The sequence below is a fragment of the Lolium perenne genome, chromosome 1 (genome assembly GCF_019359855.2).
Source record: "Lolium perenne isolate Kyuss_39 chromosome 1, Kyuss_2.0, whole genome shotgun sequence".
Lineage (NCBI taxonomy): Eukaryota > Viridiplantae > Streptophyta > Magnoliopsida > Poales > Poaceae > Lolium > Lolium perenne.
In genome coordinates, this window is record NC_067244.2 from 232,056,277 (window position 1) to 232,124,982 (window position 68,706).

General features: G+C 48.0%; 9 protein-coding genes across 14 annotated transcripts; 4 read left to right on the top strand and 5 right to left on the bottom strand.

The window, feature by feature from the left end:
* Positions 1-8,369: 8,369 nt before the first annotated feature.
* Positions 8,370-8,978, top strand: LOC127337882 (uncharacterized). Its single transcript, XM_051364268.2, has 3 exons — positions 8,370-8,498; positions 8,597-8,800; positions 8,886-8,978. The coding sequence occupies exons 1-3, from the start codon at positions 8,370-8,372 to the stop codon at positions 8,976-8,978; spliced, it is 426 nt and encodes a 141-aa protein (XP_051220228.2).
* Positions 8,979-9,033: 55 nt separating this feature from the next.
* Positions 9,034-14,087, top strand: LOC139834492 (uncharacterized). The gene is made up of 3 exons (XM_071824842.1): positions 9,034-9,057; positions 9,132-9,494; positions 13,947-14,087. The coding sequence occupies exons 2-3, from the start codon at positions 9,162-9,164 to the stop codon at positions 14,085-14,087; spliced, it is 474 nt and encodes a 157-aa protein (XP_071680943.1). The 5' UTR covers positions 9,034-9,057; positions 9,132-9,161.
* Positions 13,423-24,585, bottom strand: LOC127326269 (enoyl-CoA delta isomerase 2, peroxisomal). Of its 4 annotated transcripts, XM_051353133.2 has the most exons (3): positions 23,620-23,763; positions 14,821-17,348; positions 14,221-14,748 (listed from the first exon to the last, which is right to left on the bottom strand). In XM_051353133.2, the coding sequence occupies exons 1-3, from the start codon at positions 23,624-23,626 to the stop codon at positions 14,533-14,535; spliced, it is 2,751 nt and encodes a 916-aa protein (XP_051209093.1). In that variant the 5' UTR covers positions 23,627-23,763; the 3' UTR covers positions 14,221-14,532. The 4 variants fall into 4 exon arrangements, with proteins under 4 accessions (XP_071681014.1, XP_051209093.1, XP_051209087.1 ...); XM_071824913.1 differs by lacking the exons at positions 14,221-14,748; positions 14,821-17,348 and adding an exon at positions 13,423-13,645 and having other exon boundaries at positions 23,620-24,570; XM_051353127.2 differs by having other exon boundaries at positions 14,221-17,348.
* A 1,069-nt stretch (positions 24,586-25,654) lies between these two features.
* Positions 25,655-28,841, bottom strand: LOC127326241 (ER lumen protein-retaining receptor A). The gene is made up of 6 exons (XM_051353103.2): positions 28,591-28,841; positions 28,232-28,497; positions 27,312-27,427; positions 26,335-26,408; positions 26,152-26,215; positions 25,655-26,070 (listed from the first exon to the last, which is right to left on the bottom strand). Exons 1-6 carry the CDS (start codon positions 28,679-28,681, stop codon positions 26,034-26,036), a joined length of 648 nt encoding a protein of 215 aa, XP_051209063.1. The 5' UTR covers positions 28,682-28,841; the 3' UTR covers positions 25,655-26,033.
* Positions 28,842-29,021: 180 nt separating this feature from the next.
* Positions 29,022-31,835, top strand: LOC127326253 (uncharacterized). The gene is made up of 4 exons (XM_051353110.2): positions 29,022-29,224; positions 30,738-30,860; positions 31,330-31,452; positions 31,568-31,835. Exons 1-4 carry the CDS (start codon positions 29,191-29,193, stop codon positions 31,630-31,632), a joined length of 345 nt encoding a protein of 114 aa, XP_051209070.1. The 5' UTR covers positions 29,022-29,190; the 3' UTR covers positions 31,633-31,835.
* Positions 31,739-36,677, bottom strand: LOC127326234 (F-box protein At5g49610). Of its 2 annotated transcripts, none has more exons than XR_011750659.1 (2): positions 36,403-36,538; positions 31,739-31,985 (listed from the first exon to the last, which is right to left on the bottom strand). XR_011750659.1 is itself a non-coding variant. In XM_051353098.2 (2 exons), the coding sequence occupies exons 1-2, from the start codon at positions 36,550-36,552 to the stop codon at positions 34,861-34,863; spliced, it is 1,266 nt and encodes a 421-aa protein (XP_051209058.1). In that variant the 5' UTR covers positions 36,553-36,677; the 3' UTR covers positions 34,458-34,860. The 2 variants fall into 2 exon arrangements, 1 of the variants encoding a protein (XP_051209058.1); XM_051353098.2 differs by lacking the exon at positions 31,739-31,985 and adding an exon at positions 34,458-35,976 and having other exon boundaries at positions 36,403-36,677.
* A 491-nt stretch (positions 36,678-37,168) lies between these two features.
* Positions 37,169-42,163, bottom strand: LOC127326261 (large ribosomal subunit protein mL54). The gene is made up of 3 exons (XM_051353115.2): positions 42,072-42,163; positions 41,869-41,936; positions 37,169-37,820 (listed from the first exon to the last, which is right to left on the bottom strand). The coding sequence occupies exon 3, from the start codon at positions 37,795-37,797 to the stop codon at positions 37,405-37,407; it is 393 nt and encodes a 130-aa protein (XP_051209075.1). The 5' UTR covers positions 37,798-37,820; positions 41,869-41,936; positions 42,072-42,163; the 3' UTR covers positions 37,169-37,404.
* LOC139834508 (uncharacterized) lies at positions 39,499-41,477 on the bottom strand. Its single transcript, XM_071824843.1, has 2 exons — positions 40,732-41,477; positions 39,499-40,615 (listed from the first exon to the last, which is right to left on the bottom strand). The coding sequence occupies exons 1-2, from the start codon at positions 41,475-41,477 to the stop codon at positions 39,499-39,501; spliced, it is 1,863 nt and encodes a 620-aa protein (XP_071680944.1).
* A 20,624-nt stretch (positions 42,164-62,787) lies between the features above and the next one.
* LOC127326219 (protein STICHEL-like 4) lies at positions 62,788-68,593 on the top strand. 2 transcript variants are annotated; one of them, XM_051353086.2, is made up of 6 exons: positions 62,788-64,618; positions 64,969-65,188; positions 65,359-65,820; positions 66,409-67,057; positions 67,226-67,286; positions 68,273-68,593. In XM_051353086.2, exons 1-6 carry the CDS (start codon positions 62,906-62,908, stop codon positions 68,363-68,365), a joined length of 3,198 nt encoding a protein of 1,065 aa, XP_051209046.1. In that variant the 5' UTR covers positions 62,788-62,905; the 3' UTR covers positions 68,366-68,593. The 2 variants fall into 2 exon arrangements, with proteins under 2 accessions (XP_051209046.1, XP_051209052.1); XM_051353092.1 differs by lacking the exon at positions 68,273-68,593 and adding an exon at positions 67,480-67,728.
* Positions 68,594-68,706: the final 113 nt, after the last annotated feature.

A 68,706-nucleotide genomic window follows, 5' to 3' on the forward strand; every position in this document is an offset into this window, starting at 1 on the left:
CCCCAAAAGTTGTGTGTGTCCACATGGCATGCACAAAAGTGATTTAAGATGGTTCTATATCCAATGCTACCCCCGGGTGTGCCCGCTTCTCGGAGATGGGGTTCCTACACTTAGGCAGATTCTGCATGTATAGGGGGGAACTCCCTCGGAGGTGAACCGGAGAGAACCTTGGGATCATAGGGGATGGTACTTGTTTCCACATGTACCTATGACCTAACCAAGCTCAAACGTAGGCATACGCCCACCGGGGGACCCCCGATGGGATGCAGTCAAAGGGGTAGACGTCGCGGTGACCTTATGTAGGGTTTCGTCAGAAATCGAGCATCGGACCTAGGGAATGGCCCCAAAAGTTGTGTGTGTCCACATGGCATGCACAAAAGTGATTTGAGATGGTTCTATATCCAATGCTACCCCCTCCGGGTGTGCCCGGCTTCTCGGAGATGTGGTTCCTACACTTAGCCACATTCAGCATGTATAGGGGGGAACTCCCTCGGAGGTGAACCGGAGAGAACCTTGGGATCATAGGGGATGGTACTTGTTTCCACATGTACCTATGACCTAACCAAGCTCAAACGTAGGCATACGCCCACCGGGGGACCCCCGATGGGATGCAGTCAAAGGGGTAGACGACGCGGTCAACAGAACTAGGGTTTCGTCAGAAATCGAGCATCAGACCTAGGGAATGGCCCCAAAAGTTGTGTGTGTCCACATGGCATGCACAAAAGTGATTTAAGATGGTTCTATATCCAATGCTACCCCCCCGGGTGTGCCCGGCTTCTCGGACATGGGGTTCCTACACTTAGGCAGATTCTGCATGTATAGGGGGGAACTCCCTCGGAGGTGAACCGGAGAGAACCTTGGGATCATAGGGGATGGTACTTGTTTCCACATGTACCTATGACCTAAGCAAGCTCAAACGTAGGCATACGCCCACCGGGGGACCCCCGATGGGATGCAGTCAAAGGGGTAGACGGCGCGGTCAACAGAACTAGGGTTTCGTCAGAAATCGAGCATCGGACCTAGGGAATGGCCCCAAAAGTTGTGTGTGTCCACATGGCATGCACAAAAGTGATTTGAGATGGTTCTATATCCAATGCTACCAACACCGGTAGTGCCCGGCTTCTCGGACATGGGGTTCCTACACATAGGCAGATTCTGCATGTATAGGGGGGAACTCCCTCGGAGGTGAACCGGAGAGAACCTTGGGATCATAGGGGATGGTACTTGTTTCCACATGTACCTATGACCTAACCAAGCTTAAACGTAGGCATACGCCCACCGGGGACCCCGATGGGATGCGATCAAAGGGGTAGACGACGCGGTCAACTTAACTAGGGTTTCGTCAGAAATCGAGCATCGGACCTAGGGAATGGCCCCAAAAGTTGTGTGTGTCCACATGGCATGCACAAAAGTGATTTGAGATGGTTCTATATCCAATGCTACCCCCTCCGGGTGTGCCCGGCTTCTCGGAGATGGGGTTCCTACACTTAGGCAGATTCTCGCATGTATAGGGGGAACTCCTCGGAGGTGAACCGGAGAGAACCTTGGGATCATAGGGGATGGTACTTGTTTCCACATGTACCTATGACCTAACCAGCCTAAAACTAGGCCATACGCCCACCGGGGGACCCCGATGGGATGCGATCAAAGGGGTAGACGACGCGGTCAACGTAACTAGGGTTTCGTCGTAAATCGAGCATCGGACCTAGGGAATGGCCCCAAAAGTTGTGTGTGTCCACATGGCATGCACAAAAGTGATTTGAGATGGTTCTATATCCAATGCTACCCCTCCGGGTGTGCCCGGCTTCTCGGACATGGGGTTCCTACACTTAGGCGGTCTGCATGTATAGGGGGAACTCCCTCGGAGGTGAACCGGAGAGAACCTTGGGATCATAGGGGATGGTACTTGTTTCCACATGTACCTATGACCTAACCAAGCTCAAACGTAGGCATACGCCCACCGGGGGACCCCCGATGGGATGCGATCAAAGGGGTAGACGACGCGGTCAACGTAACTAGGGTTTCGTCGTAAATCGAGCATCGGACCTAGGGAATGGCCCCAAAAGTTGTGTGTGTCCACATGGCATGCACAAAAGTGATTTGAGATGGTTCTATATCCAATGCTACCCCCTCCGGGTGTGCCCGCTTCGAACTAAGTAACCTGTAGTAAAAAACAGCTGTGCCGACGGCCGTCAGACAAAGATCATGCCAACTAAGTAACCTAGTAGAACAAGTGCTTACTCCTATTCTATTCTTATTTTTTGTAGTAAATAGTGACAATATTTATTTAAAAAATAAAAAAAAATAAAAATAAAATAAAAAATAAAAAAACAGCTGTGCCGACGGTCACCGTCGGCACAAACTCACCGTCGGCACAGGTGGGTGGACATAATCAGATCGGCGCGCGCGGCCCGACCACCTCATCCACACCCCCACCCCCGGCCCGCCCTCAGTCACGCCCCCACCCCCGCGCGCCGCCGTCTCCGGCCGCCACCCGCCGCCACGCCGGCCGCCCTCGCCTCCGCCACCACCCGCCGCCACGCCCGCCGCCTCGCCTCCGCCACCACACGCCGACGCCCGGCCACCCTCGCCGCCCTCTTCCTCCGCCACCACCCGCCGAGGCCCGGCCGCTCGCCTCCGCCGCGTCGGCAGCCGCCCCGCCGCGCTGCGGCCCCGCCCGACCCCTCGCCTCTCGCCACCACCCGCCGACGCCCGGCCGCTCTTCCTCCGCCACCACCCGCCGACGCCCGGCCGCCTCGCCTCCGCCGCGTCGGCAGCAGCCCCGCGCGCCGCAGCCGCCCCGCCCGACCCCCTCGCCTCCGCCGCGCTGCGGCGCCGCCTCGCTTCCCTCGCCTCCGCTGCCCTGCCCGCCTCGCCCCGGTAATTTTTCTTCTTTTTATTTTTATTTTTGTGTCTATTTGGTAGTTAGTTAGTTATTGAGTAGTTAATAGTTAGGGAAAATTGAAATGGAAAATGAAATTGAAAATGAAATTGAAATTGAAATGCTAGTTGAAAAAGATATTGAAATGCTAATTGAAAATAAAAATTGAAATGCTAAATGAAATTGAAATTGAAATGCTAATTGAAAATGAAAATCAAATTGAAATGCTAAATGAAAATAAAATTGAAATGCAAAATGAAATTGAAATTGAAATGCTAATTGAAATTGAAAATGAAATCTATTTAGCGATGAATTTGCATTGACAAATTTTTATTATTTGAACTAGGTCCCGTAGTGAGCACCCCGCGTGACGACCCGGATCTTGCGGCGCATCTCTACGGCCGTCGACATCGCCGGTTGTTCGACTACTTCCTCTACAGCCGAGGGTGAGCTGAATTGCCGACTCCCTTCGCATTTTTTATGTCACTAGATTTCATTTCTCCGTCAAGTCGCGTAACCTAGGTGTCAATTCCCGTCCGCAAGCGTTACGCGGATAAATATGCATTAGTGGTCAGCATATTTTGAACCGTAACGCTTGTGGCATTTACGGGACAGTCGCCGGACCCGTAGTTGGGTACGTTTTCCATGTTCTGCTCGGGTGCGAGACAGGATTTCGTCAGCGCCTCCCTGTTGTTCTCCGGATGCACATCCTCTCGGCTTTTTGCCGAGACGTGTATCGGGAGAGCAGCGGGGAGGTGCTGCCAAATTCTGTCTCGCACCCGAGCATAACGTGGAGAACGTACCCAACTACAGGTCCGGGGCTGCTAGGAGCCCACCTAGTAGAGATGTAGGTTGATGCACGCGTTTTCGCCGGTAGAAAAGTAAAAATATGATGCATTCAATTTCATGCTACTATTTGTTGTTTGTCACGCAATAAAGCAGGATGGCTGATAATGAGTGGATGTACAAGGCCGTGTTAGTTCGACTCAAGTGACGAGATGAATGGAAATGGAAGACCGATTTGTTAGTGAAGGAGTTAGCTCGTGGTTCGAAGGGGATTGTTCGTCCCCGTTGCCCTTGCAATGTCTGCAGGAGGCGTCATCCTAAGGATATTCTAGAGATGACTAAACACCTTTGGTGGAATGGGTATATGCGTGACTACGACCCGCCGGTCGACTTTTCTCGGCACGAACGTGATAGAGGTGAGGTGATGCGGCAGCGGATCGATGGCAATGAGAACGATGGCATCTTAAACTTGCTAGATGATCTTCGGGATGCTGACATGCTAGAGTTACCATGGGACGAACAGTCTGAACCGGAGGAACCGCCTGAACCGGAGGGACCGCCACAACCGGAGGAACTTCCAGAGGAGGAACCTGAGCCAACCGCGAGGGCCTTCATTGATATGATGGCCTCAGCTAGGAGGCCTCTATACCCGGGTGCAAAAATGTCTCAACTTGATGGCATCACGCAGTTGCTAGCCGACAAGTGCATGTTTGAGAGTACTCGAGCATCCTTTGAAAAGACTACGAGCACAGTAGGTAACATGTTGCCCGAAGGTCATTGCTTGCCCAAGACCATGTACGAAACGAAGAAAATCTTGAAAGCATTGAAAATGGATTATGTAACATATGATGTCTGTCCAAAACTTTGCCTTTTGTTTTGAAAAGACTATGCGGATGACAAATCTTGTGCCAAGTGTGGTCACTCTAGGTATCATGAGGTAGATGTAGGCAATGGTCAGAAGAGGCAGACAAAGGTAGCCATAAAGATTCTTCGTTATCTCCCATTCATCAAAAGAATCCAGCGGCTTTACATGTTCGAGGAGACTGCCAAGCAGATGATATGGCATAAGACCGGGATAAGATTGCAAGACGAGAAGAAACGGGTACCCATGGTACATCCATCTGATGGTCAATCATGGAAGCGCTTCGATCAAAAGCACCCAAATGAGGCAAGTGAGGCTCGGAATGTTAGAATTGCGATAGCAACCGATGGATTCAACCCATATGGTATGTCGATCGCCGCGTACAGCTGCTGGCCCGTGTTTGTTATTCCGCTCAATCTCCCTCCCGGAGTCGTAATGCAAAGGAAGAACATATTCTTGTCGATGATCCTTCCAGGGCCTGAATATCCAGGGAAGAAATTGAGTGTCTTAATGCAACCACTTGTGGATGATTTGCACCACTCGTGGCATCACGGTACATTGACATACGACCGAGCATCAAAGAGAAACTTCATCATGAAAGTTTGGTTCCACTATTCGATGCATGACCTACCCGGGTACGCCCTATTACTGTGGGCATAGTACAGCTGGTAAGTTTCCATGCCGGTGTGCGAGCACGAACTAGAATTCAGGCACCTAAAAGCTGGACACAAATATGTTGCCTTTGACAAACACCGCAAGTTCCTCGATCCAGGGCATCGGTTCAGATCCGACAAGAAAAACTTCACGAAAGGCGTAGTTGTGCTTGAACATAAAGAAATACCAAAGTTCAATGGTGCAACTGTTGATGCTGAGCTACGTGCTCTCCACCTAGTAAGGAACCCGGCCACCAATTTGAGGGATATGGTAAAACGCACAACTAGACTCACATAGCAGGCATAACAGAGCTCGAGTATTACAAGGACCTTGAACTTCCCCATAATATCGATATGATGCACACCGAAAAGAATTGTGGGGAGGCATTCCTTAACACCTGCTGCAACATACCAGGCAAGTCAAGGGATAATGTTTCAGCTAGAGTCGATATTGAGGAGATATGTGACAGGGTGGCTCTACACATGCAGCCTCCTGAGGGCAATCGAAAAGGTTGGTTAAAGCCGCATGCCAAGTACTGTCTTGATAGCGCCGACAAGAAGGAGGCATTTACGTGGCTCAAATATGACGTGATGTTCCCTGATGGTTATTGTTCGAATATGAGTAAGAGAGTCAATCTTGCTACAGGAAAAATAAACGGGCTCAAGAGTCACGACTATCATATATGGATTGAGCGGCTGATGCCGGTGATGCTTCGAGGGTATCTCCCCGATCATGTCTGGCGAGTGCTTGCGGAGGTGAGCCATTTTTTCCGCACGGTCTGTGCTAAGCAGATATGTACCGAGGTGATTGAGAAGCTGCAGCAGCAAGTGCCGGACATGCTATGCAAGTTAGAGATGATATTCCCCCCAGGCTTCTTCACTCCGATGTTACATCTCATCGTGCATCTCGCCAACGAGGCACTCTTGGGGGGACCGGTGCGATATCGTTGGCGCTTTTGTATTGAGAGGGAGTTCAAATATATTCGGTACAAATGTGGAAACAAAAATAAGATTGAAGCATGCATAGCTGAGGCAACTCTCCTCCATGAGATGGCGGACGCCACGACAATGTACTATGCCAATGATGTGCCCACTAAGCATAACCCGGTCGCTCGGTACAATTCCGATGAGCCCAACCGTGACCCAAAGCTCTTGCTCTTCAAATATCCCGGTGGCAAGGCCGGTGCCTCAAAAGTGGAGAACATTTCGCCAGAAGAGAAGGATTGCATAATGCTTTACGTGCTTATGAACATGGAGGAAGTGGTCGATTTCATGAGGTAAAATGATGAACCAATTACTTTGGAACCAGTAACTTGGTTTTGGTCTAATACGTATTTTCTCCTTTCAGCCAATTCCATGATGAAATGTGGTCAGGAAGAAATGGTCCCACTCCCACGCAGTGGTACACTCTTATGAAAGAGGGTGCCCCGCCCTTAAATAAAAGCTTCGTGAACTGGTTCCATGAAAAAGTAATTTCTCAAATGTTCCTCTTACTTTGCAATCCGTGACTTGTCTTATTACACGTAACTAATGCACAAAATAATCTGAACTGAACTTGTAGGGAGCTGATCCCAACGTTGAGATGACAGATGAGTTGAGATGCGTTTCCTGTGGTTTTAACCGTAGAGTCCATACGCATGAGAAGTATGATGTAAATGGGTATCGCTTCCATACGGAGTTTCACCAGAAGAACCGGCCTAATGCAAAAACAATAAATACGGGGTCTACACTGCGGAGCCGATGATCTTGATTACTATGGAAGGTTACAAAAGGTATACGAGTTGACGTTCAACAACGCAAACATAGAACTCAAGCTCTTTGTGTTCAAATGCCACTGGTTTGACCCACACGGTGGAATGAGAAGCACCCCTTCCATTGGTTTAGTTGAAGTTAGGCCTACAACCACCTACGAGCGGATCCGACGTCTATGTTGTGGCTCACCAAACCAAGCAAGTTTATTATTTGTCCTACCCATGTCGAATGAGGAACTCATGGGCTGGGAAGTCGTGTTCCTGTATCGCCACATGGTAAGCTACCCATCCCCTCCGAGGACGATTACAACAACATTGACCCGGTAACATATGAGGGAATTTTCTATCAAGAGGAAGAGCAGTTCGGGGCTCTTCAAATAGACATAGGTCTTCAGGATCTCCACAACGATGTACAAATGCGTGGTGAGACCGTGGTGGACCCGAAGGACATAGCTATGCTCACCAAGCGCCATGCGAGCAAAGACAACATTGTCGAGACTCAACCGGAACCCAATGCCGACCATGAATACTCATATGATACTGATTTTGATAGTGAGGCTGAGAACCCAATGCCTAGAGATGAGAGTGGTGATGAATGGTGAGGGTCTTTTATGCTTAGTACCTACATTATCATTATGCTTAATACATACATTTGTCATTATGCTTAGTACCTACATTATCATTATGCTTAATACATACATTTGTCATTATGCTTAATACCTACATTTTTCATTATGCTTAGTACCTATATTTGTCATTATGCTTATTAATTTTCAACATGCTTATTAATTATTTTCTCTTTTTCTTATGCAGGTAATTGCCCAATATGAGCGGACGGAAGGCATCATCGAGCTCCTTGCTTGATCAGATGCATCAGCGGAAGCCAGGGCCGGGTGCTTCCAGACGGAGTGCAAGACCCATTATTCCCACCCGGCGTTACGAAGACGCAGACGGAGGACGGGGAGGACGAGGGGGAGGACGAGCTGGAGGACGAGGGGGAGGACGAGCTGGAGGACGAGGGGGAGGACGAGCTGGAGGACGAGGGGGGACTGCTCCGCTCCTTCTAGCTGACATTCCCTCTGCTTCGGCTCGGTGGCTTCACGATCCGCTGGACGAGGAGGAGGACACTAGGGAGGAGGAGGAGGACACTAGGGAGGAGGAGGAGGAGTCTAGGGACGAGGAGGCTTCGACGGAGATGGCTCCGAAGAAGTTGCGGATTCGTGGGGAAGCGCAGGTTCCCGATGAGAGTAAGGAACCTGCTACGGAGGATGAGAAGTGGCTCCTTGTCCCAGGAAAGATAGAGTAAGTAGTAAGGTGATTTCATTTTCGTTATGACACTTAGCATTTTCTAATGTTTGATAATTGTGCAGGAATTTCACATACACGGGGAAGAATGTCCGCGTGCCAGGGAGTCTGATTGGAGCTGCTATTAGGAAATGCGGCCGGGGATGTACACTCCGGTCCTTGGGGGCGAGTCCAAGCTAGCCTACACTTGGGAAGACTATGAGATAGCGCCTTACCCTGGCTTTGCTTCCGCCGCCGACGCCGTGATCAAGAAGTTTTGGGTACGTAATGCATACTCTTTGGGTTTCGTTCATATGTAGTTGATAACCACACCGTGATAACTCATGCCTCTCACACTTTCTGTTATGCTTGATTGCAGCGCAACTACAGGGTGGCGACTGAGCATAAGGATAGGGCGGACGTGGTGCTCCGTAACATGTGTCGGAAGTTGACACGGCAGCAGTGGTACAACCAGAGGATCACGTGCATCGGCCACTTCTATGCTGAGCAGGGCGTAAGGTACACAAAGCCTGAGATTGTGCAGGGACTCGCCCCGGCTATGACGATAGATGACTTCATGTCGGTAAGTAATTGTCAATGCGATTCTATGTACCGCGGCTAACTTGCAACTATATTGTTTGTTCTTCAAATGAGTTTTGATTTTGCAGGTTGTACCACATTGGGCTGATAATAATAAGAGGGCCGCCTTCATGGAGTTGGTCAAGAATTGGGTCGGCGAAACCCCGATTTCAAGGCCGTGAGCGACCGGAACAAGGCCAACCGTGGTTCTCGGGAACACACACCGCGGGGAGCAGCACCGATCGCTATCGGGAGCGTCTGGTACATATAAAAATGGAACAAGCTACATTTTTTTGATTTTCAATGATATGCATAACATTTGTTTTGTGATGCAGGGGAAGAAGCTCGGGAGGGAACTTGGTGAGATGGAAGCGTGGACGCACATGAAGCTGGTGACGCCCGGTCCGAACGAGCCTCGGCCCGCGCCTGAGATGTACTACGGCAAGGCCAAAGAGAACAAGGAAAGATACTGCGAGGAGTACGCCAAGCTCCATCCAGAGGTGGAGGACCCTATGACCGAGCCGGTCGACGAGGTGGCGATGATGCTGGCGGGGTACGGCCAGCCGCATGGACGTCCTGCCTGCCTTGCTGGGGGTTTCAAGCCTCAGAGGAACTTCACGCAGATCAAGGCTACCCTCCCCTCCGGCAGCTACGCTACCTCCTCGCGGACTACATGCCGTTCTCGGGTAGAGGTTGATGTAAGTCATCCACACTTTCATCCTCTCGTTTTGACTCTTGTTCCCGAATGGCTATGTTGATGAGACGCATTATTTCTGAAATTGTAGACTCAGCTCGAGGAGGCCTATGCGCGAGCTTACGAGGAGTATCTCGAGAAGGTTAAGGAGCATGACCTTGTGAAAGATGCCTATGTCCAGTGGACGAGCAACCAGATGGCGGTAAGTTTCAATCTCTATGGTTGCAAAACATCATAAGTCCCCATGTTTGAATCTGAGCTATCTCTCCCGTTTCTTGCAGAGTTTCACTCGGTTCATGATGACTGGAGTGCGAGAGGAACCACTCCGCAGCCACCTCATCCGGGGCCGACGCCAGTGTTCCCGTCCAAGGAGGAGTTCTATATCATGTACAAGCGTCAGCGTCAGTTGACCCCGGTAAGTTGCTAACTTGGCTAAGTTGCTAACTTGGTGTGACATGGCTAAGTTGCTAACTCCCTCCAACATGTAGGGATTGGGAGAATCCGGGAACGACACTCCTTGTGGTACGCCGATGCACCCGGTCGCCATTCTCCTGGTGCTTCTGCCGAACCTCGGCATTTTTCTGGTTCCGGTGGCTCTCGTCGTGGTTCTACCTCCCCGAGCACCGTCGAGATACAGCGGCCTCACTTCACCCACTCGGAGCTAGATCGTCTGTAGCTAGATCGTCACTCGGGTGGTGCACCACCATAGTTTCTACATTGTACTAGCACATGATGACACGCTCCATCTTTGTAGTGGATCCGGTGTATGTACCATGGTCTTGTATGCTATATTTGTGCTATTTGTGAGATTTGATGCTATATTTGTGAGATTTGGTGCTATACGGTGATATCTGTGTGCTATATGGTGATATATATGTTACTGCATATTCAATCCTATAATATGTGCATTTTCTGCGATTTTTTGAGCAAACGAGGCCAAATTGGCAAAAATCGAAAAAAAGCTCTGGCTGTGCCGACGGTGTCACCGTCGGCACAGCCCGTAGCTGTGCCAAATGGCAGGGTATGTGCCGACGGTGACACCGTCGGCACAGCCAGCCCGATTTCGCGCGATTTTCCAGTTTGAACAGCCACCGTTTTGCCGCCATTCTGGGAAAAAAAAAAGAAAATTGTGCCGACGGTTACACCGTCGGCACAGCTGGGGACGTTGACGGCGCCGGCGTGACGGCTGGTTGGCTGTGCCGACGATGAGACGGCCGACGGCCACCGTCCAGCCGTCGGCGTACGGCTGTGCCGACGGTGAAGTTCTGTGCCGACGGTGCACGCGCAGACCCCGACGCCTGCTGTGCCGACGGGGAGACGCCGACGGTGACCGTCGGCAGAGACGGTGCCGACGGTGAACGTTGTTGTGCCGACGGTGCGGGGCCGTCGGTGTAGCTGGTCGTCCCCGTAGTGAGTCAGGGCCGTTCCCATGGAGGTCTTCCCGACGTGATGTTGCTGAGTATTGCCAAATATGGGGACTCACTCGTGGAACAAGTGATCTGCACGATCACGTGCAGGGTGAACCTTCACAGCAAGCGCTCTGCAAATTCTCAGACTTCATCTGAATCTTCATCACTACCATCGGGTAGCACCGACGGCAAAATCGTCGCCTGCCGTGGATCTCTACCACGTGCGCGCGCCGGGCTCCTACTCTCGGTCCCGTCAAGCAGCTCGCATCCAGGGCCAATGCCGGCCCTCCGTCGCCCTCTTGGTGCTCGACTACTGTTCCTCCCGTTGTCCCTAACCCGATCTGGTGAGGGTGGTCTGCCGGTCGCGGGTGGACGACGGCGCACCTGTCGAGGACGGCCTCGTGTTGTCTGTGAGTTTGCAACAAATCAGTGCTAGCAGGGTGCACTGTCACCTGCGATGCACAGGCCGTGCTGCCTTCTGCTGTACGCCTGCACCTACGACTGAATTCTGCAAGTATACTACAAACATCAGAGATCAGATTTTATTGGCGTGTGTTATGCCGTGGATACCTATATTTTATTGTGGCCAAGCTAAATATATCATGTGATGCGTCTCAGAGAGCCTGAATTCAGTTTGTTGTGGTTGATTGTCCGAGCGAATTTGTTGTGGCCCCATTGTTGCACCGCGGCTGGTCTTGGTTACTAGATCAGCATCGAAGGATTAGCCTGATGGTTTTGTTTTTAATTAAATACATGGTTGGTTTCTTCTACACTATAAATTATGGAGTATTTTTACATACTAATGATAAAATAGATGTATCTACTAATTGAATATTGTGGAGTGCATTATGTTTGATCGACACCTTTGAATGCAAATGTGTACAGTATGATTTTGGGACCTAAATACAGGGAAGGGCTTGATGAATTTTTCTTTCGATGAATTTTGTTCACCTCTTTGTTTATTTTCGACAAGTTTGAGTTGTCTACAAAATGTTTGCGTTATTTGTAGCACATAAAATATCTACTACTCTACTATTCGAGATGATTTGTACTTTTAATATGCATTATTATACCAGCAATAATTAACTTTGTTGGGTTATCTCTCCTCCCTCTTGCAAGGAACGAGAAAAAGCACTATGACTAGATGATAGCTACAGAAGCACTCGGATTGACCCGTAGCAACGCACGGGCATATTTACTAGTTTGTAGTAAAAAAATACAAGAGGATAACGTAATGAACCAAAGGCATGAATTTGACAAATCTTCATGCACTTGAATCACATAATTCACAACGATGTAGAGAGTATTAGTATAGTATAAATTAATAGCATGGATATTAATGTTTTGCTCGGGGATGGAAAAGGACATATGTAGTGCCGCCTTCATCTCTAATCGGAAGTATCAAAAACAATGACCGATGATAATTACAATGAACCATGTAGTTGTGTATTATGTTAACCTGATAGAACTGTTGGTTCATCCAAACCAGATAGATTATCAACATCAGCTCAGGTTGAGTAGTTATGATCTCAATCAGAGCTAGTATCAAGCATTACAACTGCCGCTTAAACTTAATGGATTCTTATTGGTATCATCCAAATTATAGGAATATTGCAAATAGTTGGCTTCAGTCCACCAGTAGCACAATACCCCCTGTAGCACAACAATGTCCCTTGTTCTGACAATTCAGCAAGCACCTAGGTCAACACATCAGAGATTGGGGATGCAAAGCTGCAAAGCGATATTGTAACATTTCATAATGCCCTAGCCACTATTTGGTACCATCAATCTATCTATCCATGGAAGCTAGTTCTCTTTATTCACTGTATCGGGGCAATTAAGGTAAATATTGACTCTACAAAAATTACACGAATTGAGTCAAGCCACACCTACTTGTGATCCACAGTGTGCATTTTGTCTCCCTACATATATCTCTGAAGGATAACATGCAACTAGTGGCCCATGAAGTGAAGCTAGCAAGTGAGAGTAGAAAAAATACATGCATTGAATCAAGCCACAACTGCTGCTTGTGATGCATAGTGAGCATTTTGTCTCCCTACATATACCTTTGAAGGATAATACGCAATGGGTGGCCCATGAAGTTCTTGCCCCATATTATGTTCTTGCCTTGTGTAGGATTTTTTTATCCCTTCAACTAAATTATATGTCGCTAAAAGAGAAACTTAAGAATGTAATCACACCCTCCGGTATGAGAGACATTGGGAAAACAATTTAACCATTCGCAGTTTCTTCAGCTGCAACATGTGCGCTTCTTAGACTGAGACTGAGAGTTTCTTTCGCTTGTAGTGTTTCCCTTCCCTGAGATTTGGTCTATATTCCTAATAAGCCCCATATACACAACAGTCCAACATGAACTGCACGCTTGTTGATCTTTTGTAGATTGCAACATTTCAATTTGGATGAAGAAGGTCACTTAAGCTATTCACAACCTCCTGTCAAACATGCTCTTATGGTTCCAATAGGCAATATCCTAGGGAAAAAAGTGTATTCAGGCACATCATATGTCAATTTGTAAATACGTTTCCCATTGTAGCACCAGCGAGATAATCAGTAGAACAGTCACACACACACACACACACACAAGCATGTTGTTATTTCACACTTTCAAAGCAAGAAAATTCCAAGGTCTACAGAAGTATATACTTCATGCTTCATACAAAGCATCAGCGGCTGATCAATGTACAAATGCAGAATACTAAGAGAGAATCCTGGCTCTTTAGAAACCCTGCAGAAAAAAAAGCCAGATTGCTTCAGAAGCTTGAAGAAGGATCGTATGTAAATTATAAATTAGCAGAGATCGAAATTTAATTGTTTGCTTAATGTCACATAGCAGGGCTGTAAATGAACGTCTCTCCTTCGAGGCAGATCGCAGAAGCAATAGCCACCATAAGCACTGCTTCCGCCGCCGTCGCTTGCGCAGGCCCCAGCCGGCCGCAGCGCTCTCTGGCCGATCCCTCCGAACTGTCTCCTACGTCTGAATATCGAGCCTGTTCCCCTCATCTTGCTGCTACGCCGTTCATTCCTAGTCTCTCCCGGCCATCCACAGCTCCACTGCCACCCACCCGGAGGGCGCCGACCTCCGCAAGCCCCCGGAGGTCTTCTTCGTCCTCTGCGATGACTGGTTCTTGCCTTCTTGGACGCCAGTAATTGAGGGATTTTCTGTCTGAATTTTTTAGCTAATCGAACTTTGTTCATTGCACACTCTGCTCATATTTTGGCTTGTTTGGTTTCATTATCTCTCTTGTTGGCGGTCTTGGAAATTTCATGTCGACTCAGTGTGATTAAGTCACGGGCAATACATATTACAACTTGAAAATACATAGCTAGTTTCAATCTTAATACAGAATTTTACAACAACAGGTAATGCAAATATGCAATTGTGCAAAGCTGGCATAAGCTAACTGTATAGCCAAGCACATACACGACAAATGCTGCTTAGTCTTTCTTGTTTTTAGTACAAAGCGGCGAGTGATTTTTTGTATTACAAGGGTAATAACCCTTTTCGGACTATTATTGTGAAACGAGGCAAGCGCTGCAGCGCTCGGATCCATGATTTCAGTGATTTGGCTATTCCTTTTTTTTTGTTGGAGTCAAAGCAAATATAGCTTCAGCTTATGTATGTAATGCACTATAGGTTTCTGCCATACTTCCTTGAAAATATGCAGGCAGTTCCCTGAAGAATGGAAATAAAATAGATTTCACGCTATTGTCGTCCCAACCTAGTTTCTGCCACCAGTCATTTTTGCCGAGTATGAGTGGCGCACTCTCTTCTTTTAGCAACCTGGTTGGCAGTTTCTCCAGCATACAACACTCGTACACAACCAAGCGCTGCAAGCACGGGAATGAGAGTGTGTCATCACATATGTTGTGCAGGTTCATGAGAACACTTAGTCCGAGTACCTTGAGACGAGGAAACGGAGCCGTGGCAGCACATGACAAGGGTCCTTCGTCATCATCAGTACTCGCTAACTCCAACACTGAATAACAATCAACCACATATACCTCCTCTAGGCAGGGCAACTGCTTGATCCATGTGATTGTCCTGATGCTGTGGCAGCCTTCTATCTGTAGCGTACGAAGTAAAGGAAGGCAAAGATGAGGCACCACCCCTTTCCATACGATACTTTTCAGATTTTGGAGGTTCTTCAATCGGAGCTCATCAAGGATTTTAAAGTACCAGTCTGAATCCATATCCGTTTCACCTATCAGCAAGCTCTCCAAGCTTTCTATTCCATACAATGCTAAGGTATCAAGCTGGCGTGCCCTTGTTTTGCTAACGAGTGTAGGTGACATATGGAGACGTCGCAAGCCTTCAACTCCTTGTATATCAAGAAATCTCAAGGGCAGGTTGAAAATTCTGTGAAGGGACTCACAATCAGTAACCGTGAAGCCAAGAAATTGTAAGAATGCCAAACTCTCCAACTCCTCAATGTATGCCCGTGTTTTTTCCTCTGGAAAAGGACCGCTTTTGTACATATCAAGCACCCTCAGCAGACTTAGTGCAGATATGGTCCCATCTGGGATAGTTTTCAATTGATCTGTATATCCTAAATATAGGTACCTCAAACTTTTCAAGAACTGCAGCTCCACTGGGATCAATTGGAGTGGCGTTTCCGAAAGATTAAGGTACTGCAAGTTTACTAATGCTCCAATATCTGATGGGAGTTGTTGAATACTAGTTCTCGGTAGACTCAAGTGAGTGAGAGATGGAGTACTTGTAAAAAGGCCTGTAGGAACCTTGCAAATCCTCAAGTTTCTGTCCAGTACCAGAGTCAACAAAAGGTGAGCTGCGCAACTGCGAGCATCAGGAATGGCAACATCACTCTTGTTCCTAAGGGAAATTCTTTCAATACTACTGCTCCACTCTTGTGGCTCCACCTCTTCCCCACAGTGACGGACTAGCCAGTTCTTATTTGGTCCATCTCCTTGTTGGGTTGCTACAATCCAAAGAGCTACATCTCGGACGATATCATGCATCCTCACATAACTTTCCCCTCTAGGATGTTCTTCCAACAGGCAAGCTCTTTTTAAGCACCCAAGAACCGAGTGTCCTCTCAAATAGCTGTTCCTGACATCACCATCGTCACCTATTAACCCATGGCTCATCCAAATATCTATTGTATATGGCACATACACACAATCATGTGAAGTCAAGACAACGAAAAGAAAACATTGCTTTGTCCTCTCATCTGGCAGTTGGTCATAACTAACATACAGTACATGGTATAGGTCACTTCCTGCATCTGGAACTTTGTGGAACTGAGACTGTTGAAGCAACATCACAGTATGTTCCCATTCATGTTCACTTCTTTTTGATGCCATAGCCTGCCCAACTATCTTGAGCGCTAGTGGGAGGCCTCCACACTTTTCCACAATGCTCTTGGCATAGCCTTTGATTTGAGAATTACTGTTGGTTAGTTTATCGCATCCTGCATTTACTTCAAAGAGACTCCACGCTTGGTCAGACTTTAGCCTTTGTAGCATAATCACATGAGCATGCGCTTGCATTCCATGACAGACATGTTGTAAACGTGTTGTGATAATTACCATCTGCCTATTCCGAGGGCCAACTTGTGTGGAACCTTGTGGTACGCCAACATTGACTAGGTCCAGCATTTGCCAAAGGTCATCTATCAACAACAGAAACCTCCTTTCCTTCAAGAAGTTGTAAATGGATGCAGATCTAGAAATGGAGCTTTCATCATGTCCTAGTGCCAGGCCGAGCTGGGCTGCGATATTATGCTGAACTGTACTCAGATGTTGTTGCTGACCTACTTCCACATAAATGACATGATCGAATTCATGCGCTTCTGCAGCGCCGCTGAAGACGTTGTTTAATTGCTTAAGTAGAGTTGTTTTGCCTGCACCTCCCATACCACATATCCCAATGAAACTCATGGTGCAGCCTTGTTTGATGTCACCAACAATCTTGTCTTTGTACTCAGTCTGCCCCACAATGTTAGGTGGCAGAGGTAGCTCTCTGCCAACTGGGGGAAGCAAACTGAAGATACTACCATCCCGTGGAACTATTTTGTTTAGCTCCTCGGCATCACTCTTTGTCTTGGCAGCAGCTTTACCAATCCTATAGTTGAAGAAACAATTCCAGGAGCAACCAAAGAAATGTATTTTCCTTCCCTCATACTTATTGTTGATCATGTACGATTCGTCTACTGCTGATCGAGCACTATCTATCCACCGTTGTGCTTGCTCTGTGAGTCTTTTGCTCTGGAGTTCACCCAGTTGAATTTTCTCCTCAATAGTGTCTTTGGCGTCTTTCAAATATGTAGTAGCCTTTGCTAGTCTACCAACACTAGTGTTGGGTTTCAGGCAGTAGCTAGAGTGCCGCTTAATTGGCTTCCATATCTCATTTGCAAAGACGCCGACTACTGGGGAGAGTAGCACATGCAAAATCTGAGACATGGGGATTGCTGGCAAGAGCAAATGAAGGTATGTTCCAAATCAGTACAGGCTCGAGGTATTAGAAAAGTATATTAAGAGCAATTTTCAGTGTGAAGCAGGTCTCTAATTTTCTATAAATGAAAATAACTGCCTTTACTTTAAGTTTTAACACAATTAGAAGTATGCGTATCCTGTGGATAACTAATGTAAGTATTATGATCTAATCAATCATCTATATTTATATGACATGTTCTAGACTAATTTCCAAATGAGAAAACAAAAATAGTACCTGATTATATTTGATTTGATAGCCAAAATTTTCTTGTCTGCTGTCATACTGAAATAAAACACATCTTTATTTTTCTGCAAAGAGTGTTGTATACACGAAAACAATTTCATTTAACTCCAAAGAATTTTTTGACTGTAAAGCTCCAAAGTATGCGCTTTGTCCAATGTAGAACGTCATAATTCTCTGAATTTCATGGAAAACCTTTTGCAAGGAGGGAGCAATATATAGATCAGTACAGACAAGACAGTGCCCACTGGTTGTAGTTGGAAGATGTCGATCCGAACGGAGTTGATCAAGATTCAAGAGGGAGCAGCCTTCTGCTGCTAAACACCAACAGTTCTAGAGGAGCTGCTGACAAACGAAACTACTCTTGCTGGAGAAGGACAACAAGAAGACAGCATGAAAAATTTAGAAGCACCTGGATGTGGTATCCACCTCATTCCTGACTAAATTATTGCATGTGGCTTAAAACAAACAAATGTCTTGATCTACATCTAAAGAAGATGCAGCTGGCGAGAGGCTGCCTCAAGATCAAAATCTTTATCTGGCAGTTGGCGAGAGGCCGATCCAAAAGCGTAATGGTCCATCTAATGGGCAGTGTGCTCTTTGCGGCCAGGCTGAAAACATTGACCACATTTTCTTTGCTTGCCCTTTGGCTCAATTCATGTGGAGTGTGGTTCGTTCTGTTTTAGCCGTTACCTTGAACCCTTCGTGTTTTGCTGAGTTTTGTGCTATTTCGAATAACTTTTCGGGCAAAACAAAAAAAGGGTTCTTTGGATTCTTTTCGCTGCCATTATCTGGGTGCTATGGACAACGAGGAACAAGTTTACGATTGAAGCTAAGTTCCCTAGACAACCTGCTGCCTGTACTTACCAGACTATGATACTTATGCAGCAGTGGAGGCCACTAATCAAGCCTGACGTTCTCCCTCCCCTCGACGAGCTGATCAAGATGCTGAAGAAGTCCTATGAGGAGACGGCCACCCCAGCTACCTAGATGTCTGCCCCCTAGTTATCTGGTGTTTAGTTTCATGTCGTGCTGCTTTGTTTAAACTTATGTTCAAGTGTTGAGCCTGAGGCTATGCTGTAAAACTAGAGCTGGTATCCCCAGTGTTTGTGTGTGATGCCACCTGCGCCATCGGGCTCTATTAATTTAAAGCCGGGCACACGTTGTGCCTTCCGTCTAAAAAAAAGAAGAAGCAGCTGCTATCCCACTAAGGGAGTAGTTTATTGGATAGAGGCTTGATGTGTGGGTGTGGTTCATGGCATGCTTTGTTCATCTTTTGGACAGAACCCAGTCGGTCTGTGTGTTAGTTCAAGCATCTCTCTCAGTTCGCAATCAGTATGTAGATTAGTTACCGGTTAGCCACCAGCTATGCAAGCATGACTTATTCGTCGTGCAACCAACACAATTAATTGTTTAAAATAACTTATCCGTGCATGGAGCTCTGACTTTTTTCCAATTATATTACTCACGTGACATTAATATTATGCATGCTAAATTGCTTCTTTCTCCGACTTTGCAACGGGTTCGGCCTCTGGTCACAATGACATGCTCCGCTTCAGCAATAACAAACCTTTGCATTGGAAGTGGAGCTTGCAGAGTATCCTCTTGAGATAGCGGATTCACCATGCACTGCAGTAGCAGCTCAGCAACACTCACAAAATGAATCGGAGAAAGGGCGTCCCCTTGGCAAACACCATGCTGACAAGAAAATTTCTTTCCCTGTACATGTTCAATAACACTGCTAATGTACCAGTAGACATGATCATATTCATCCAACACAGCCACACTTATCATCCAAACCTTGACATGCAAGAACTTTCATGATTGCTTGGTGCTCCACCGGTGTCAAACGCCTTGGCGAAATCTAGTTTCAAATGATTACCTCTTTACCAGATTGCTTATTGGTGCAAAATACTCATTCGACCATCCCATGCAGTCCGGTCTAGTTTTCGTTTTTAGGTACCCATACTGGTTATCATGGACCAAATCAAGAATTATATTTTGAAGACGATTAGCGGCTTTGTAAGCAATTTAAGACAAATATTTAGTAATGAAATGGGCTGATAATCATTTGCACCTTTTAGTGAAAGAACCTTTGAGATCAAGGTAATGAACGAGTTCGTTGATGCTCTGTAAATTAACTGTACCCTCACAGAAATCATGATACAGGTGGTAAAAAAAATCATATTTTAGATGCTCTGTACCCTCACAGAAATCATGACACTGGTGGTAAAATCATATTTTAGATACTATGTAAATTAACTCACAGTAAAAAATCATATTTTATAATCGACAACATACTTTGAGAAACAAACCTGAGAACTCATCCGGCCCTGGTGACTTGTCAGATGACATGTGTGCAACCACATTGTCAATTTCTTCATGAGTGAAGGGACTAGACAAATCAGCCAGGTTATTCAAGGGAGTAAAGAATTGTGCAAAGTTCAGACTATGAGAAGTGGGAACCAAAAGATCCAGTCCGACATAGAATTGCTGCCTTTTCATGATGATCATCTGCCACTTATCCATCCTCCCTCTTCAAGGAAGCGGTGGAGTTTGAATGGTTGTCATTGAGTGGAAGACCGAGGTGTTTTCATCTCCTAGCCGAGCCCATCTAGCAGTAACACCGTTTTCGCCAGTATTCTTGTTTACAGAGCAGAAGGTGCTGCAGCCGGGTTTTTTTTTACTATATTTCAAAAATTCCACTCCGAAAGATGCAAGGCATGTTCCTCTTCATACCCATCCAAGAGTAACATAATATCATTGCAATTATGAATAAACGTTTGCAAAACCGATAAATTAGTACTCCATGCTTTATCCTTTGCAAAGGAGTTTGAATTTTGCTGATAAGCTTTTTTGCACTGTCCCTAGGACAGTTAATATCCCACAACACTTGTACATTGTCAAGAAAGCCTGGCATACGAATCAAATGATTCTCAAATCAAATGATACTTATGCAGCAGTGGAGGCCACTAATCAAGCCTGACGTTCTCCCTCCCCTCGACGAGCCCGACATATAAGTGCCCACTGACACAACACATGGCACGTGATCCGAGGTAGGTTTAGCAAGATGTTTAACCAGTGTTGGGGCATTTTATGGACCAGGCATGAGATGTGAAACAACAGTCTAACTGAACTAGAAGAGGGTCCAGTACGTTGCATGTTATTCCAGGTGTAAGAACATCCCAAAATTGGAGCTCAATGAGACATAAGTAACTAATTATTTCGTTAAATGTGGCAATGTCATTCAGATTGGCCCCTTGAGTAAATGCTCCTCGGTGAGGTCTTCTCGGTCTATGCTGCACTGCTCGATCCCTATTCGCTGCATAGCTATCTGAAGAAATGCAGGCGTCAGAAGCTTTTGAAACTGAAGAAGCCTTGCGCCTGATATCTAGAAGCTCTTGGTATTTATATCCCGCATTATGGTGCCTGGTGCAACAACGGACTTGAGTTTGGGTTGATGGAGTCACTGTCTTACAATCTTACTTGCACGCCCACGTCTCGGCACTACTTGAGTAGCAGGAACAGCCAACTAAGCTTCATCAGGTATCACCTGAAGATCGACAGCTTTAGAATGGTCCTGAGAGTGCTGTCCCTCAGACAAATCAGCTAACTGTGTCTCCAGAAAGCCTAGCTGTACCAGTTCCACCTCTGAAGAAGATGCCGATGATTCAGCAACATCAAGCAGCCCAAAACTCAGCTAATGTCAGAGCTTGGCGCCAAACTCTGCACATCATCAAAGCAAATCAACTGACCAGTTTCGTATAACAGCAGGTTACCGAGGGCTATCCCCAAGATCTCTTCTTAGGATAGATGATCCTATTGATTGTGATCATTTCAGCATAACCCCAAACAAGAGACAGAACTGCGTTACCAAAGCTTTCCGACAGAAACTGCACTAGGCCAGGCAAGCTCAAAATCTTCTTCGTCCATAAGCTGACACAAGTCAGGAAAAGGTACAGGCTAATGAAGTGTATAACATAGCACCAATGAACTGAATCAGAACAAGGAAATTAACAGGCAAGAAAACCATATCCCCACAGGCCCACACTGGGCCCAGACATGCACACTAGCGGAAGAACTACCCACCAAGCTCAGACTGTATATCAAACAACACCTCTGAACCTGTAGTAGTAGCCGGAGTACCATTTGCTTCAACAATAACCGGGGTACCATTTACTTCAACAATAGGGATGGCCTCAAATTTAGACTAAACAGCAGAGCTGGCTGTCGTGTGCGGATACGTGGACATCAGGAGTAACACATAACCCCTTCATTTTTTCGGCAGTGGGGTGTCTCTCTCAAACTGCAAGAGCACAAGAACACCAAGGTTTTACCAAGGTTCAGGGCGCCCTAAGGCTAACAGCTCTATGGCATGCATGTCTGATCGTATTGCTTGTTGATGAATGAAGTCGCGTGGAGTTTACAGGGGAGGGTATTCCTTGCCGGGAGCACTTGTCAAGGGATGAACTACTACTCGAGCCTCTGAGTTATCTATCTATCTCTCTTCTCCAACTGTGGCTCTTCACCCCATGAATCCTCTATCTTCCATCTTTCTTTCCCCCCGTTCACTGCCTGGCCATGGTCCTCCTTTTATATCTAAAGGGGATACCACAAAAGCCTCAGGCTAGCACGTTACTAGCAGCGGATGGTCAAATCGTGACGAGACTGATTGATACGCGACAAAGGGGCATCAGGCGACGGAGAGGCACCAGCGTACTATCTTGTCTCGTGACCTGGGGGCACACTAAAAGAAATCTGGTGGTCTATAACATTTTATCCGTGACACACCTGCAAAATGTCACTGATTCTGTGACGTTTTGGACCAAAACGTCACAGCCTGCCTGAGGTCCTCAAAAACCCATAAATGTATGACAAAATGGGCAATTTGTCACAAAAACGTCCAGGGGCAGCATTTTGAGTGTGTACATGCCCATTCTAGCTGTGTTTGATTTTAATTTTAGGCCGGTAATTTCGAAGATGTATACATGTAGGATCCATCTGTCATATTATTTTTTCATTTTGTTCGAATTACTACGAACTCACGTGTTTATCTTCTTTTTTCAGAGGACAGCCTCCCACCTGACGTGCTAAAGCACTTCACTAGCGATGCTTCTACCGAAGGGCGAAAAACAATGATTATGGGCGGACGGGGACCAAACCACAAACCTCGACCCACTCGTAGAAGAATCCGAAGCACTACAGAAGCTGACGCTTGTTATACTGAATCAAAGAACAACTCTATTTGGCGAGAAAAATAATAACTGACGGCAGTGGCAATTGAAGACACGATCTCGACCATGGATTAGCACGTATAGTACTGACCAGTAGGCAATGAAGAGATTTACAAGCACTGGAATCGCGAAGTTCACAAGGCTGAGTATACCATGGTTTTAAAGGCGCCAAGGCGTCCTAAGGCGAAGGGGGGCGCTCCGACGCTTAGGCGACGCCTAGGCGCCTAAGGCGGGCGTTTTTCTAAGGCGGAGGGGGAGCGCTTGGACGCTTAGGCGTCCCTAAGGCGACGCCTTTAAAACCATGGAGTATACTAAAATTACAATCGCCTTGCTGACAGATGGAAAATGACACATGTAGTGCCGCCTTCATCTCTAACTTGGGGATTATAAAAATAATAGCCAGAGGACACTTAAAATGAATCCACTAGCTGTCAGCCCCAGTTTGTGGAATGTATTGTTGGTTCATTGAAATCAGATCGATTATGAACACTAGCTAAGCTTTGCCTAGTGATGATCTCAATCAGATTCAAGTTAGTCTCATGTACTACTACAGCTGCAGCTCAAACTACCGAAACTGCAGGAATACTTGAGAGTACTCATAATTAGCTACATTTACAGTCTACCTACCAGCGGGAAGCAAACTAAAATACTAGTATTACGAAAGCATCAATGTGGCAATGCCCCCATTTATTCATTCAGTAAATCCAGCAAACACATTCATCAGAGATGACAGGGGATACAAAGCCGCAGAGAGAGAGAGAGAGGACTGACCTCTCATCTCTTGATGGATCAGAGCTTGGAGGCGAAGCTCCTGGCCTTGTCCTCATCGCTCTCCTCAACAATCCCAACCTTCCTGCACGCGTCGGGGAACATGGAGACCCTGATGGAGGCGTAGACGGCGCCGTCCCACTTCCTGGCGGCGAGCTCCTCGGCGAGCCTGAGCGCCTCGGCGGCGGTCTCGGGCGCGCCGGGGCAGACGACGTCGACGATGCCCATCTCCCTGGCCTCGGGCGCCCGGAGCTTCCGGCCGCGGAGCAGGACGTCGCGGAGCGCGTGCGCGGCGGTGACCTTGGCGCGGAAGAGCGCGACGAAGTAGGGCGGGAGGGGCAGGCCGATGTCGACCTCGCTCATGTAGAGCACGCCGCGGTCGGCGCGCATGACGCGGTAGTCGTGGCAGAGCGCGAGGAGGAACCCGCCGGCCGAGGCGTGGCCGGTGACGGCGGCGACGGTGGGCATGGGGAGGGCCAGGAGGTCGGCGGCCACGGGGCGCAGCGCGGCCACCAGCTCCCCGAGCTTGGCGCGGGAGGTGCCCGCCCACCCGATGTCGAGACCGTTGGAGAAGAAGCGGCCCTCGGCGACGGTCACCAGGGCCGCCCCCGGGCCGGATTGGGCCGCTTGGGCCGCGACGGAGGCGAGCGCGGCGCGGATGGAGGCGATGAGCGCGTGGCCCAGCCGGTGCTCGCCGTCGCCCGTGAGGGTGAGCACGAAGACGCGGCCGCGCTTCTCCAGCGTGCACATCGTGGGCGGCGGCGGCCTTGGGTTGTGTGTGGAGTTGGGTGTTGGGTTTGGTGGCGTGCGGAAGAGACGAAGTGTACCTGCCACCGGAACACGGTGGGTGGCGTGTGGGTTTTATCGCGCGGCGTCAGCGGAGAACTCGACGAGCGGGCGGCCGGCGGCTTCTTACCGGCCGACGAATTGCGCGGCAGTTTAATCGGAATCCACTATCAACCGTAGCTCGACGATGTAACGGGCCGGCGGTAACATCATCGATGGCGTCATCTCGAAGCAGGGTACGTTGTGGCGAACGTTCGCGCCAACAACTAGTGATTTGCGGATAAGCTTTTCTTTAGATTATAGTAGTTCATGGATTTTTGTCTATGATGATGTTGAGTGGTACAAACCTGGACCAGTTCCCAGCTTCGGGTACCTGTCGGTTTCATGATTCACCAGTTCAACAACCAGGATTAACTACGAGCTTTGATTCGGATTTGGTCCATGTGGACAGCAGTGCTCTCGATTAAAGAAATAGAAAATGTATTTTTGAGTTTTATAAAATTCTGGAAAAAACCACAACCGTGCGAAACATCAACTCCAAATACTTCATATGTTAAGCTACACAAAAATAATAATAATGTAGATCTGAGTAGTACATTTTCTAATCTATAAAACATATCAGATTTTGTCTTTTTTATCCAACCCAAAATAAACAAGAAGTTTGGGTTAAGATTTTGCAAGATTGTGAGATATATTACTAACAATTTTCAGCATTATTTTCCGATTTATTTATAACTTGTAAAAAATATTTTCTATATGGTAGGAGCACTGAAGCTCAAGAGACAAAAACACTTTCCACTTTGATTTCCTCCAAAATACTCCTTCCTATCTAAATTATTAGGATGCATATCAGTTTTAGTCAAAGTCAAACATTATAAACTTTGATAAATGTAGTATAAAAATAATATTAACATCTACAGCACTAACTCAATCAACACCAAATATATTTTCATTTTGTATGCATTTGGTATTATAAAGTTAATATAAGTTTGACTTTGACCAAAACTAATATGCATCCTAAATTATGAAGGAGGAAGTAAAATAAAAACTAAATCCAACCGATCGCACAGCTTGCACCACCAGCCAATTCAGAGGAAATGGCAACAAACTCGAATTATGATTGCGGGGGGCATCTTATCCATGACTCCAAACTTATGTGTGCAACTTGCACGACCTGTCAATCCTACAGAAGAACTGAGAGGATTTTGATCCGGTAACAGCCTATAAGCTGATGGCAAGAGTACAGGCAGCATACAAACGAAACGCATAGTTCCAAGTGCATTGGTTTACAAATAATACTGGCAAGTCCACTGGGGATCACGTTTGTTTGCTTACAGCAGGTGTAATAGAGCGGGGCAAACAGATGAATCAGGGGTGCGATCCTCCATCTTAGGTACAAAATGGAACTAGTCTACTTCTGTGTAGCAGCAACTGTTAGCTTCTGAAACGTAATAGCTTTTGCCAATGGGAAAACTGCTACTACAGAAAAGCAATTCTCATGGTCGAAATTCAGTTCGAGTGTACCAACTGCAACTGCTCACACCACATTACCGAGTCTATTCATGCCAATATTATCAACTAACACATCCGAGTCACACAATTTGCACCTTCTCTGACATGGTCCAGCATGCTCAGGCGGGCAACTCGAGCTTCACGTTGTTCTTCCAACTGCAATGAACAACATCAAATTGTCCGTGAGCAAGGAGCATGTGCATGGCATGTGAAGTGCAACGACAATATGCAATTTACCTTAAGAAATAGTAGTAAAAGAAATCTGCATATAGACCTGTTTGGACCAAACCAGCGATCCAAGCTGAAAGAAACAGAACATTAGGAAACTAAATTCGGGGTAAACCCTGGGGCATGAAACACGAGTACAAAGATCTTTCGCCAACACAAAAAAAGAAAGATTGCTATAAATATAGGACTCACGGATCCATCTGCTTTGGTGACCCTCAGTGAAGTAACGGTACACCCAGTTTAGAATGTAGAATGCACGGTAGGCCCTGTAAAACAAGTATGTTTGGAGTGTAAACAAACGAAAATAACTGCTGATGCAGTGACGCAATTCATCTTCAGATGAATTTTGTTCTTGCTCTTTCATGTAAATGGTTTTTCAAGATTTTGAACTAAAATTTCTACAAAGTCAAAAGACTAATTCAAATTTGACTACAATATTTATATATGAAGTAAACATAACATAACCAACGTGGCTACTGGCTGCACCTAATTGAAATTTGGGAGGACGACTTGCCAGGGTCAACGTGTCTACTGGCTACAGCTAATTGAAATTTGGGAGCACGACTTGGCTGGGTCAACATGGCTACGGGCTACACCCAATTTAAATTTGGGATGCATCAAGTCAGATGTGCCCTGATTCAACTCCAACATAATATATGGACTTAATATTTTTCTACAAAAGAACTAAAACTACTTGGTTTCAACTTTCTCCTGATCAAATAGGTCCAGCAAAACAAACAACACATGTATATTACTGTATTATACATCTCAAACATAACATTTGGAGACTGGTATGGATGCATTGTCAGGGTAACATGTCTAACTTACATTCTCTCATGTTTGTTCTGTTTCCCTCAAATTTATATTCAAATATCATGTGAATTTAATACTCTTTCTCTAATTTGACTGTGCATAACATGAATGTCAAACACATAACCTAAGGCTAGTATTAAATTTTCCAATGAACGATCCACCACGTGATGGTTTTGGACTACCTATGTTTATGCTACCTTCTGCAGACACACACATAAGCCACTATCTTTTATGAACATAACATAAAATAAAAGTTATGTGAAGCATGAGATGAAAAGCAGTTCTTTTTCTTTCTGTATAGGGACATCAAAGGGAAGAACGCCAAGTAAACCGTCCATTTGGCCTAAAACTCGTACCCGAGAAAGAGAACATATTGTCCAGTCAAGTTATCCACATTTCTGCTTCTCTGGAGCAGAACTAACTGAGGGAGAATTGCCACTGCCTCCAGGTAAATGGAAAATGCCCAGCATATCTGCATAGTGACAATATAATGCACAACATGAGCATGATTGCCTAAAACTAGTCACATACACAATATAAGATAAGCTGCCCAAATGAACATACAAACAGATTGAACTGAATCTCTGGCTACTGTACATTGTGGTGGACAGTGTACAGACTCGCTAAAGATTTAAAGTTCCAAATGCATCAGATAGACATTCTTCAATTTCTGTTCAGTTAGCATATACTCCCTCCGGTCTCTTTTAATTGACTCGAATTTAGTATAGCTTTGTCTTTGTACTAAATTCGAGTCAATTAAAAAGAACCGGAGGGAGTACTTTCCTAGGTTTGTGGAACCTTCAGCTCAACATCCAAGTTTTCTAGTGTAACACAGACTGTTCTGTAAAGTAGATCGAATTGCTAACTGATGATATCGATCACGAATTTGTCAGATTTGAGCCATGTAATAACGCATTAGTCATTACTGCATAAAGAAAAGTTCCCCTACTTGTGTAAGGTCAAACTACAAAATGAGTTTAGCAGTGTGGCTCCACTGGACATACTCAGCTGAGTATGTCAAATGACAATGTCACATAGGGATCAGTAGCTAAGTTACGATGATAGTTAAATTAACATTTCACGGTAACAAGACAGGCCCTGAACGACCCTACTAAACGCAAATTTTTTTTTTTGAAAACCTACTAAACGCAAAATTTCTTGTAGTAGCATACAGATTTAGTAAAACGAATTGCACCATCACACATCTCGTAACACCATCAGTCAGTCAATCGATCAAATAATGCAGCAGCCAACCAAGATCAGAGAGAATTTTGACCTCGCGAATGGTGAATCGGTCGTTGAAGATGAGCGCGAGCAGGAACGCGGCGGCGGCGAGGATGGCGTGCCTGAAGGTGTCCTGCTCCCTGTCGTAGGTGCGGCGCACCTGCGGGTGTCGGCGCATGTACCAGACGATGGCGGCGGAGGTGGTGATGAAGACGAGCTTCATGACGGTGTTGTAGAGCGAGATGTAGTCGGTGAAGAGGTCGAGGTAGCGCGCGACGAAGACCGCCAGGTACAGCTCCTGCGTCTTCCTCGACACCCCTGCGACGCGCGCGCAGATCCGCGTGAGCGGCGGACCACGGAATCACCCACGGGAACGAAACCCTAGCGATGGGAATGGATGGAGTTTATTACCTGAGCAGGACTTGTTGGCGTAGATCTTGAGGAGGAGGACGATGACGGAGAAGAGGTGGGTCATGTCCCCCAGGAAGCGGAAGGCGTTCATGGCTGCTGCGGCGGCCGGCGGCGGCACGGCGGCGGTGGCTAGGGTTTATTGGGAGCTCCAGATGCGGAGGGGGAATGGCCGGGAGGAGCCGAGGTGGGGGGAGGCCAGCAATGGAAGGGAAGGGAAGGTGCGTGATCCCTGTCCCGAGCGGTGGGACCCAGTGGTCAGTGGCCGCGGGCCGCGAGAACCAGGTGGCGGAGAAGGAAGACGTGTCTGGGCGCGAGTGGGGCCCACGCGGCAGCGAGGGAGAGGCGGTTGCCCGACTGCCACGTGGGCTGCGCGGGAGGCCACGTGGCGCGACACCTCGAGTCTGCTGGAGTATTTGTTTTCTCTTCCCCAACTCTTCTTGACACTCTGCCACTCCTCACATGCGGTGCCGGTGCCGCTGATCGCTTCCGCCTCAATCCACCGCGTGCTCTCCTTTCCCGGACGACCCGCCGCGAGATCCGGCTCCGTTTCGGGGAGGGCGGAGGGCTCGTCGCATGAGCGTCTGATCGGCGGACGCCGCCATGGGCTGCGCTGGATCCACGCCCAAAGTCGATGGTATTCTGATTTTTTCTTCTTTGGTGCTTGCTTTCAGTTACTCTATTTCTTTCTTCTTGCTACCTGGTTAGACTAAGATCCTACTTGAATTGCCTTCAGTAACCCGCATCTTCTTAGGGGGTGGCAGTAGGGTTAACTCGTTCTGTTGATCTGTCTCCTCGGATTTTATCCACACAAGGGCTTCAATTGTACTGCTACCCGTTTAAATCGTGTTAGTTGATGTTCGAACAAGAATGGACAGTTCAAGCTATCGGTTCGCAAGAAACCCTGGAATTCAGCGCTGGAGTTTAATTATTTGTTTTGCGACATAGTAGAGTAGCAGAATTGTTCGATGTTTCACTTCTTCTTAGCTGACAGCTGTAGCGGAGGTCCTGATGATCACTGTGATGCGAATTGTTATTAGATTTGCTTGTGGAGAGTGGATTTTGTACATGCTTTTTTGCTGAATAATTTTTTGGTCCATGGTACTTTATATTTGCGAATTGCCGTCTGGCTTATAGTTACACTGGAGTAATTAGTGAAATTTGATGGAGGTATCATTTCGATTTGGTCAGCACAAAGATAAAATTAGCGGTATACAAGTTTTCGTGGGGAAGCAACATTTTATGTGGCATGTACAAAAAAAACAAAAAAATGTTCTGTACGTAGTCGTGTTGGAGCACCAAAATTTATCTTTTTTTACACGAGACATAGAATTTTTTTTTCTAAAAACTTGTGTACTAACATAGAATGTCTAGATATACATGCAAAAAATTTGTTTTAAATTTTTTTGACACTTTAAAATCTATTTTCACACAACGAGTTCATATGCACCCGTGAGCTGAATTGGATTTCCCGACAAAAAGGTAGTACTAACTTGCAGATGTCTTGCAAAAGCAAACGTGACAGCTTATTCTTTTGATAGAATTGCGTCTCTTCGGATTAAGCACAACTTTCTTTTCATCAATCGCTAACAAAGTATCTTGTTCCCGGTGCTTTACATCTAGCTATTTGTACTTTATATCTAGTTATCTGCACTTTATTAGGTGGAGCATTTCAGAAAGGCACACTCATTGCACCAATGGTTGCTCTGCTTACTAGTTTAAGTGACCCGTCTTTTTCCCCTTGAATACTTGTCTGTTCAGTGTGCACTGATGTAGTGCGCCCTACCGCTTCTAGCGTTGATTCCACTTCTGTAGAGAGTTCGGCGAGCTGGTATTACTTCTCTAAAATACGGGCCAAGTAACTGAAGATGAACTCTTGCTTGTGCCTTGCAGAAAATTGTAGGATATAAGTTTGGGAAAATGTTTGTGGATTTATTGATGCAGTTGTGTTGTAGGTATTACCGTGACGACCGTGCATCCTGCTCTCATCAGCAATTACTGCACCATAACACTTGCCTGCTGAAAATTTTATATCGGCATATGTTAATATCTTTTGCGTGGATTTTCAAATTTCATATTACATGGTAACTTGTTGGTGCTTTTGGATTTATATTCCATGATTAATTCAGAACATTTTCCCATTAATACAGAGAGCAGTAAGAAGCTAAGAAAGCCAAAGCCTTGGAAGCACACTCAACCAATAACACCTGCGCAACTCAAGCAGATGTGTGATGAATTCTGGGACACAGCCCCACACTATGGTGGACAGAAAGGTATTTAGCTGTTCATACAGAGTTTGTTGGAAGTTAATATTCTGTTTTAAGGTGAGGAGTTATCAGAATTGTTCCCACTTGGGTTGGTTGGTTCAGCAACGTTGTGTGTAAGACTTCTGTCGTTTGATCGGTAGTGCTGTCGCTGTTCAAGTTTGCGACAGATTTATATCTTTGATCTCAGTATAAGTACTTCGCTTGTTCTGTTTCAATGGTTGCTATCTTGTATATTAAATTTGATCTGTCCATGTGAAGTCCTTCAAAGAGAAAATTTCAGGACCTGTTAACTTAGATATAATAAGCATTTCATTCTTAGGAGTTGATAATGACACCTGACTCCATTATTGTCTTGTATTTATATGAACCAGAAGCAGATGTACAATGGTCTTGAACTTTGAACACCATTCTTTAACTGTAGCAAACTAGTTTTACCATTCTGGCATTGGTGGTGACTTTCCATCTATTTCTACAGAGATCTGGGATGCACTCAGGGCTGCGGCTACAGAAGCTGACTTGACTCTTGCACAGACCATAGTGGACAGTGCTGGAATCATCGTTTCGAATCCCGATCTTACAGTTTGTTATGATGAGAGAGGTGAGCCTATCTTCGGTCAGAGTCGTTTCATCTTTGCAAGTTGCACTGTTATTGTTCAAATGTTTTTTGTCTCTAGACTAGAATCTGCATTAATTCGGTGTAAGCTGCGATGCAGGTGCCAAGTACGAGCTGCCTAATTACGTTTTGAGCGAGCCAACAAATCTGATACGTGATGGCTGAATAAAAAATTGCAGCATCAGCACAAAACATATCTCTGGTGCGAAACGATGCGCATTTAGCGGTGCATGTTTGAGAAAAGTACATAAATATTATAGATGTATGTAAATTGTGTGAAATCGCTCATGTGGGCACTTGCTCAGCGTCATATTCACATCCATGAATGACAGAACGTCCTATGCTCACTATAATTTATGTTATTGCTAGGCACTGTTGCAATGTTGTAATCTTTCACCTGCATTTGTACTTCTTTCCCTTGTGCTGCAGAACAGGTACATCGTGAAGACTTCAGTGCAGGTACAGGTGCACCAATACTGCCACTGACTTTGATCCTATGGTGCACTTGCTGTTGCAACCTGATATATTTTTTTAATGTCAAACCATGTAAGGGTTGATCAAATTTTGACAAAAAGATCATTGACATGCAAATACAAAACCAATATCAGTGGATACATCATGATATATATTTTCATCTGATACCTATACAATATCATATTTGCTAATAGTTTTTTTCTAAAAATTTGGTCAAGCTTTACCTGGCTTCATTTTTCAGAAGAAAAATATAAGCTCTACTGGTTGCAAGGAGGGAGTAGTAGGGATTGTGCTATACTTTGGTGGACTTTGGTGCACGTGGAGTCGTGGACCCTTATGAACATCAAAATCGAAAAAAAGAACTAAATAAATTGAAAACTATGGCATAAATCGTGCACTTCTCCAGGTATGTGCATGTCAAATTTAAAATTAAAATGCAAAAAGAACTTATGTAAAAAAACAAATGTATAAGGACCGGATACATACTTATGCAGGCCATTTTTTCCTCTGTGTGTGTAGGCCACATGCCATCTCCTCTCTTGTGTAGGTATATACAATATTTTTATGTGTGTGACTACTATTTTATAAAGCTTTGAAATATGATTGTCGAGGTTTTTTGAAATTCAGGTCCACAAAGACCAATGTTCACCGTTGTATTGTCGAGAGTGTGTTTGACTAATTCCTAAGTTATTTATGACATTGTGTTAAGACCACTGACTAGAATGTAGATGACTTAAACTGCCAAATTTAACTCCCTTAGAGCGTCGGTGAAGTGGGAGGCCTGGGAGTCCTTAACTCTAAGAATATGAATATCGCTGAAATGGGTTTGGAAGCTATACCAGATCCATCTGGGCACAATTGATTAGATCCAAATATACAGATACGGCTGATATTCGCTTGCACGAGCCATGGGGGCCTCGCCCTTCTGGAAAAGCCTACATCAGATCAAGGACTTGTGCAAAAAAAAAAAAAAAAAAAAAAAATCAAGGACTTGTTTACGATCTAGGCTAAACACGAGGTTAAAAACGGGCAGCGGACCCAATTTTAGTTTGACAGATGGACAGGCGGTGTGGCGCTGAAGGATCGCTTTCCTTTTATCTTTAGCATCTGCGACAACCATCGGATTTCGGTTGCATAGGCCTATGAAGGGCAGGCACACTTGCGGCTTAGATAGTTAGCACACACCTCTCCCCTGGTCTAGATAAGATCTCTTGGTTGTTGGACCCGTCTGGGGAATACACGGTCAGCTCAATGTATGACAGTGTTATTCACGGAAGCTCGGTGGCCCACTTTAGGGATATGCAGTGCAGGCAGCCAAGCTACCCCTTAAGATATGCATCTTTACCTGGCAGTTGGCGCTGGAATTTACTTTTAGCTTTCTGAAACTGTTTGCTTTCAAACTCTTTAACGGCGACCTGGTCCCGGTAAATGCCAGTAGGCCATGTTGCAGAGTTTGTCCATGCCACCATGCAGGTCAGGGTCGGCGATGGCACATGAGCCATCTTCTGGACCGGCCGTTGGGTCAACGGGCAGGCCATCTAGTATACTCTGAGTTCTATTTCTTATTTGTGAGCATTTTACGGTGTTATTGACCATAATGTCATCCTATAGAACTTTCTTCTCTGAGAATTTCAGATGGTGTACTGAGTTCGTAAATATGCAAATTGAGTTGTTTTAAAATTTTATCAAATGGTTCTCCTTTTCAGTCATTGATGAGTAAGTGGACCTGGTAGGGGTTTTTTTAGCAACAGGGGTCATACAATTTAGCTGGCAAAATAGTCGACTCAAAACAAATTTGAGACTGAATGTGGAGCTTACAACTTTTAGGATTTGACTGGATGCAAAGCTAAATGTAATAATGGAATCCATCCTAATGTGAAAAATAATGGCTTGCTCAGGTTCTAGAAAAGAGCAGGACTAAGGATCAAATAATGAATGAATAGCAGTAAGTTAACCAGTAAATTGTCGTAAGAACCTGCATGATTTAGATGCCATGCATGCTCACATCAGACTTAGCATTGATTTCAATTTTTTTCATTAAACCTTATGAGTCCAGAAAATATTTGGCCACGCTGGAGTGAAATGCATACCTGATTTAGTAGCCAGAAACAATACAGCTTGAGTACCACACTTTAATCGGAACAGCACAACCATTTGACAAAAAATAATAATTAGAAATAATTCGGTTCCCATATAGTAGATGAACTCAATACACCATTTGAAATTCTCGGTAATGGACAAGAAAATTCTATAACATTATGGTCAACAAAAGCTCAAGACAGCAACCTAGAAATTTATCAGTCTGGACAGAATTCAATTAGTAGGACAGCTCAAGTAGAACAAGAACTAAAAACAAACTGCGATAGAATAAGTGATATAGTGATGTACGGTGCACAGTTTTGTAAGGTTGTTCTCTTACCCTAAGGCCCTAACCAAGAAAGTAGATGAAATAAATATGCTTTGTAGGTTTTTCAAGCTGCATAATATTTGAAACCATAAATGGAAGGCCGTGCAGGTTTCAAAAAATACAACAATACTTTTTTATCCTCTCTTTATTTTCTGCAATATACAAGAGGAAATCCACATTTCAGCATTTCAAATGCTGAAAATGAGTAAGAACAGGGCAACATCAAGTTCTAACAAGTGGGCACAGTAATACAGTATGTAGTACGTACTACATGACAGAAAGCAGATTAAATGACTAGGTTCACTTACAGAACTATGCATAGCCTTGGAAACTCTTGGCTAACCAACATTGTTCAAAGCCCAAACAGGCATGCACCCAGACAACAACATACAGGAATATCAAACTTTAGACAAAAGAGTTTCGACATTTCCAAGCCAGTGCCATAAATTAGAAGAATGGGTCCATAGCGGCCACCGGTTATCGTTGCCGTACTAGATTGTGAAGCTGCACTACTATGAGTGACCATCTGATGGCCAATCCGCAAAGCATGGAGTATAAGGTAGACCACCCAAGAATTCTCCAGAAGTGCAGATAACATGCACTTTCTGACTATCCATATCATATGACACTGTCATCTCCTTCCGATCAGTAAGGAAAATCAAATTACGTTCCGGGTGAATTGCAAACATTGTATAGGACTCGGTATTTTTGCGATGATGCCTTCCGAACAGTTCCAAAACGTTAACAGTGTGCTTCAAGGTCCACTTTCCACTGTCGTAATCCTCAAGAACCCAAACATAGAGTTGACAGTCAGAATAATTATTTATCTGCCACGCATAGAAGTGTCCCTGAGAATGACCAGTGGAACCGGGAACACCAAAAGTATCACTGCTGCTTACATATGGCAGTTTAAATTTCCTGCAAACTTTCCCCTCGGCATCGACTGTGGCTACCCAAGAATAAAGGGTAGTCATATGCATAGTCCCATTCACGAAGGCACATTCCCGATTCCCAACCGGAATAGTTTGGTCACCCCACTCATTCTGCACGGAAGTCCATCGTCCAGTTTGTGATGAGTAGATGGCTACCTCTGCAGTTTCGCAAACACTTCTCTGGGGCACAAACAGCACAAAGCGGGATGGAGCGGCCGTGTCAAAACCTAAAAACACATTGATCTGGTCCAGAAGGGAACGTTCCTCTCGGCCCGGCAATGATATAGGAGGTATTACAGCCCACTTCTCTGTCGCGGGATTGCAGACGACAAACTCATAGGGGTATCCTCCCTCTGGAGTCGATTTCAAGCACTGGCAGAGAAGAAGGCTGCTGCAGCATTGTACAAGCTGGACGTGGATGTAGCTCTCGCGCAAGAAAGACATAGAGGGATCGACTATAGGGGGACCTCCCCTGGGCAAATTGTGGAACTTGAGGCCATCGCGGCTGAAGTGGAAGAAGCCGGAGAGGGTCTGCGGGCACCTCTTGCGGATTTTCGGATCGGAGCAGAGGGCAAGCCACGGCTTTGACACGCACTTGAAGCGGCGGAGCGACCTGTAGGGCACCCGGGACAGGATCTCGACCACAGCGTCCTCCGGCAGGCTCGCCACGGGCTTGTGCTGCTCGTCCTCATGTTCCTACAGATGGGTGAGACGGTTCAGTTCAGGTTCCTGATTCCTTTTAATTAAGGAAAAAATTGCTACACGACACCTGATTCCCTTTAATTAAGGGAAAATTTGTTTGGCATTTCCCAAAATACACCATCCAATTATATTTTTGTTAGGTACCATTATAATTTTATGATATATTTGCTAGAACATACTACCTGGCTAAAAATGAAAAGTTTCGCACTTTCTCTTCAAAACTAGTCATAGCAGGATCATTTTAGCCAAAAATGCAGAATTTTCTGCTTTTCAACATGTGGTATATTCTGACAAATGTGCCACCAAATTATAATGGTGTCTAGCAAAGGCATAGTTTCAGCCAACAACGTAAAAAGAAGGTACCCTGTAGCAAATTTTCCTCTTTAATTAATTGAAGATCGGGAAAGCAGGGGAGCCAACCTCGGACGACGATGATTCGGTGGAAGGGAATGGCGGCGACGAATGGGATGGAGCGGCCCTGTCGCGGACTTGGTGGCCGGTCGCCGGCGGGTTGCCCGGATCCTTGCAGGCTTCTTCCCCTCCTCCTAGTTGCATCGCCTCTCCCTGCATCGCGGACCAGTGCAACGAAGGCCTCGGAGTGGCCGTGGCCGGCTGCTGGCGCAGGTCGCCGGACGCTGGGGCTCGCCAAGGGGACTGACTGACTCTGTTTGGTTGGGGGATTTAATATTAGGTCTCGTATGGTTGAGAGCGGTACGGGAATTAATTAGGTGAGTAACTACTCTGTCTCTTGTATGGTTGAGGACTTGAGGAGTATCTATCAGTATGGTTGAGGTGTATGGAAATTAATTAGGGAGCGGGAAAGAGAAACTACTATTTTTTTGCGAATTAGCGAAAAAGAGAATTAAGCAGCCTAAGTCCTACCCTCCAAACCACGTCCGGTAATAACATCAGATCGAGTGTTTGTGGGACACCACCGTGTGGTGCCGCTTTTGGGATGCGTTTGTTTTTAGTCGCATCCCCTAAACAAAAATTTAAAAAACAATCAAATTCATTCAAATTTGTTATATATTACAAGAATTATAATGAAGTTCGACCAAATTTAAAGACGAAACAAATTAATGGTTGAGGGGTATCTCTCTATGGTTGAGGGGTATGGGAATTAACTGATGACTCATCATGACACACAGTTAAGTTAAGTTGACATGACAGTGATTACAACAACACATGATCCCAACCCGTAACATAAATCGCATTGGCTGTAGATGTCAATCAGTTTGCACGGCCACTAAGTTCAGTAATTGTTGCGTTCTCCAGGAATCCACATGCTCTTGCATGTATTCACGACATTATTACCGACAACAACTAAGTAGTATGTCCGCTAATAAGTCTTGTAGGAAAAGACAGACATATGGTGATAAGGCTTTGACCACAACATGCCTGAGACAGACCCATCCTGATCAGTTAGTTCTTAGCAGTGAGAGCATTATTCTCCTTGATCCGAGCCCGGTTGTCCAGCTTGACGAAACGTTTCAGGTCTTCGTAAGGCAGCGTCTTGGCGTCTTTCCTCCGGAGTTCGCTCAGCACGGGGCGCTTGTCCACCAGGTGCCACAACCAGTCAGGGTATTCGGAATCTGGTTGGATCTTGGGATCAGAACCCTCCTTCAGGATATTAGCCCCAAACACAGTTGTGCTCTTCATTTCCTTGCTCAGCACAGGCTTAGCATCAGCTGCGCCACCTTTTCCACCCTTCTTTCCCTTGGCTGAAACCGCAAAGCTTCTCACCCCAACCAATTGAGCCACAGCGTCTCTTGGAACAACTCCACTCTTCAACACTCTTGTCCAAGACATTGCCATTCCTGGGTTGATTGATGTTTTAACTGCATATAACATCACAACTATCTGTTAGCTGATAAAATCAGGGGAAAAATACCCATGCTGTCAAAAAAAAAAAAACAAGGTTCAGAACCTGCAAATGACGAAGGCATTTGGTTTGGAAGGTCATGTGTGGATATATATGTAAAAGGGGTATGTTGAGTATATGGAACTGATACTACAAAATGAGTTTTGGGTTACTGCAGCTTGTTTAAGCCACTAGATTTTTATTTATTTTGTAATATAGGGAATTGCATGCAGGATGCAGCTCACGAAGCCAACATGTGTTATTTAAGGCTTATAACTTCCAAGACGCCTACTGCAAATTATAATTGTCATCGGACATCAGACACCTTTTACGTCCTTCTATTGAATGCATGAACTGCACAATGATTAAAATCGATGGTATTCAGATATAACCCCATTATTTCATTTGAAGTAAGGTTTTTGCCAAAGTAATATAACAGTTAAAACCACATTCATTTCGATTGGGAAGGCCGAGACCAAAATCCTGAAGAATATTGACACTAGTTCCAGCATGAAGCACCAGACAAGCTACCAAAAATAATAACTACAAAAAAAAACATCTTTCCTAGGCTATTTATGAATAATTCATAATCTGGAATCGTTCGTTCACGGTATTTCAGCTATAAACATCATGGTATGGTCAACAATTTTATCTACAGGTTCAGGCAAACCATGAGAAAGGTGTAGACCGAAAATCTCCCCATCAATCAACACAAGTTTCTTGCTGAAGCAAAAGCAGTTAAACATAAGACACAAATTCTTTAAAGTGGAGCAGGTCAGAATCTCAAATAACAGTAAACTGACTTCCAGATCAAGACCATCCAACTCAAAATAAGAATAAAATAATGCATCTAGAGTGAGCCTATATGCCCAATTCCGACTTGGGCATAGTCGCATAGTGTGTAACATTTTTTACCTATAGGCGCCTCTGTATGATCAGTATTTTTTTATCTATAGATTTTTAGTTTCCTGACTTACCGAAGGGTGGAATTTCTAGAATAGCATGATATTAAAGTATTAAAAGGTTCGGTTTACTACTTTACCCCCCAACATTTCCACTACTATGCAATAATAGCAGGACTACATAAGACACGGGGACCGTGCCAAGGACTGACATGCAAGTATGCAACTCAGTACCAAAGAAATGCTGAAGTTCAATTTCTACTTTCTGTTGAAATGATTGTTGATCATACACGAACTTCAGCATTTCTTTGATCTTCAAACCATGGCCAACAACAAGCAAGCACATGGCAACCTTTTCTTCCACAGCTACATACACACTGTCACGTAAACTACATTTGTCATGCAACATAGTGCACAAGTCATGAAAATTTATTTTTATTAGCCGTAGCCGATCATAGCATGCAACTTCACTCCCATCGTACATCTCTTTCAGCAAATACTTTCCAAGCGAGTGTTTATGCTCATCATCGGTAAAGCTCCCTAAATCCCCCGGTCCCCTTTGTTTTTTGAGGAAACAACGGGGGGCGATCGCCCACCTGAACTCATTTTTCATTAATGCGGGAGTGGGTTACATGGGGGGCATAGAGCCTACAAAATAGGTCTGGGGCGGCATACCGCGCCCAAACAGAGTGAGAGTGAGAGATGGGGGGAGCTGGATACAGGGGGAATACAGGGCAAGGTGAAAGACAGAGTCTAAGAGATAGCCTGGCACCAAGACAGCAGGGCGCTCGTGTCGATCCTAGGGGGGGCGCGGATGACCCACAGGCGGAGATGGTCAACCAACATGGCTAGAATGCGCGGAGTAGACATAAAATCTGCATCAAACACCATTCTGTTGCGGGATTTCCAAACAGTCCACAAGAGAGCTAAGATGACCGTGTTGCGCGCTTCCGGGTGCATCGGAGGTAAGTCTTCGGAGAGAGCATCGAGGAGAGCCGGAACGTCGGTGCCCACATGGGGGCGACCTGAGGGGCAGACGACATTCCAAAGGGGGCGAAGGCGGGGGCAGCCGACAAACAAATGCGAGGTGTCTTCCAGTTGATTCGGGCAGAAGGGGCAGTCCGAGGAGGCCACACATCCGATACGGTGCAGCAGCGCCCGTGTCCTGGTCTTGTGGAGGCGCAGTATCCAGAAGAACACCCGCACCTTTAGAGGCGCAAAGCAGGCCCAGTTGACGTCTTGCCCAGGGACGATACAACCTGAGGAGTGGAGGGACCGGTAGACGCTTCCAGTGGAGAAGTCGGTCGATGGGCCGAGCGATACGGAGCGAATGTCCGGCGACGGAGTGAGGGAGATCCGGGAGAGGCAAGCATGGATGAACTCCATCTCGCCAGCGGCTGCTGCAGAAACTCGGTGAACAAGTGGAACCTCAACTGCACCATTCTCGAGGGCATCGGCAACAGTGGCGAGGGGGCGGAGGCAGTGGGAGAAGGCCGCGGGGAGGGCTGCCGACAGGGGGCCCAGCGGAGTCCAAGCATCGTGCCAGAGCGAGGTGGTGCGCCCATCGCGGGGTTCAACTCTCGTAATGGAGCGGTATAGCGGGATGAGCGACTGGAAGCACTTCCAAGCGGGGGTGGCCACCTGCGGGCGGGCACCGAGGTAACTGCGCTTCACCCACCTGCTCCACGGGGAGTCTCGTCCGGTGAACAAACCATGCAGCGCTTTCAGCAGGAGACATTTGTTCTGGAGACCAAGATCAATAACACCCAGCCCCCCTTCGGACCGCAGACGGCAAACATAGTCCCATGCAACTTGGCAGTCACCACCGGAGCATTTATCTTTTGCCTTCCAGAGCATCGCCCGTCGAGGTCTGTCCATTTTTGAGAGTGTCCCTTTCGGGATCGGCAGAACAGACATGGCGAATGACGGGAGGGCCGACAGATCGCCGTAGTGAGGGTAAGGCGCCCGCCAATTGGGAGCAAGGACGTCCGCCATCCGGGGATGCGCTTGGAGATCTTGACGGAGAGGAATTCCAGCGCAGCCGCAGGCAATTTGTGGTCCGAGAGCGGCAACCCAAGGTATGTCTGCGGGAAGGATGAGACGGGACAGCCGAGGATGTTTGCAAGATCCGAGGCCAGCTCAGCAGTGACACCACCAACGGGTACGAAGGTGCTCTTGTGGAAGTTGATGTGCAGACCCGTGGCTTGTGAGAAGAGGTCGAGGAGCTCGCGGAGGCGACGGACTTGGGAGTGTTCAGCTCTCAAGATCAGCAGAGTATCGTCAGCATATTGAATCACAGGACATGGAAGGTCGTCAACAAGAGGGTGCAACAGGCGGTCGCCGCCTGCCTCCATGGAGATGAGGCAGGGGAGGAGGTCGGCGACGGCTAGGTACAGGTATGGCGATAGGGGGTCCCCCTGGCGTAGCCCATTTTTGCAAGAAATCCATCGCCCGGGAACACCATTCAGCAGCACAGCGGTCCGCCCAGTGCTAAGAATTGCAGAGATCCAGGATCGAAACAGGGGGCCAAGGCCACGTGCATCCAGAATAGCATCCAGCGCCTCCCAGTTGACGGAGTCAAATGCTTTTTTAAAGTCAAGCTTGAGTACCACAGCAGGAGATCCTCGGGCATGACAGCTTTGGACCACATCAGCGGCGTAGAGGAAGTTGTCGACGATGTTCCGTCCCTTAACAAATCCAGACGGTCCCCTTTGTGTACTAAGATATGCCATCGCAAGAAGAGTGGATTCAAAGTAGTGCTTCGTAAACACAATCCCTGTCCTCTTTCTTCTCTTGTTTTCTTCCGTTATGTAAGAAACCACAGGTAACTCGTCCGACATTTTGAAACCACAATGTAGATCAATTTTATTAGCATGGCATGCAATTTGTAGTAGAAAACTTCAGAAATTTACAACTAGCAGTAGCACACAAATCAGTCATCAAATCATGCTAACCAAGCCAACACATTCACAAGCAAAGACATCAGCACAAAGCTTGTAACAACACATCACAAAAAAAAAACACAAAAAGAGAAGATTGACTGAGAAAATAGAGACAGCGGAGGCACGGGTCACATCCTATCTCAGGGGAGGGGAGGGGAGGGCGGGGTCCTGCAGCACACACCTGCGCCAGACGAAGGCCGCCGGAACTCGTGAGAATACGTGCGCAGGCCGCCGGGGCACCTTCGATTCCTGCAGACGGGGAGAAAGATGAGACGGGCGGGAGAGAGAGACCATAGGAGAGACAGAACCGCGGGGATTGCTAGGTCCGGCGGAGGCTGGCGGCGCCATCCTTAGGCAGAGAAGGAAGGCCGGAGGGCGAGGTACCTGCGCCGCCGTCGGCGACGGTAGGGTTCCGCCCGAGTGTTTCTTTGTGCGAGTTGGGGGAGGAGAAGAGCGAAGGGGTGCGGGTCGGAATGGGCGCTCCTATGCTATACTACGCTTCACGCGTCCGTTACACGCGCGACGCGTGTAGGCGGACCCCGGATGGGCCGGCCCATGTAGCACTCTCTCCGGATTTTTCACCACCGAGTCCTTTTTTTCGAAACAAAGTAGACATAGACACTCACAAATACGGAAATACACTCATCTCTATAAACGCACATACGCACATGCTTCCACTGAAAAATATTTAGCCTTAATGAGCACCAAAGTGACACGGACCATCGCACCGTAGCTACGTTTAATTTACATCGGTAACGCTATGCACTAGAATAAATCCCAGGTATTCTAAAAAAAAAATTCTCCCTCCGATTCATATTAATTGACTTCAATATGGATGTATCTAGAACTAAAATGTGTTTAGATACATCCATATTAGAGTCAATTAATATGAACCGGAGGGAGTAGAATAAATTACGGCTGGAATGTTACAGCTGGAAAAGAAGCGGGAGTTCCCAAGCGGGGCCTAAGCGGATAAGAACCAGGATTGTGAGTTCAGGGTGGCGATTTGAGAGATCATAGGCTAAGCATATATGTCTACATGCGAAAATTTTGTTTAAAACTTTTTGAAGCTTGGAAATATGAAATTTGGGGCCCACCTAAGTCTGGTCTACGATTATCCAAGATCAGCTACGTATTTTCTGTTCGACACTAAATTTAAGAACTATGCGTAACATATGCAAAATGATAAAATACCCAAATAATATTGTAAGGACCGGATATACATTCTTTGAAAAAATATAAAAAATGATTTTCCTTTTTCTGTGTAAGCAACATACAATTGTATTTTAAGTATGGACATATAGTTTGCATATACGTGACTTGTTTTATTTTTTTATAAAACTTAATAAGATTAGTGAGGTTAATTGGAATTCAGGTTCGCATAGGACCCATGTTCAGGGTTGTATTGTGGAGGATGTGCTTGACTAATTTTCGTGGTAGTTGTGATATATATACCTAACGTAGACATTTTTTTTTTTACTTTGTATTACCATCTTCATAAAGAAATGGCCGGGCCTCTTGGAATAGCTTAGCTGCAGCGATGCCAATGGCAGGTCTTGAGATCTGATCGGCAAGGAAACAAGAAGGCCGGGTGACACCGTTTGCAAACTTGTCTCGTGCTGTTTGCCTGTTTTACGCTGGTGTCTGTCTCGTGCTGTTTGCCTGTTTTACGCTGGTGTCTGCTCCGTTTCCGGCGTCGATGGAGGTGGCCGGGGGATCTCGCGAGCCGGCCTTGACGCGCGAAAAGGAGCAGAACGCACGCGAAGTGCACACCGTTTGATACTGTAATCTTTTCCGTGCACAGATTCCAGGCTAACGTAGTACGTGGCGTAGCCTTTGTTTTTGTGTCAGCGCGAGATTAGCCGGGATGCTCGCTAGTTCCAGCAGTTCGATCGGGGTTAGGACATTGCCTGTCATTTTGTCCGTAGAATAGAATCTACCAAGTGCAGAACCTATCAACCGTGACCCGTGTTGCTTTTTTTTTTTTTTTTTGCAGAAAAGGATACTGATATTACTGCTGTGAACTTACAGAAAAGCCCAAAGAAACAAAGAAATTACAGATAAGGCCATCCTGGACTTCGTCTTCAACGCCGGCCACCGAGATGAGAAGACGGCGGGCCACTGCCAAAGCTCCGCTTGCGCCTTGGAATCGGAGCCCTCCCGTAGCAGTGGGGGAGTCGACCTTCACGTGCTCCGCAGAGCCAGCACCTCGAAACGCCAGCGCCGCCGACGCACAGCAGCACCACAGCAACACCTTCATCTTATTGAAACGCCGAGAACCGCCGTCCACGGAATCCGGCTCGGGATGAACGCGCGCAGTCGATCCGTGGACCAACGGCCGCGGGGAAAGAGGGGCGACGACGCCAGCGCTCCACCGAGCACCACCGCCAGAGGAGGAGGTCGCCCCTACCCAAAACCAGTCCGGCTGCTCCTCCACCTCCACAGAGCCGCCGGCGGAAGACCTAACCAAACCTACACTATGTACACGCCGCGGATCGGGATTCCCCCATCCTCCCGCCGTCGAAACGGCCGACGGAGGGTGAGGAAATCGCCGACCCGGCGGCGGCGAGGTGGAGTGGCTGGTATCGCCCAAGAAATCGCCTCTCTGCTACAGGAACGGGAGAGGATAAGGTTCCAAGTCCTTTCTGACGTCTTGATAAGATCCAAGAAACCAAGATGACCCGTGTTGCTTGTGTCATACAGTTTTTTTGGTCTCCGTTTAAGAGGTTGCTCACATCGGTAGAGCGTGCATTTGCTTGTTTATAAAGTGAGTGTACGTACGTATTTGTAAACTTTTATGTCTATGTTATGTTTCACATAAAAGAAGTTAAACAGGTGAGCAAAGAAGTATTTTCACACAGATTTGAACCACAACACAAAAATTAATTCCTTGTCTCATCGACAAAACCTCTTGGATCTGTCAACGGGGATGAAGAGAAAATGGTGCACATTAGTTGCGAACTGAGGTCGGTGCCAGTGACGGAGCCAGGAAATGAATATGGAGGGGCCCAAATAAATGTTAGTTTACTTGGAGGGGGCGATGTAGGAAAATTCTAGCCAATTTAAAGACTAATCTGCATAAAATAGAGGGGATCTTTCACAAAAAATTCCTAGCATAGGGGGGCCATGGCCCCAGCTTGCCTCCCCTAGCTCCATCCCTGGTCGATGCCACGACAGATGATGCCAAAGTGAGGTTAGCGCATCCACCATTGGTGTCGAACCTATTGAGATCTCCTTTGATTCATACATATAAAATTATAGAAATAAGCATATGATTGGAATGCCATACTTATTTGAATCATATGAGAAGATAAAGTGTCTTCAACTGCAGCAAATAATTTTTCTATGAAATATGACCTAATGTTTTTTATAGGATTTGCACTATGATCATATAGGATATGTTCCTATTAATTGAACAACTTATGTACAGTACAAATTTTCTCATAAATACCAAATCCTACATGATTTTTACAACACCCTATAAACAAAGAAGGTCTAAGTCATTTTCTGCCAAAATTTTCTGGCGGCAACCTGTATAATTTTGGCTTTTGACGCTGAATCCAGGAGTCAGATTTCAAAAGAGTTGGTTTGACGAGGCATTAGCTTTTGTTAAAGGTCGGATTTATCAAAAGAAAATAGGCCTACGAAGTAACGGGTGGACATTACGAAAAGATGTCACGTGGTGCTACTCGCGATGGCTGACAGCGTTTAACTTAAGGAACTAGCAGAGTGCAGAACCTGTTACTTTTTTTCGACTACCTACGTTAGGTTCGTATGGACTATGGAGTAACGTTGCAGGTTGAGTACACTCTCGCCTTGGGCCTCCGTGGGTAGCGCTGATGGATTTGAGTGTTGCACAAGCTTGGAAAACGGAAAGTTTCGGGTATGTTTGGTTCCCAGTCATATTTTGCTAAGCCTAATTTTAGCAAGTGTGACAGCCATAAAAGTGTGACTAGAATTTTGGAAGCTACAAAGTATGATAAAAATTGGCAAAAAATTTACTCTATGATAAATGAGCTATATGAATAGTGAAGTTTGACAACTCTAAAGTATGCCAAGAGTCAAACACATGCTAAATTGCCAAACTTTAGCTTGGTAAAATGTGGCTGAAACAACAAACCCTTGAACTCACGGAGAAGAGCAGCGAAGATACGCTACGTACCACTGGACTGGACACTGGTCGTCGTAGTAATACTGTTCTCTGACAGTCTGACTACACTTACAATAGCATGTTCTCCCACGTGGGTTTTCTTCTTCCCAGCTTCGAACTGCAGCGGAGGGAGATCGCATATTCGCAGTACCACGCCGCGCTGCGTCATAAGAGCATCTTCAGTCGCGTCCCCCAAACCGCCCCCCAAACCGCGCCGGATTGAGCGTTTGGGGGACGTGTTTCGTTCGTACCGCGTTTGGGGGACGTCGCTCCCCAGTCGCGTCCCCCAAACAAAATTTCGCAAATTTTAAACTTAACTAGATTCGATTAGATTCGTCCAAACTTACATAGATTCGAACGAAATTTGACTAACTTTAAAACTAAACCTAATCTAAAACCACTTGCGGCGGCCGGAGGCGTCGTAGTACTGCTAGAAGTTGTACATCTCGTCGGTGACGACCTCCTGCTTGACGCGCTCGTCGACGGGCTCGTCCTTCACCAAGCCGCTTGGTCCTGCCTCGCCGTCGTCGGTGAGGTCCACCAGCGGCTTGCCGGAGTCGCGGATGGACATGGCGATCGCCGCGTCCAGGTCGCCCCTCCAGGCGTCCTTGTCGTCCATGGACGCCAAGAACACCGCCCGCAGCCCTGGGCAGTCCTCGGGGTCGTCGTCGCCGGGCGATGAGTTGCCGCCGCTCGTACTCCGCCGCCAGCCGCCGCTGCGACGCTTTCCTCCGGCTCCTCCTTCACCTCCGCCGGATGAGGAGGGCGCCGCCGCGCTCCCTTGCCGCCGCCCGCTGCCGCTACCGCCACGCCTCGTGTTGACGGGCGTCGCCGCTCCTCCTTGACCTCCCGTTTGGGGACGGTGTAGGGCGCCGACCGCACGACGAGGACGGCGTCGATCGCGCCGGTCCCGAGGAAGAAGAGTGCGAGGAGGACGAGTACGTCGTCCTCCTCGGCTGCCATTGAGGAGACGGCGGCGGCGACGACGGCATCTCCAGCCTTGGAGCGCCGTTGCGGAGGCCGCGGATGACATTCTCGAGGGTGCGCCCCGAACGCCTGCAACAGGGCGCGGCCTTCCCTGTTCCAGCTGTTGGGGCCGCCGACGAGGTTATCGGTGCTGTGCATCTCGACGTCGTACTTCGCCTGGAAGTACGTCGTCCACCAGGCGTCGTTGTCGTTGACCGCCCACGTCGGATCCAACCGCTCCGCGGCGGTGAGTTGAGCCCGACGGGCCTTGATGGCGTCCCTCCATTGGTCCGTCTTCGGCTTCGGCGGCGGCGGAACGCCAATGCCGTTCACGGCCATCTTCCAGCCGCCGCTGCTTGGCAGCCGCATGTCCGGCGGGACTGGATACCGGGCGTGGTATGGCGCCACGCTCCGCCACGGTGAGGCTGCCGCGTCCGGCCGTTCGCCGCGGCGATCTTGCGGGAGGACGAGCTCGACATTTTTTGAGCGGCGAGAGAGGATCCGGGAGGTGGAGGCGGCGGCGACGAGAAGGATTATGGTGAGCGGCGATAATCGCAGTGGCGTCTTAAAACAGCGGCGGCAGCGGGTGGTTGCACGCAATAACTCCGGCGCGGACGGCCACGCGGCCATGCACGACGAGACGCGTCCCTGCGTCGCCTGGGAAAACAGGGACGCCATTAACGTCGCTTGACCAAAGGTAGGCGACGGGGTGCCGCTGACGGGTCGGGCCCGCGTCGGTTGGCCTCGCTTCGGGGACGGGCTCGGGGCGCCAGACACCGTATCTGGCCGCGCCGGACAAAAATGGGCTTTGGGGGACGCGGCTGGAACTCTTTTTTTGTCCGGCGCGCCCCAAATCCCTTTGGGGGACGCGACTGGAGATGCTCTTATAGGCCAAGAACTGGGGCCAGAAACCGAACCTCTTGTGCGCGTTCAATCCCGGCTGATTCAAAATTCTGACGCTGTTGTGGGCACAGAGCATTCTCGTTTTAAACAATATAAATCAAATAATATTACAATGCTTGGCATAGGGACGGCCCGTCCCACACCGAAGATCTCAATACGACCGATGCTCGTCTTTGTTCTTCGCCTTCTCAACCATCGATCCGCCACACGTGAGGCCTGACATTGATCTACTCTCGAAGACGAAGAAGATTGGTCAAGATAAATAGCCGCTGTTGTTGGTTAGCGGCGGCATCAGCCTCCTCCTTCATTTTTTTTTTTGAATACAGGATGGGCCTAGAAGGCCCCAGTAACTGCATTAATTCAGAGCGGTGGGGTTACAAATTACACAGAGGGATTGCAGAAGTGAGAAAATTACACAAGCACCCAGCCTCCTCCTTCATCAACATCTCCATCACCATCATCTTATCGTCATTGTCCACTGCAGCAAAACGCCGAACACCTTGTGGAAGGGCCGAACAAATGACACTCATGTCCGTCGTTGTTGTGCTGGCAAGTCAGGGAGCGACGAGGGGCACCGCAGAAAAGCGGAACGATGGCGTGTGGTCGCGGAGGCATAAGAGGCGGCGGGGGGGGGGGGGGGGGGGTAGCACCCTCGGATTGCAACAACAACGATGGCGATCCAACGGGATTGGAAGCGGGTCAGGAGGGGAGGAGGGGGCATGGAAAGGCTGTGTGCACCCGCCGAGGAGGGCTCGCACGAAATGTGATGTGGTGGAACGCGTCGACGCCCCCGCCTAGGGTTGCTGGTTATTCTACTGGGTTCCAAATTGTCCTGGCTAATTTCAAGGGGCGGCGATGGGAGCCTGTTTTTGTGTTGGCCCCCCAATAGGAGTGTAGGGGGTCGCTGGTGAAGGTGCTCTAACGTACCATTACTGAATTGTGAGAATCCCCTTGGCGGGGCGATGAGAGCATGTTTTTGTATTGGGACCCCAATAGGGCTATAGGGGGGTGCAGGTGAAGGTGCTCTAACGTTCCATTACCGTCAGAGAATAGTGAGAATCCCCTTGGCGAGTTCATGATTTTGTCTCATGTTACTTTTCCTGGTTTTTCTGTTATGTTACTTTTGTTTGTTTGATTCCTTGTAAAGTTGGAATCTTTTCTCGACATCATCATGAAGATTTTGTGGTTTGACAAACTGCAGTTCTAGGGATAATCCCTTGTCCAAGTCATTCATTGGTCACAACTTTCCATGGGTGGGCGACTTAAGGGACTTTTAGAAACCTTTGTGCATGTGATTGGCCATATGGTTGATCTAGTCCAATTGCATTCTACTTACTCAAGTCTTGGTGGTATTTGTCTTACAAAGATTGATACCTCATAGAAGATGTATTCGCGAGATCTTATCGTAAGGGTTGTAGGAGTTACTTTGTAATTTCTTGGATAATAGATATAAGTTAGTGTGAAATAGTTGCCGAGTATGAATAAGATTATCGGCTTTTCTAAATAAAAAATGTGTTCACTTGTTGTATGTCAAAGCGTGCCTAAGGGAGAGTGATACACACCGTGCTTAGAAGAAAGTCCACTTGTGGTCCTTAAATTATAGTGAAAGTTCACATTTGGTCATAAAGCTTGTGTTTAGTTTCAAATGAAGCTTGAACTCTCATAATCATTCATTTTAGTCCTCATGCCGGTTAAGCCAGGAAAATATCGGGTATCAAAAACTTGAAGCAATGGCGCAAGGGTAGAGTAGCAGGATCATAATTATAGACAAAGCAGGCTTTTTCGTAGCGTGATGCTTCAGGGAATTGGGAGAGGAGAGCAAGAGCCTGGTTCAGGGGCACCATTTATCTTGCACGTGGTTTGGTTCAAAACGAATTCGGTTGGTTGAATATTTTCTTCTTTCTACGTTAACGATTTTCTCAAATCAACTGAAAATGGATGAAAAGTGAACTATTTCCGAGAATTCAAGATCCACGTTCTAAATTAAAAACAATTTCTAGAACGAAAGGTGAACTTCTCCAGGAGCGAACGCGAACTTTCTTTCCGGCCTGCTTATCTTCAGGTTTAGCATCTACGTTGTCGTTTCATGTTTCAAAGATTCTCGCACTGGTTTCATCGTGGCAACGTCAATCAGGAGAGAGACACGATCACGCAGGAACTACAGTCGGCGCCGTAGCAAAGATCCAGCCGATTATCAGTCCAATCAATCCTTTTTCGGCGCCAACTAGCCGTTCGGGCCCGTGCTGCCCCCGACACGTCGGCTGCCTCCTCCGGTCCGGTCGCTATCTCCGACCTATCTTCCGGCGCGCCCACCAGCATCGTCGTGAAGATAAAATGTGGGCCCGCTGCGTAGACCACTGCACAGTGCTCTCGGCCCCGCAATCATCGGCGCAGCAGCTCGATCGGGAGAACCCGCGGTGATTGTGGGCGTTCAAATGTTGAATGAGGCAATCGGACGGCTAGGGGGCTCAGGGCATCTCCAACCGCGCGACCCAAACCGCGCCCATGCGTCCGTTTGGGTCGAGCCGGACAAAAACGCGGCCCAGCGCGCGGACCTATCCCTAAAACGGATGGCCGCGGCGTCCGGGACGACCCAAACCCGGCCCAAATCTGGGACGAGTTTGCGTGGCCGCGGACGCCGGATGCTGGTCGCTCGCGTCCTCCCCTTGTCCGCCCCTGGCCCGCCTGTTCGTCTCCCAAAACACAAACCCCTCGCACACATCTCCCGCCGCTCCGCCGCCAGCCAAGGACCGGCGATTTGGGAGAGGCGTCGACGCCGGCCACCGTCGCCGACACGCCGGCAAGCGGGGCGGAAGCATAGGACGCGGCCCCGCGCTGCTTTCGCCGCGTCGTAGACTCGTAGCAGAGTCGGAGGACGCCGTCGCCGTCGCCGCTGTCCTCCCACTGCGGCGAGACCTCCCGCCGTTCGCAGCTGCGCCGTTGCCGCCGGAGGTGAGCTCTCGTGCACCGTGTTCGCAGACCGCAAGTCGGCCGACACGACCATGGCCTGCAGGTCCCTACGGACGTATTGGATGGCCTCCGCGTGCGAGGTGTTCGATGAAATGGGCATACTAAAATTTGTCCCTCTTCATCTGTAGATCATGGACAACGACGACGACTACTTCTTCAAGAACTTCATCGACACGTCGTCCGACGAGGACTCGGACGACGAATTTTTCACGGATGCTGCGCTGATCATCCACGATCACGTTGTCTCGCAGATCCCCGTGCACCGGGGGTCCTTGCCGGGGCGCGCCGCCGCCTTGGACCGCAAAAGAGAACGCGGCCACGACCAGCTCTTCACCGATTACTTCCAACCCAAGGGATTGTACACGCCGGCCTTGTTTCGCCGTCGTTTTCGGATGTCCAGACCGTTGTTCCGCCGGATAATGGATGGCGTCAAGCTCTACGACGACTACTTCCACGCGAAAGTGGATGCAATTGGCAAGGTAGGCCTCTCTTTGTACCAGAAATGCACGACAGCGATTAGGATGCTTGCATATGGTGTTGCCGGTGATTTCGTAGATGAGTACACACGCATGAGTGAGTCTACCGGCTTGGAAGCGATGTACAGGTTTTGCAGAGCTGTGATCGGTTCGTTCGGAGAAGAGTACCTCCGGCAACCTAATGCAAATGGACACGGCTCGTCTGTTGTCAATCAACGCTTCCAGGGGGTTTCCTGGGATGCTTGGCAGCATAGACTGCATGCACTGGGAGTGGAAGAACTGCCCCTTTGGTTGGCAGGGGGCATACAGTGGCCATTCTGAGGGGTACACAACCAGCTGCAGGCAGATTTGATCGAGCACGTCTGGCAGCATTTAGGCAACAATGCTGCAAACAACGATGATGAAGGAAATCCGGAAGCCTAGATCATTTGTATCGTTTTTTCATTATTTTTCTGAATAATACTTTATCCTTCATTACGTGGACAATGTAATGTGTAATAAATTTTGAGCATTTGAACTATTTTATAAATTTTCTACAATTTATTTTGTGTTTTTATAGTGGATTTACAATAAAAAGTACTGTACGGGGCCGCGACCCAAACGTGCCGCGTTGGGCGCAGGGCGCGACCCAAACGGACGCGCGGACGCGGGGCTCCGTCCGCGCGTCCACTCGGCCACCCAAACCGCCCAAAACGGACGGCCCAGCGCGTTCGTTCGGGTCAGCCGGTTGGAGATGCCCTCAGACATTTGAGAACTGTTTCTGCAATGCACTGGCGTCCGTCCGAGGGAGAAGAAGTCGGGGGACATGTGGGCGGGCGGGATCCGCCGAATCGATGTGGCACTTCGTGTCGCGCGCAAGTACAGTGCGTGCACGCTACGTGATGCCTACGTACTGTTTTTTTGTGAATGGACTTGGTAAGTTAATCATACGACCACTACACTACACTAACCACACACCATGCAAGCACTGATTGGTAGCTAAACTGTTAGATCATCTCCGGTCGGTGCCTTCCCAAACCGTCTCCTAAAGGGATTTGGGGCGCGTCGGATAAAAAAATGTTCTCAGCCGCGTTTTTCAAAACCTCTTTTTGTCCGGCGCGGTCCGATACGGTGTTCGGCGCACCGAGACCGCCCCGCTACACAGGGGACGCTCGGGGCACGCCGGACACACCGAAATGCAAGGCGAGACGTGCTGGGACCGATGCGTCAGCGACTCACGGACGGACGCTCAATCGCCGCCTACCTAAGGACGATGCAGTTGCCGGGAAGTGGAACCGTCGCATTGGCAACCACGTTGATCGACGCGCGAACCTCCGGAATAGAGCGTGAACTCTGAACCGCCGGTCTCTTGGATATTTGTGCCACCGTTCATCCGCGCTCAAGAAGACTCGTATGTAGGCGCTTTCAGATCTTCAATCGGCCGCCAATCATTCAAGATTCTCACGATGAGAGACCTCTCCGGGCTTCCATCAGACACCAACAACGAGGGCAAGTCTCCAGGATGGCGCCATTGGTGGCACAGAGTCCGGACGCCCAACAACGGCGATGATTCCACGCCGCCGGACAACGGCGAGGAATGGGAGGCCGAGGAGGAGGAAGAGGCTGAGGAGGCGGCGGCGACCCGGGCAAAGGCGGAGGCAAAAACGAAGCGGAAGGCGCAGCCGGCGAGCTCCGTCGACGACGAGGAGGACACAAGTTCCTCCGATACGTCGGATGACACCGCCTCTTCGGAAGAGGTGACGAGCAGGAAGCGCCACCGTAAGGACGATGAGGCGGGGCCATCAAAGAAGAAGTAGTTTAATTTTTTATGTGTAAATTTGTTTATATTTTTTGAAGTTTTTATATGTAATTTGTGTATGTTGCACCGCTTTGAATATTAGCAGCGTTATTTAACCTACACATTTCTTCTATATACTAAATAAAAAAAGTATTTTAAAGTTTGGGGGCGGCGTTTGGGGGACGCGGCTGGGGAGCGACGTCCCCAAACGCGACACGAATTAAACACGTCCCCAAAATGCTCGATCCGAATGTATTTAGGGAATGATTTGGGAGACGCGGCTGGAGATGCTCTTAGACTGGACAGTCCAATACAGTGATTTTTTTTCTTGAGTTTAGAGCTGTGGAATATCTGTTGTTGGATTACATAGATAGAAAGAGCACTATGCATAAAATGAACTAGTTTATGAGAAGAATCGGGTAAAAAAGCCATACATCACTCAGTTTATACGAAAAACAAAGACGAAAAATCCCAGAAACAAGGAGGGCCCTTCATCCACACAACACAACAATCACACCTCCAACTCCGCCCCGGTGTACCAAGCAGAACGACTTCCGCATTGCAGGAAGATAACTAACCGGGTCGACATACTCGCTATCCACACAAATCTCAAAGTCGCGAACCAAGCACCATGCCTTCGAGGCTGCCGCGGCGACCTAGCAACCACATAGCCCAAAGATGAACCAACCGGGTCAACAACCTCGCCACCCACACAACACCAGAAATGTCACCCAAAACCAAGAATCGCCACATCCACCACGTCCCTGCCCCACAGGACCGTTGTTCCATTATGAATCGCCGTTCGAGGCTGCTGCCCAAGTGTCCGCTTCCCTCGATCATATAGCCATGAGAGCCCCACAGAAGGGGGGTTCGTAGGAGAAACAATAATTTTTTCTAACTAGCATACGTTAAATGCCAACATCTATCTAGGAGTAATGTGGTAATGGAAAAGATTTCTGTGACGTACCCTTGTAGACCAAAAACATTCTGCTAGAAACGTGGATCATGTAGTTGTACGTCGCAGCCGACCACAGGGTGATGTTATCCTCGCACGATGAGAGGCAGAACAAGTGGCAGCACCTCCATGATAGCTTTATTCATTTCGAGAAACCTAGGATATGAGATACGCCACGAGGAACGATTTGCTCGGGTCGTCCCCCGCGGGCGACGACCGGGCGAACCCTAGCCCCTCTCGCCTCCACTCCCCCTGCTCCCTCCTCCTCCGCTGCCGTCGGCGAGGGCCGCCGGGCAAAGCCCGTGCGGTGCCGGCGGCGGCGGGACCTCCCTTACCCGATCGCGTTGCGTCTCTGCGCGGGGTAGTAGAGGACGGCGGCGGTGCTCCTAGGGGATCTTCGAGCTCGGCCCAGCGGCGGCGGTACGGCGGGTCGACGACGACTCGTGGTGGAGGAGCGGGCGGACGCGGCGTGTGGCGGAGGGCAGCGACGGAGGGGAGATGCTGGTGGCGGCGCCACCCAGGTTGGGGCCAGGCGGGCCCCGATATGGGCCGGACGGGCCTCGTCCTGGACCAGGAGGGTCTGGATGTGGCCAACGCCGGCGGAGCCCCTCCCATGCTGCACCACTGCTGGTTCCGGATCTAGGCCAGGTGGGCTCGGTTCTGGCGGCCCTTGGCAGCGTGACCCGCGAGGTTCCTCCTACGTCCGAGAAGGTGGAGGCGTTGCTCTGACTGCTGTTCGGTGGCGAGTTTGGAGATGCCGACAATTGGACCGGCTTGACCGGCGGCGTGGTGGCGTCAGTAACGGCGCGGCTATGTCCTCGGGCGTCGTGGCAGGGGTGCTTCTTTGCGGTGGTGCGCGGTCTCGACCGGGCTGTCTTGCGAGGAGTGAGGTTGCGGCGACGCCGTTCATGGCTTATGGCTAGCACATGGCGGCTCGGTGGTGGCTTGGGTAGGTATGGCATGAAGCTGCAGCTGGATGGCGGCGGTAGCCTAGGCGCAGCAGCGCGGCGGCTTGGCTAAGGGGCTTGATCGTGGCCTGGCAGGCGGCCGGGCCTGATCTAGGCCTCCTCGGCCATGCTACTGCGTCCGGACGACGTGCTCCTCTGGTGGCGGTGGGCGGATCCCCTCCCCTAGGTTGCCACTTGCTTCGACGGTTGCATGCTATGGTGCTGTCATACCCTGCCCGTTTCGTGTTGCGGTGTGATGATCAAGCCATGGGCTCGAGTTCTTGGGGATGCCGGGGTGGCGGCCTCGGAAGGTGGACTGCGTGGGTGGCTCTGCGGCGGGCAACGTGGCGGTGGTGGTGGTCTTTCTCTTCGGTCATGGGGATGGCGAGGAGCATACGATGGGGGATCCTGGTGTTGGCGGCGCTTCGGCTTTGGCAACTCCCAAATCATGTTTCGGGAGCCTGACTTGGGGGAAGGGGCGGCTTAGTTTCGGGTGCGGTGTGCGGATGCTTCCGGGTGAAAACTCAACGCCTCGGCGCCAACAGCGGCGATGTCCTACGGGTGTCGTTACCCTCTTGGGGGCGTTGTTGTGGGTATCCGGCCCGTGGTAGGGCTCCGGGTGAAAACCTTAGACCTCACGGCCTCGACAGCAGCGGCGCGCTGCGTCGTTACCCTCTTGGGGGCGTCGTTGTGGAGTCCCGACTCGACTTGGTTTCGTGCATCTGTCTCCGGTGGCAAGTTTAGGTTTTTCTGTGTTCTTTTTTGTTTTATCTTTGATCTGCTTTGTAAGAGGTTCTCCTCTCCACCTTGTATCGGTTCGGTCGTTGCGGCTTTGTTTATAAAGCGGGGCGAAAGGCTATTTCGAGAGAGAAACCTAGGATACTAGCAGCTGCGCATTTTGGTACTAAAAAGAGTAATCCTAGCTGGATTATTTTAAAAATCTCGGCTGATCACCACGTGGACGTGCTAATAAACCAATATTTCAACCATCCATATCATGTGAGGGAGTAAAGGGCTACAGGCTCCCTGGAAAGTGCAGCATGAGACAAAAATCAAGCAAGCAAGACAAACCAAAGCGTAGTAAGCACCGTTCCTTTTTGAGCCGCGCCATATCCGTTACATGCTTTTATTTCCGTTTCCAGTAACAAAAAGACAGAGTTTCCACGCAGACATATTTTTTTTTGAAACAAGCCACCGACAATAATTTAGTTTACTTGCATTATAGAAAGAAAAAGAAGGCATGCCATGTCACCTGAGTGTACACCTGTGTACTGTTTTGACCACTAAAAATTGATATTGGAATGCACTGCCAATTTCCACACAGAATTGCCAGGATACGAAAATGGAGGGTTACCAAGTACAGAAAAACATTTGAATGCGACATATTGTTAATCAAATAAAAATGTTACTCCGTATGTTATTTTCCCGAAAATGGAATGTTATGTTTTTTTTTTTGCAAAACATAGTAAGACACAGACGCTACAAATACATACATACAGTCACCCCTACGAAGACAATCACACATACATCATACTTCTATGAGCACCTCTGAAAGACTGAGCTCAAAAACTAATTCAACGGATATTGAGATTGATAAAGTTAGCACATACATCTTAGTATTAATAGAAACGTCATCTCCTACTGAAGAATATTTCAGCTTTATGAGACACCAAAACCTTAAACTTAGGATTTGATATTTGGTGGACTGGGATGCCGCTGCTATCATAACCATCGAACAACGTGTTAGTTCTCAAATGTTATATGTCCAGACATAACTCTTTCTTATGTTTGCACACGAATTGAAGTGGCATGCAAACTGTTCAGACTTAGAAGTCCCTTTTGGTTTTAGTTTTAGTAGATAAAAGACATTTAATAAACCAAAATGCTAAGAGATGCTTGAATAATCCGAGGAGTAACATAAATCATAGCGGTGACTGAATTCCAGTGTGTAATTTCATGACATAGTAATTTGATTTAGTATCACTATTGTGCAGAAATCTTGAGTCTACATGATTATTTCCCATATTTTTGTTGCTTGAGAACATTTCCAGTGATACCGCCCTTTAAAATGCAGTACCAACCTAAAAAATAGCCCATAATGTCCATAGAAAATTCTAGAAAAATATGAATATGACGGGCGTGGTAACATGGATGCGCACAAAGAGAAATAAAAAAAAGTTAAAAGCTCATGGGAATAATGCATCTTCTTCGCCTTTTTTGTTATTATTTTTTGCTTATCCTAATGTAGATTGAATTCGGACGATGACATAGTAATAGTAGTGTGTGACAAAGGGTTAACCTCGTTAATGCCTATAATGACAGTTTGGGTTTTTAGGAAGGAGAACGTTGGCGAATCAACAAACCGGTCAGCCAAACTAGGCAGTACGAAAAATATAATCAAGGGTGAATCGCCGAGATTGTATTATGCAAGATCTAGGGTTACAAGGTATCACGTGTGGTTGAATCTGTCCCCCTCGGTGGCTCCTCCTAAGCTTTTATATATTGGGCTAAGTCTCAGAGTCCACCTCGAAGAGTAATTACATCGTATAAGTTGTTTACTTGATATGGGCATAACTTCCTATTCTCATATGTATTCGGTTTCGAATCCATGTCGGTTTCTTCATAGGCCTTCGCCTATTCATTCTTGGACTTTGCACCAAGGATGGTGATACTAAGTACCCTATATGGTGTATCCATGTGAGTGTGTGATTTGAAAACTGATTTTCTTTAGAACTTTTCATGACCATTTGAAGATTCTATGTTCACCTTTTTCGAAGCGATTTTTTTGTGATGAGATTTAATAGGAGTAAACGATTGCAGTTTTTTTGAGACAAAAAACTTGCGGTTTATTTTTGAAAAAGTTTGCTACAGGAAACCGTTATTTTCTAGCGTTTGGCAAAACACATCGTTCGATTGTGTCTTTGTCAGGTATCATTATAATTTTGTGACACATTTGTTAGAACACGTCACCTATCCAGAAATGGTAAATTTTGCTTTTTCCTTTGGGGGCCGTGCTATGATTGGTTTTGAAGAAAAAGTGCAAACTTTTTCGTTTTTGAACAGGTGGTGTGTTTCGGCGAATGTGGCACTAAATTGTAATGGTACATGGCAAAACACAATTGGACGGTGTATTTTAGCAAACAACTAAAGTAACGGTATCATGTATCAAAATTTTCCTTTATTTTTTGAGAATTTTTTTTGCAGTTTTGGATGTGACCCAATCTCCCAGCGATTTTTTTTTAAATAATACGAATTAATTATTTAATTCCAGGACTATCACGCGTTTTGAAATATTTACAAAAGTGTAGTCCGATCGGACAGGGGCATACCGATATGGTGTCGGCTGGATGGTTGACCCAACTGGCCAAACTCGTTGGTCGATAGCTGACCAACTGGACAGCTAGAGACCAATTGGCCTCCTCCAGTCTGACCGGCCTAGGGTCTTCCGATTATTTACATGCATGCGTTTTATTTTGTTTGCAGCACACGCTTAGGGTTAGCAGGGATATAAAGGCACTTATGGCGCCACTTTTAAACGCTAGAACATACTGATACATAGTTCATACATAATGTCTGATACATAGGTGATGCATACATAAATGTGTGATACATAGATACATAAATGTCTGAGACAATGGACGACGTCTAGGGTTTCGTGGAGGCGGCGCAACTCGGGGTGTCCAACCGAACCTGTCCGGGGCCCTGGTGATGTAAGCAGGGATCCAGGACCTGGACTCGGGGCCGTACTGCGTCTCCTGTGTGGGCTCTGGTGGAGGAATCTGCATACCGACATAGTTCTGTTGCGCGCTGTAATACTCCATGTGCTCAGGATCCTGATCACTAGCTCCCCATGAAGGATTGGACGCAGTGTGTTGCGTGCATCCTGTGCCACGAAACATAAGTGATGTCAAACTAAGTGAAGTATAGTCTATATGGAACACAATAGCTAGAATAGTACATACCCTACGTGTATCCTGCTCCTCCCATGAAAGGGGCCTGCTGCTGCTGCCACTCGTCGAAAGCAGCTTACTGCTGATAGTCACCGAACATACCATGCTGCTGGTACTGAAAGTCGTCGGCGGAAGGAGTGTGCCGTTGCTGCTGCCACGACGAACCTCCTGCCTGGTCAGGAGGTGGTGGTTTGGGTGTCACTGTCGGTGTGAGACGTGGCCGTGATCCGTGGTGCTGGTACTGAAAGTCGTCGACGGAATGAGTGTGGTGCTGCCACGACGAACCTCCTGCCCGGTCAGGAAGTGGTGGTCTGGGTGTCGCCGTCGGTGTGAGACGTGGCCGTCGTTGCTGCTGTGTGGAGGACCGCGGTGGAAGGAGGTGGCGCTGAACGACATCGGAACTATGGCTGCACGTGATAGCCGAGTAGATCCCGCGTAACTTGTCCTCGAGACGCCTCAACCGGGACACATGTTGGTCGCGCTGCAGAAGAGGCGCACTGGACACTTGACTTTTGTACCGAGCGACTTCATCCTGTAAGTCTGCAGTCAGCTGACCCTGAAAAATCATGGTAGACTATAAATCGTAGAACCCAATAGATAAACGACAAGTATGATGGTGGAATAGAAAGTAGTATGTACCGCGTGCTGTCGACTGCCGGCTGTGGACCGAGTCGGGTACATATCGTGCATAGACGCAGGAGGCGCCTCGGCTGGATCAGTCGGTGGGATGATGCGAACTCACTTAGATCAACTCCTATCTCATTTGATCGGACACTACCCAAACTATAGTAAAATACTATTTTCATTATATCTGACATCTTTGCTGACTAAAAAAAATTCGTCCGCATCAACAAATGTAACTACAACACATCACATAAATATGCAAAGATTAGGGTTTACCCTTGTGGCGTGAGCAACCTCTCCAACTGTAGCAGCACGAACAACACGCAGTAGCTCAGCACCAGCACCAACCCGCAGCAGTAGCTCAGCCCCTTACACCACCACCAACCTCTACCACTTCATCACCATTGCTGCTAAACATCACCACCAATCGTCTCCAAACTCTAACCATCTGTAGATCAGGCTTCCCTCAACTAATAGCAACAAAATGGTGAAGTTTTGGTGGCTAAATCAGTGGAAATCTGAGAAAAACTGAGTGTTTTTTCGAGTTGTTCTTCATGCTCCCATCGAACAGGGAAGAGAGGGAGGAGGAAGGAGGAAGAGGAAAGAAGAGGCCGGGGTGACGCGTCTATGAGCGGGCAGGTAAGGCCATGTCGAGGTCAGGCACCTGACCAGGCAGGAGGTTCGTCGTGGCAGCAGCAGCAGCACACTCCTTCCGTCGACGACTTTCAGTACCAGCAACACGTTATGTTCGGTGACTATCAGCAGTAAGCTGCTTTCGACGAGTGGCAGTAGCAGCAGGATACACGCAGGGTATGTACTATTCTAGCTATTGTGTTCCATATAGACTATACTCCACTTAGTTTGACATCACTTATGTTTCGTGGCACAGGATGGACGCAACACACTGCGTCCAATCCTTCATGGGGTGCTAGTGATCAGGATCCTGAGCACATGGAGTATTACAACGCGCAACAGAACTATGTCAGTATGCAGACTCCTCCACCAGAGCCCACACAGGAGACGCAGTACGGCCCCGAGTCCGGATCCTGGATCCCTGCTTGCATCACTAGGCCCCCGGACAGGTTCGGTTGGACACTCCGTGTTACGCCCCTCCACGAAACCCCAGATGCCGTCCATAGTCTCAGACATTTATGTATACATCACCTATGTATCAACTATGTATCATCATGTTCCAGCGTTTAAAAGTGGCGCCATAAGTGCCTTTATATCCCTGCTAACCCTAAGCGTGTGCTGAAAACGAAACAAAACACATGCATGCAGGACTGGAAGGCCAATTGGTCTCTAGCTGTCCAGTTGATCAGCTATCGACCAACGAGCCATTTGGGTCAGCCATATCGGTCTGCCCATGTCCGATCGGACTACTACAGTCCGACCGAGTCACACTTTTGTAAAGGAAAAGGCTGGTGTTCCCCCGGGGGATCAGCCTTCTTTTCCTCCACCTCCATCGCGTGCCACGCGTCCGTTTTCTGGGGACAGCGATGCTAGCTAGTGGGGTCCACCACAACGCCATATCCCCTCCCCCGATTCACCTCCTCCACTCATTCAGTCATCCCCCAACGCCTTCTTCCTTATCCTTCCCCAAATTCAACGGCACCACCACCCACTGCCATGGCTTTCCTCCATCGAAATTACCAGGCGCTCTGTTGCTAACTCCTAGTCGCTGCAAGCCGCCGCCCGACGCCGCCATAGATTTCTCCACCGTAGCTCCAAGGCGCGTCGCCGCCCGACGTCGCCCCATTACCAGTACTTGCATCTATCGGTCCGCTTCCCTCCACAGTTCCGTAGAAGCTCTGCTCGGCCGCCACACCCTCGCCGCCTCCCCCGACCTCCTCCCTCTTGGCGCCGCCGCACCCTCTCCCGCCACCAGGCCGAGCTCCGGCTCCACTGCGCGTGGTCGCCGTGCTTTCCCGACCTCCTCCCCTCAAGCCGCCGCGCCCTAGTCTGCGCCCACGACGGTCGAGCTCCGCCTCTACTACGCGCGGCAGCCACGACGCCGCCTCCCAATCGCCCGCGTGGATCCCTTGTCCGCTGCCGAGGGAACAGCGGGGCTGCTACCATGGTGGCGGGGGTTGCTGCCAGCGGCGGCCAACCCTGCTCCAATCGGCGACCGGCGTTGCTCCAATGGGTGGCCGTCGTTGCTCCGATGAGTGGCCAGGCTTGCTACGATCGACGACCGCCGTTGCTACAAAGGACGGCGGGTCTTGCTACAATTGCCGCACGGCCTTGCTACATGAGCAGCCGGTGGGTGTCCAGGCTTGCTACAATCGACGACTACCATCGCTACAAATGGTGGCCGGTCTTGCTACAGGGGCAGCCGGGGCGTTGCTACAATGGCACGGCCGGCTTGCTGCCAGCGGCTGCCGTCGTTGCTACCAAGGCGCATCCAGGCTAGTACCAACTGCCACCAGGGACGGGGAGCAGATGCTGGCAGCGGCGTCGCCATCTGCTACAAGTCACCGGCAGCGCCTATTTCTCCTACAAGGGCGGCAGCGTCTGCTACAACAGGCCATAGCCCCTGCTACAAAGCGTGGCGTCGTCTGCTACATGCGGCGGCGGCGATGTGCTACAAGCGACGGACGGCGGCGGTGGTTGCTGCAAATGGTGGCGGCCGTTGCTACAAGGAGTCCAGCAAGGCCGTCGGTGACGGGGGTTGCTGCCAACGGCGGCGGCCGTTGCTACAAACGGCGGCGGTCGTTGCTACAAGGAGGCCAGCAAGGATATCGACGGCGGTTGCTGCAAGGAGGCTAGCGGCCGTTGCTACAAGGAGGCTGGCGGCCGTTGCTACAAGGAGGCCATCGGCGCCTCGGCGGCGGTGGTTGCTACACACCTGGTGCCACCATCTGCAAGGAGGCCGGCGAGGTTGACGGCGGGGATACCACATGCCGGCGGCGAAGCTACATGTTCAGGATGACGGTGGTGCACGTGAGCGGCCGTGGTGCAGCTGAAGCGCGCGGTGGTGCTGCCGGACCTGGCAGCGCTTCTGGTGACACGGGGTGGGTCGTGCGTCAGGGAGATGAGGGGAATTTTTCCTTGTGCTCTTTTTTTTTTCCTCTGCGCGGGACGGTTGACTTGATCAGAAGATCGCTAAGATCCCCATCGAACGGCTGGCGACCCGGGGGATCGGGGATTTGATCCCCCGGGGGACGCTCAGCGCTGCCCTTTTGTAAATATTTCAAACGCGTGATAGTCCTAGAATTAAATAATTAATTCATATTATTATTTTAAAAAAATCGCATCTCCCAACGGCCGTCCGAGCCGAGCGCCCCACCACCCCTCAGGTCGGTTTGCGCAGCCGTGCCGCTGTTCCTCGACACGTCGGCCATACCATCCATCACATCATTCACAGACAGTCGACGCCTACTTCACTAGTCTTTCCCTCTACTCTCCACTGGCTCGCCGTGAAACACGAGCCGAGACGCGAATCTCGTTGCCATCCCAAATGATTTAGCGGCAGAGTTCGTTGGAAACGGATCACCGCAATGCCGGGGCCACCGGTCGCGCCGGAGAACGCGCCGCCTGAGCCGCCGGCGGGAGGTAGCAGCGGCGAGCACCTCCGCGGCCACGCGCACCTGACCAACTGCATCCACCTGCGCCACCACCACGCGCACGCCGGCGCCGCGTCCGGCCGGAGGCGCAGCCCCACCACGGGCGAGTCCTCCGCAACGCTGATGCGGGACCTCCTCTCGATGCAGCGCTCCCGCTCGCTCCGGGACCCCTCCACGCGCCGCTCCGTCGACTCCGTCTCCAACAGGCTCGCCGCCGACCCCGACCCCGACCCGCCCGGCCGCGGGGCGCTCAAGACCCTCCTCGACCAGCTCGCGGAGGACGCGCTGCAGCCCAGGCCCGCCCGCCGCCCGCGCCGCCGGTTCAAGCGCGGCCAGGGCCGCCGCGCCAACGCCGACGCCGCCCTAGATCGCCCCGCCGCCGCCGCCTTCTCCGCCAACTCCAGCTCCCAGGAGGCCGTCTGCGGCAACAAGTACTTCTTCGGGGCCGGCGCCGGCGACGACGACGGCAGCGAGGAGATGCAGCCGCGCCCGCGCCCGCACCCGCACCCGCAGGCGTCGCAGGACTCGCGCAGCGTCTGCGGCATCCCCTGGAACTGGTCGCGCCTCCACAACCGCAGCAGGTCCATCCTCGACACGGCCGGCCGGAGCCTCTCCTGCGGCCTCTCCGACCCCAGGGCTCCACCGGCGGCGCGGAGGTCCGAGGCCGCCACCTCCGCCGGCTCCTGCGGCGGCGGCGGTTACATGGACGGGTCCCGCTCGCATCCGCACTTCCCGGTGACCGCGAGGCTGACCTCCTCCAACAGCTCCGACTCCGACTCACTCCCCCTACTCGGCGAGGGCGCGCGCAGTCGGACTGGCATCCGTGGCATTTCCAGGAGCTTCTCTGGGGAGCTCGGGATTTTCTCCAATCAGAGCAGCGAGTTCGATTCCGACCTCATGTCCGAGGCGCACAAGTCCCGTGGCTCGCAGCGTGGCCGGCACCGGAGCCTCACGCAGAAGTATGCGCCCAGGACGTTCAAGGACGTCGTTGGGCAGAGCTTGGTTGTGCAGGCGCTGTCCAATGCCATTCTCAAGAGGAAGATCGGGTCCGTCTACGTCTTCTACGGGCCGCACGGCACAGGCAAGACGTCCTGCGCTCGGGTGTTCGCGAAGGCGCTGAATTGCCACTCCACCGAGCACCCGAGGCCCTGCGACACATGTGCGTCGTGTATCGCGCACAACCTCGGCAAGAGCAGGAGTTTGGTGGAGATTGGGCCTGTCGGTAACATTGACCTGGATAGCATCGTGGATATCCTTGACAATGTGATGCTTTCGCCGCTACCGGCTCATCACAGGGTGTTCATAGTGGATGACTGCAACACGTTGCCGCCTGATACCTGGAGTGTCATATCGAAGGTTGTCGAGCGCGCACCTCGGCGTGTGGTTTTTATCCTCATCAGCCCCAATCTCGAGCTCCCGCATATAATTATGTCGAGGTGCCAGAAGTTCTTTTTCCCCAAGCTGAAAGAATGCGACATAGTCAACACTTTGCAGTGGATTTGTACCAGCGATGGCCTGGATGTTGATAGAGATGCATTGAAACTTATTGCTTCCCGGTCGGATGGGTCATTGAGAGATGCACAGATGACCTTGGATCAATTGAGTTTGCTTGGGCAGAGAATTTCAATCTCACTTGTTCAAGAGCTTGTAAGTTATCCAACAACAAGTCCTTAAATTACTTCGTTATTAGGTCATACATATGTATAATTGAATAATTAAGGCTATTGTAGTTGGAGAGCAGTTACTGCTTAAATAGCTCTGGAACATGTTTTCAAGCTGATCAACGATATTGTCGTCACATACTTCAAATCTATTTTTAAATGTGTCTTTCCATTTTTGCATACTGGAAGCAGCAAAGAACCTTTTTTTCAGTACAATACTTGTTTTCTCTCTCTATGAATAACACAATCCTTTTATATTATGTGTACATATATGATTGCCATGTTTAATACTTCTCTACCTGCCTATAACAACCAAAATTGTTTGTATATTGACAGGTTGGCTTGGTTTCTGATGATAAATTGGTAAATTTGCTTGATTTGGCACTATCTGCTGACACTGCCAACACAGTGAAAACTCTACGCGATATTACTGAAACAGGTGTTGAGCCTTTGTCGCTGATGTCACAACTTGCCACAATAATAACTGACATCCTTGCTGGCGCTTACACATTCACACAAGGAGGAGTTCGAAGAAAATTCTTCAAACGTCCAACATGTAAGCAACAATACTTCTTTTACTTTGAAATGATTTTACAGTAGGGGATAATTGCACCTGAACCATGTACTATAGGAAAGTCCATTTTTTAGGAATGGTTATTGCATGAAAGTCTACTACTGTAAATATTCTGTTTTCGCAATATAATATTTTGGTATACTGATTAACAGTATCAAAGGAGGATATGGAAAAGCTGCGCCAGGCCTTGAAAACACTCTCAGAAGCTGAAAAACAGTTGAGGGTCTCCAATGATAAGATGACCTGGCTTACAGCTGCTCTGCTTCAGCTTGCTCCTGATAAACAATATACACTGCCGAGTTCATCCACAAGTACAAGTTTTAACCAGGGTCTGCCTAACTGCCCCGAGAGGTACATAGCAATAAACTCTACTACAGATAATAACGAGATATATGCTGGTCCCCTTGGTTACAATGGTGGAAGGAGAGCCAGGGAACATACACCAGATGGCTACAAGCTGTCAACAAGTGCTACCAGAGTGAATGAAGGATCTAAATGTAGCAGACCTGACAATGAGATGATTTGGCAAGCTGTTCTGGAGATTGTTCAGTCAGATTCACTGAGAAGAATGATGGCTCAGGAGGGGCGGATTATTTCTGTCAGCCTTGGCACAGGTAGGATTCCCTCTTATCCATTTCTGTTTGCATTATTGATTAGACCATGCCAAGATTTCTATTGCAGAATATGCTAAGGATAATGTTGCTCGTTATTAATATGTAATAACAGCTATGAACGTAAATGTACAAGTTGTACTGCATATATAGGGTAATCACACAATAGAAGTGGCTGACCTTTTTATGTTAGCATTGGGTGACAAAGTTATATTACTGCCATCAGCTGGTCACTGTCCATTTGAGTCCATCACCATGTATATATTGCTTCTAGGCCAGGTACGGAATATTTTGTGTTTGGTTTGATGAGTTCTTCACGATTGCTAGCAGGTTTAAATCTGTGTTGAAGTGATTTCAGAACACATAAAGAGAACTATAATTAACTAGGCCATTGTCCATGTCCACTAGGTACGGAATATTTCGTGTTTTGTTTGATGAGTTCGTCACGATTGCTAGCAGGTTTAAAGCTGTGTTGAAGTGATTTCAGAACACATAAGGAGAACTATAATTAACTAACCAACCATGAAATTTAACTATAATTATTGCTGCAATAATCTTTGTTCTTACATTTTTGTTCCTTTTCTCCTGCAGCACCAACTGTGCAGTTAATGTTCAGCTCTCATGTGAATAAGTCCAAAGCTGAAAAGTCCAGGGGACAAATTATGCAAGCATTTGAGTCTGTTCTTTCTTCTGCTATAATACTTGAAATCCGGTATGAATCGGAGGAGGATGGAGGAGGTGTTCCAGCTATTTTACCTTACCGCGAGGATACCTCTTCTAATATCGCTTTAAGGAGGTCTTTCACGAAACATAGTTCAGTTTCTTCTGGAGGTGAGAATTTAGTAAGGAGGCTACATAAAGGTAGCGTAGCCCAGGGCGCTAGCTCAAATCAGACAAGGTGGATGCAATCTGATCCACACATATTGACTGAAGGTGAGATTATTGAAGTGGGTCCTTCTCAAATGGAATGGTACGACGAACCAGATACTGGTCTTGTTGCCACAGATAAAAGAAGACAAAGTGTACGGGAAGCAGCAGCTTTGTCATCGCAAGACCAAGAAAATATAGGCCCTCGAGGAGGAATAAATGTGAATAATGAACATGATCGACAAAGGAACATAGTAAGAGGTAAGGTGTCTCTTGCTCATGTTATCAATAGGGCGGAAGGTTGTTCTCAACATGGAGGCTGGCCGAGACAAAAAGCCATGTCAATAACGGAAAAGCTCGAGCAAGAGAATTTGTAAGTAACATACTACAAGCAGTTACATTTCTTCAACCCTAGTATGCCAGTTATTTTATACTTTTAGTGTGCAATATTCCTCGTGAATAGAGCCTGGAGTCTATATCTTGTTTGGTTTTACATTTTCCATTTTTTGAATATGATTTTGAAATGTACACCTATTTGCAGGAGATTGGAGCCTAGGACAAGTCTGCTTTGTTGGAAAGCTTCAAGCACTACTAGACGGAAGGTAATGGCTGAGTTCACACAAACTGGAAACATGAGTCCTAGGGTAGTTTATATATTTTCCATTTTCCAAAGTAACCAGTGCTTGGGAGGAGGCATTTAAGATAGATGGTGTGATAGTTGCCATTCCAGAAGTATTTGTCCGCATACAACATGAAAAATTATTGCCAGTAACCAGTGTTATAAATGTTTTGCAACACATCGAGCCTGGGTAGCTTGAAACTTGTTTGTATGTCCCTATTGAACCAACTCTCTTTGAAGAGTGGTTCGCTTTAGGGATCCACCTTAACTCTCTTTGAAGAGTGGTTCCCTTCAGGGATTCACCCTCAGTGAAAGTAGTAGAACACATGCTTCCAAAATATGAGGTAATAGTAGCTTCAAAGGAGTGAAAAATAGAAACAATATAGGTCTTAATGGATTATCTTCGGCATGACATCTTAGTTTAACTAGAAGGATACCCCGCGCGTTGCAGCGGGAATTTCTCCGATAACTCTATTTTGTAAAAAATAAAAGGGTATAAGCTAATTGGAATATGATTTTATTTTTAGGAACATGCAGGATGCGTAAATATTCAAGAGGCTAACTTAAAAAAAACTGACTTGAAATGGTTATGTAGTTGGCGGCTAAAAGTTGATGATATGGATAATTGGATGACTTAAAAAATAGATGATGTGGCTTGCATGTAGAGTATTAATGAATGTTAGTGGGGGATGACATGGACAATTGGATGGCTAATAGAATGGATGATGTGGATGGCTTGCATGTTGAGATAGACAACTTAAATGACTTTCTAGTGGGGTTTTGATTTATAAGAGATATAGATCCGGACTGGATAGGGGCTGTATGCCATTGGGATCCAAGCATTTTTTTTCTTGATCAAACAGTGATAAAATATTTCAAAGGCATGCTTTTTATTGAAATTACTCATGTTCTTCTTCGCGGCTATACTTTTGGCCCTTGCTGAGTTGACATCGTGTCATTTCGCTGCAGCTTTCAGCATTGAAGATCAGGACGCGAAGATCACGAGCTCTATCAAGGCTCGTCTTGTGCGGAAGGTGCATTTCAGTAAAATCTCCAAGATGACATTCTGACTGGCCCGGAGGTCCACCAGATTTACATGTAGCTAACTCATCTCTGTGGTTTATTCTCTGTAATTGTAGCAATCTGTAAGATAGGTTATTCTGTGCATCGTTTAACATGTACTCCCAGAGGAATGAAAGAAACTGCCAGAACAAAAATGTCCATTTTGTTCTCCTGAATATATTTGAATGCCAACATCAACAATTGCCACGCTGCGTGGCGCACCTGCCAGATACTACTAGCATCGGTTTTATGCAGCACCGTCCAAGGAATGTGTAAAAATGACAAAACCGACCATTTTTTTGTTTGTAAAGTTTAGCACAAAATAAACCAACTTTTAAAAT

Coding starts and splice junctions, on each gene's coding strand:
- LOC127326234 (XM_051353098.2), bottom strand. CDS start 36,552: ATGCAGGGAGAGGCGATGCAACTAGGAGGAGGGGAAGAAGCCTGCAAG. Junction 35,977..36,402: donor CCGAATCATCGTCGTCCGAG/GTTGGCTCCCCT, acceptor ACCCATCTGTAG/GAACATGAGGACGAGCAGCA.
- LOC127326261 (XM_051353115.2), bottom strand. CDS start 37,797: ATGGCAATGTCTTGGACAAGAGTGTTGAAGAGTGGAGTTGTTCCAAGA.
- LOC139834492 (XM_071824842.1), top strand. CDS start 9,162: ATGGAAGCGTGGACGCACATGAAGCTGGTGACGCCCGGTCCGAACGAG. Junction 9,495..13,946: donor GTTCTCGGGTAGAGGTTGAT/GTAAGTCATCCA, acceptor GTTCATTCCTAG/TCTCTCCCGGCCATCCACAG.
- LOC139834508 (XM_071824843.1), bottom strand. CDS start 41,477: ATGGCATATCTTAGTACACAAAGGGGACCGTCTGGATTTGTTAAGGGA. Junction 40,616..40,731: donor CGCATCCCCGGATGGCGGAC/GTCCTTGCTCCC, acceptor AAAAATGGACAG/ACCTCGACGGGCGATGCTCT.
- LOC127326219 (XM_051353086.2), top strand. CDS start 62,906: ATGCCGGGGCCACCGGTCGCGCCGGAGAACGCGCCGCCTGAGCCGCCG. Junction 64,619..64,968: donor TCTCACTTGTTCAAGAGCTT/GTAAGTTATCCA, acceptor GTATATTGACAG/GTTGGCTTGGTTTCTGATGA. Junction 65,821..66,408: donor TTCTGTCAGCCTTGGCACAG/GTAGGATTCCCT, acceptor TTTCTCCTGCAG/CACCAACTGTGCAGTTAATG.
- LOC127326253 (XM_051353110.2), top strand. CDS start 29,191: ATGGGCTGCGCTGGATCCACGCCCAAAGTCGATG. Junction 29,225..30,737: donor ATCCACGCCCAAAGTCGATG/GTATTCTGATTT, acceptor CCATTAATACAG/AGAGCAGTAAGAAGCTAAGA. Junction 31,453..31,567: donor AGTTTGTTATGATGAGAGAG/GTGAGCCTATCT, acceptor GCTGCGATGCAG/GTGCCAAGTACGAGCTGCCT.
- LOC127337882 (XM_051364268.2), top strand. CDS start 8,370: ATGCGGCCGGGGATGTACACTCCGGTCCTTGGGGGCGAGTCCAAGCTA. Junction 8,499..8,596: donor CCGTGATCAAGAAGTTTTGG/GTACGTAATGCA, acceptor GCTTGATTGCAG/CGCAACTACAGGGTGGCGAC. Junction 8,801..8,885: donor CGATAGATGACTTCATGTCG/GTAAGTAATTGT, acceptor TTGATTTTGCAG/GTTGTACCACATTGGGCTGA.
- LOC127326241 (XM_051353103.2), bottom strand. CDS start 28,681: ATGAACGCCTTCCGCTTCCTGGGGGACATGACCCACCTCTTCTCCGTC. Junction 27,428..28,231: donor ACCGATTCACCATTCGCGAG/GTCAAAATTCTC, acceptor GTCACTATGCAG/ATATGCTGGGCATTTTCCAT. Junction 26,216..26,334: donor TCACCAAAGCAGATGGATCC/GTGAGTCCTATA, acceptor TGTTTCTTTCAG/CTTGGATCGCTGGTTTGGTC.